At 38.3% G+C, this 72,089-nt stretch overlaps 1 long non-coding RNA gene across 1 annotated transcript; it reads left to right on the top strand.

Annotated features, from left to right (window-relative positions):
* The first annotated feature begins 44,571 nt into the window (after positions 1-44,571).
* LOC125919398 (uncharacterized) lies at positions 44,572-65,888 on the top strand. Its single transcript, XR_007456760.1, has 3 exons — positions 44,572-44,737; positions 44,934-45,077; positions 65,635-65,888. It is a non-coding gene; the product is annotated as an uncharacterized LOC125919398 (long non-coding RNA).
* The last annotated feature ends 6,201 nt before the right edge of the window (positions 65,889-72,089 follow it).

The following is a 72,089-nucleotide window of genomic DNA, read 5'->3' as shown; positions in this document are numbered from 1 at the left end:
GTATTAGTTAATAAAAATAATGTATGGACAAGAGCAACCTAAATTTCTGTCCAAACACAAATGCCCTGTTGCCCTAATGACATTTCAAAAGTATTTCCTGGTATTTGAACCATTTTATATTAGTTGCTTCTCTACCTAACACTTAACATTTGTAGTAATTGTACCTCTGGCAACATTTATTATTAAACATCTACCATGCACAGAACAATTTATATACATTGTATAAATTATTTCTAATCCTTGTATTAAACATGTAAGGTGGGTATTATTATCTCAGTCTTAAGGATGAGGAAACTGAGGCTTAACCTATTTCCCCCAAGGCCACAGATTCAAGTGTCAGAAATGGGATTTCAAACTAGTCCTCTTCATCTACAAAGCCTTCTCTACTCCTGCACAGTCTTGCAGCTCAGTAAAAACCCGTCGTAGTATTAGGCAAGGCTGAAGTGATGAATCATGGGTGACAGGGAAGGGAAACTAGTGAGAGGCACCCAGGGGAGTGACAAAGTAAACAGGAAGGCAGGAAGAAAAAGCATAGAACTTATAAACTCCTTAGTTATAAAGATATCTGGCTAGACTGTAAATCCTATCAAGGAAGGGTCTAATTCTTTTACTTCTTTATCTTTTGCCCTGCCTAGGACAGGGCTGGGAAAAGAATGGACACTTAATGAGGACTTGTGAACTGACCATTTGTTAATAAGTTGTTGACTAAGTATCACCATTAATCACTGCCTACAATTCCCCCACCCTTAAGATAGTGTGTAGCAGAGATCAGGGCAAGGTGTGGTAGGTTCAGGGAGGCTTATCAATAGAAGGCATTTTAATACCTATAATGATCTCCTCATTAAACTCTCTGACCTAAGATAATATTTGGAAAAGCTCTGATTGCCAATAAGCCAAAGTCCTGTGTTTGACTGTCAGTGAAATGAGCTGATGAGAAAGAAGTTGGATTTCTATCAATGAACTGGATAGGTACTGGTTTCTATATTCATAAATATTTACTAAGTACCTCCTGTAAGGAAGGCAATGAATGGGTAGGTACTATGCATGGAAACATCCAAATACCCGGATGTATCCAACTGGAATAAATATGCCTTAAAATGCCATTGTTTGTCTAAAATGTACAAACAGAGACCTACCATGAAGAGAAAAAAAAAGCCACCTTGATTAAACACTTCCAAAAAAGCACTGTAAAACACTGCCTTCCCTGCACTGATGATAGTGTGTCTGAAATCTGGTTCTTGATGAGAAAGCTATTATAGTCCCTCTCTTCCCTTTTCTGGGAAGAAAAGCCTCCTGTCCTTCAGAAAATCTCAATGAGGGCAGAAGACCTGTGCCTTGAGTAGACATATGTGCACTTGTGTATGGTGATTTTTCAGGGGATATAGAACAACATGAGTCCCAGGAAAATTCAAAACTAAAGAAGTCATGGGGCGCCTGGGTGGCTCAGTCGGTTAAGTGGCTCAGGTCACGATCTCGCAGTTCATGAGTTTGAGCCCAGCATCAGGCTCTGTGCTGACAACTCAGAGCCTGGAGCCTGCTTCGAATGCTGTGTCTCCCTCTCTCTCTCTGCTCCTCCCTCACTCATGCTCTGTCTCTCTCTCTCAAAAATAAATCAACATTAAAAATTAAAAAAAAAAAAATAAGAAGTCATATAAAAAAGAAGGAAATTGTGAAATTTGGAGGAGTTAGAATGGAGTCAAGGCTCTATGTTAAGCTGGTGCCCGTGATGTGCTTAAACCAGAATTTTCACACAGTTGTGGAACCAGAAAGAACTCTTTGTATTCCCAGTCATCAGTGGGAATTTGAGTACTTTAGAAGGTATGTTATAGGCAACTGATCCAGGAGTTCCTGAGAACACCTGGGAAACTTTCTAAAAATTGGAGACCTAGGCCCCATACCACCACCTGGATTTCCCGGTGGGTAGGAACTGGGAATCTGCTCTATCAGGCCCCTAGGTGATTCTGAAGATAAAAGATGACAAACAATGACAAATTTCAAACAATGAGTATTTTCCCATAAAATAGGGCTTTTCAGAAAGAAGAATGCCCAGTATAGGTTGGAGAAGTAAACTCAGAGAAGAAGGGTATAACAGAATTTACAGCCTCAGAAACACGTTCCTGTGACACAGTCAGAAGTAACAACGTAGTGGCCCAGCTCATCAGAGGAGGAGACCAAAGATCTGCGTTCCCCTCTTTCCTGATCACAGGAAAGTCACATGACTACCAGCTGACTCCTTTACGTAAACCAAACAGAAGCACCTATGCCTGAAACATAGGTGTGATCAGCATGTTTAAAGTTGTCTGCACCTCAATTTCCTCATCTATAAAATGGGAATACTCGCGTGAATCCGCTGAAGAGTAATTTTCTCATTCCAAAAGTAGAATTGAAAGTTCTTTCTCCTGTAAATGAGCCTTTACCATAGAAACACTGGTTCATGGACAGCATAATAAAAACAAGCAAGTCTGTCCCGCTCCTCTGTTCCAGAGACCTTATGGGGAGGAAAGTGAAAGACCCCTATTCAGAGAGAGGGTTTGTTGTACACTTTCGTGCCATTCCTGGCTCACTTCGTGGTACACCAAAGTGAGGGGTGAGTGTTGTGGACTGAATTGGGTTGGATTGTGTCCCCCCAAAAGATATGTTGAAGTCCTACCTCCCGGTACCTGTGAAGGAGACCTCATTTGGAAATAGGGCCACCGATTTAGTCAAGTTAAGGTGAGGTCAGTAAAATGAGCCACGCCCGACATGACTGGTGTCACTACAAGAAGAGAGAAATTTGGACACAGGCACAGAGAGAATATCGCGTGATGACGCAGACACAGAAGAACGCCACGTGATGAGAGAGGCACAGAGTGGGATGCCGCAGCTCCAAATGCAGGAAGACCACGGATGGGCAGCCACCAGCTGGGCCACGTGTGGCAGCTGCACCACAAGGACCGGACTCTACCCAGACTCCCAGGAGAGCCTGGCCTCAGTGTCAGACTTCTGGCCTCCAGAACCGTGAGATGAGAAATTTCTGTTGCTCTGAGCCTCCCCATCTGTGGCACGTCATCAGGGCTACCCGAGGAAACTAAGACAGTCGGTGAAGACCTCTCGATCCTTAACAAAACCAAGTGTCTTCCTGTCCTATCGGAGGAGAGGGAGGACTTGCACCCATGAGTCCCGGCAGGCACGGCAGCAGTGGTACGGCTCAGGGGACACCCTTCTGATGGCCAGAGAAGCACCCATGGGCCCTTCCCTGAGCTTACTCCTAACACCTGGAGTGGCATCACAGTGAGGGTTGCCAGGAGTTCCGAAGAAGGGCTGGCACGGATACAGTAACTCCGCAGTCATTAAAAGCAGCACAAAACACAGTTAAAAGCTGTAACACCCATTCATTTTAAATTTGGTCTCAACACCTGCAAGCCAAAGGGCTGAATCCCACCCAAGCCTCCTCGGTTAACTTGCACGTAAGGCCCATAAGCTTCACATACTTCATGGGATAGTTCGGTGACTAGAAGTTTATTACAAAGTCACCTTTGCTTGGGGAACCAGGGGCTCCTAGAAGAACTTAGACCTGAACACCTTTCTGAGATATTGCCTTGCAGAGTTGTTTTGAAGGTGAGAGTATCAAAATAGCGTCCTTGTGAGCCAAAAGCATTGCGCCGACATAGGTGTGGTTGCTGGTTCTTAATCACCGTACTTTTGCAAAATAAAAAAGGTTTATTATTCCCATTAGTTCACTGGTGGAAATTAAATAATAAAGCCAAGAAAAAAGGAATGTATGTTCTTGCTGTCAGATATGCAAATGGAGTATGTGAAGAAATATCCCCATTAGCTTGCTGCCTGCCCAGAGAAGCAGGCCTTTCGTCTGACATCCCCTACAGGTTAATTGAGGATGGCTGCTTGTTTAAAGAGTCAAGCAATTATTCTGAGGAACCGACCAGCCAAATCTATTCCATTTGATTATGAGTGAAAATGCAGAGCTTAACTCTTCTCTAAAAACAACAACAAAAAAGCACAATTTGAAAGTGGGAAGAAGGAAATCTGAATTCTGCCCAACGGCGGATGCTGGCTTTTAATCCTGTCAAGAAATATTAAATTGTCTCATCCCAACTGCCTTTTAAGTCATATATTACAAATAGGTGAGCTAGGCACTCGATGCAATGTAGTTTCTGTAGTAGCTGGGGAATACAGTGACTCTAAAATATTCCAGGCTGGTGTCTATTTCACTGTCCCTGTAGAATCTTCTGATTAAGTGAGGAAGCCCAGGAATACAGTCATAAAAAGATTTTATTTTTGGTTGTTGCCTTTGGCAAAAGTTCTCTGCCTAAATGGAGAGAATTTATTCTTAAAAAAAAAAAAAAAAAAGGAGTTTTCTTTTCTGTCGCATAGAGAAATAAAAATAGCAAAGGCCTCGTAAATTATCATTCCTCAGTGTCAGAATGTCGCGTTGTGGAGCCCACTGTTAGGTGAGGCTGTTACAAAGTCACTGCAAGCAAGAGTCCCCTGCCTATTTCCTAACACCAAAATGACAACTGGGAACAGATGAACAGGCCTTTGGGCAAAAACATTTTTTTTTTTCCATGAACAGGCACAGGTTTCAGAGAAAACCAGAGGTGACACAGACTTCCTCATCACTATCACACACTTCCCTTCCACCAGCAAAATTCTCAACGTCAAAAAGTAGTCACTTTTTGTTCCATTCCTCGAAGATGTCAGAAATGAAGGAGCCCCACACGTGTATGCACTGGGGCCTTTCTCCTCACTCACCTGAGCCAACTTGACCCTGAGCCTGCCGAAAGAGGCTTTCGAATAGGTCATGGGTGGTGATTTGGCCACAGCCATCCTGTGTCCACAGGGCGATCTAACTGACCTGAAGCAGGAGAAATTTAAGAAGCTCCACACGCTGGATCTCAGTATACCCACTGTTACCTTCACTCTAATCCCACTGCGTGCGAGGGTGACGTCTACCATTTCCCTTTCTAATCCCCGGGGCTGTGGATAGGATGAGGTATCATGCCCATGATTGTGTTACTTTACATGAAAAGGCGACTTACCAATGCAATGAAGTCTACGAATCAGCTACCTTGAAATAGGGAGATGTTCGAATGGTTCTATTCTGATCACATGAGCCCTTGCAAAGCAGAGGGTTTCATCCAGCTGGTAGCAGCAGAAGAAGCCAGAGAGATCCAAGGAGTGAGAGGAATGTGATGCTAAGGGGAGGGGCCACAGGCCAAACCTGAGAGCAGCCCCTAAGAGCGGAAAGGGGTCCGCAGACAATAGCCAGCAAGGAAACCACCCTCAACCCTTACAACCACAAGGAACTGAAGCCTGCCAACAACCTCCGTGAAGCTGGAAGCAGATTCTCCCCCAAAGCTTCCAAATAAGAGCCCTGTCATCAATACCTTCATTTAGGTCTTGTGGGATCCTCAACAGAGATCTCTGTGAGCCCACCTGGACTTCTGACCAACAGAACTGTGAACTCATAAGTGGGTGTGGTTTCAAGCTGCTGAATTTGTGGTCATTTGTTACCACAAATTATACCATATACCAGTATACCCTGTGCTTGAGTCACTATCTTTGTGGCCTGTAGAGTAACCCAATTCCTCTGAGACTAGGATCCTACCTTCCTCTTACAAGATCTTCTCACCTCTTAACCAAAATTCCCAGCTACCAGGGTCCCTTCTACCTGCTTACAATATTCCCCTGGTTTTAAGGGATGAGGAGTCTGCCTGAAACCCCTGTCCTCTGACCTACATGTTCTGGGTGGGGGCTGCCTGATCATTGGGCTCTCTTGTCTCTTTGTATTAAATCCCTGCCCACATCGAATGCCTGCTATTCACATACCTTAAGAGTGTGGACTTTGAAAGCAGCCAGGATTTTGAATCTCGTCTCGGCCATTTACTAGTTATGTGATATTGGAAAAGTCATTAAACCTCCAGCACTTCATTTTTCACTTTGTAAAATAGAGATAATACCATTCACTATGTGAGATTTTGTAAGGATTCATCATAATATATGTAAAGTATATAGTATCTTATCATTATGACTCTGTGTGTATGTGTGTTTGTGTGTGTGTGTGTATATCAATCCACACAACTTAATAATGCAGTCATTCTGCTGAAGTGTAATTCCTCCCAGAGTGTTCACCTGGATTTCTCCCTCTAATTTCAGCTTTGGCGTGTGAATCTAGTTCCAATTCCCCACCACTCCCAACTGCTGTTAACCTCACTGTGACCTATTTCCCAATGCAATACACCTCTGTTCATGTACTCATTCATTCATTCATTCATTCATTCATCAGGAGCCTTCCATATATCAGGCATATGTAAGAGGTATATGTAAAAGGCACAGGGATATAATGGTGATCCAAGCAGGTTAGGATCTCAGAGTTTACATTCTAGGGTGATCCTTGCATGCTAGAATCATTCCATAAGATGCATGAATTTATTACAGTTGTGAAGTTATCCCAAGATCTAGGTCCATGTTAACAATACCCCAAAAAATGTGTGGAAATATGTATCAGCATTATTTTTGCATCAAAGAACAGTAAGCATTGCCTCTCACATTTGACAGCTAAGACTTAGTATTTCTTGTGCAAGAGAAAAGAACAAAGGTAGTAACTTTTACATGGTAATGAAAGTTCATCTTACACTTCAGTGACTTAATGAAAAGAATCACTTTGTTTCAGAGATTTGGGTAATTTAGTCCACCAAGAGAAAGCAGGCTGTGGCCAAGGCTGAGAGTAATGGAGAAGTATGTGAACAATTTACTGGTTGGATCTTAGGCTAAGCTGCTGCCTCCTGATTGAAAAGAAAAAAAAAAAAAAAAATCCTCTTAACTTCCCATTGGAAGCAAGCCCTGACTCTGCCTGGAGGCCATTCTGTAACCCAAAAGAGCTCATTCCAGAGAACCACTGAATTTATCTCAATGACAGTTTATCACAGTGAGTGTCAAGGCTGAACAGCTTAACTGCATGAAAAGCCTGTCTGTGTTGGACCCATCCAAAGCCATGGTTTTGTAAGTGAGAGTCCTTCACTGAGGTGTTGGCCCAACATCATCAATATCACCGTTTACAGTTTGTGCTCCAAAGAAGTATATAAAAAGCAAGGCTAAAAGGAAAACAGAGTCTTCATTGAGTTGCCTCCTATTTACCAGTAATCCCACCGAGTGTTTTTTTGGATTGGCGAAACTGAGCTCCACATGTTTATATTGGTAACATTTTCCAGTAGGTTCTACCAAAAGGTATCTGAGTACCTTGTGTTGTGACGTTCAGAGAAATGAAAAACATTAAAACAAATAAGCCTTGTCTCCCAGTACAGCCTCCTGGAAAAGAAATTCTACCTTTCTAAGGGCATCAGCCTAAATGAGGCCTCAGTTCTTAAATTCCTTAATCAGTTGCCTTAGAAACGGGGAGAATGTGGTGAGCACCTCCAGTCAGCAAAGTAATACCTTGATAGGCTTAATCACCTGTTCCTGGCCCAACACACACTTGAGTGAAGGTGAAATTGTTACTGTTCATTGTGACTGACATTCTGAATTTTCCAGGTCTTTTGGCACTTAAATAAAAAGTCTATCTCCTATATCAGGAAGAAGAAGGAGGGAATGTTAGGTGCACTGAGATTCAGAATTCTTGTTTATCACTCCTTGATGAGTTATTTTAGCTGCATAGTACTCAAAGTGGAATTCAATCCTGTTCAACAATTTATTGAAGTCCTACTATGTGCAACTCACCTAGTGAAAAACAGTTAACAAAAAATTGCATTCACCCTCATGCCAGGAGAGCACCATGAAATTTACAAACTAAAATATGATATGCCATAATCTAAATTTTAAAATGTCAAGAGGAAAAATGTTCTATCATTTATTTAATTTTACTAGAGGAAGGCAGACTTTGGGTTTATAGGTAAACAACAGAATCATCATATTTTAAACTTTTTTTTAATGTTTATCTATTTTGAGAGAGAGAGAGAGCACAGGCATGCAAGCTTCAGAAGGGCAGAGAGACAGAGAGAATCCCCAAGCGGGCTCAGGGCTGTCAACCCAGAACCCTACACCCGGCTTGATCTCATGAACCGTGAGATCATAACCTGAGCCAAAATCAAGAGTCGGATGCTTAACCAACTGAAGCACTCAGGTACCCCAGAATCATCACATTTTAAAATTAAATCTGAGACTTCCAAAACATTTATTCACACATATATCACTGTAAGTAAAGATCAGAGTTCTAGGTTCTGAAATCGGTCTCTAATTTCCTCTGCCAAGGAGATTAGATTTAACTTTTTTTTTTTAAGATTATTTACTTATTTTGAGACAAAGAGCATGAGTGGAGGAGGGACAGAGAGAGAGGGAAAGAGAGAATCCCAAATAGGCTCCGCACTGACAGTGCAGGGCCAGATACGGGTTCGAACCCACCAACTATGAGATCATGACCTGAGCCAAAGTCAGACACTTAACTGATGAAACCAGCCAAGTGCTCCTAGATTTAACTCGTAACTAAGCGTCAATAATTGAAGGTTTTGGTAGTTTTATAAATTCTGTGTGCTCTCTATTCTGGGTTTATTCCAGCCCTACTTGTGGGAAGATAATAATGCCTTCTTCTATCGGGACATTTCATTCTGAACTCTTAGAGTTATTTGTTATATGGGGGTTTGTTTTTCTTTTTTTTTTTTTTCTAGTGTTCTTGCTCAAAATTTGATTCTTTGTATCTTGTATCTTTTTTTTTTTCTTATCCTGCTTTCTACCCCTCTTCTCCCTTTACCTCCCATCTAGATAACAAATGTCAAGCATCTAGTTTCATATTTCTCCATAGTCATACCTTACACAAGTATGGGGGGGGGGAGGGGAAATCATTGTTTCACCAAAATGGTATCATATTACCTGCAAGAATACATCTTACTTTGCTCGAATAACTGTGCAAAATAGCCTTTGGGGTTGAGTTGCTCAGGTCTAGCTTACTCTTTTAGCTGATTTGTAATATGCCATGTTTTTACCATACCACAACTTATTCACTCATTCTTCGACTAATGGTTACCCCTTTGTTTTTCAGCATCGTGCCTCTACAAACAGCTGCAATAAACACTCCTGTGGACCAACACTTCTGTTTCTTGGCACAGAACCACAGGAATGGAGCTGCTGAGTCAAACAGTATGTACATTTTTTATTTTAAAAAATACTGCCAGCTTACCAAAAAGTATTCTGCCAGCCATGCATGGGAATATCCTTTTCCCCAATTTCCAACTTATTGTAGGTACAACCTTTATTTCATTTTTATTATAACTTGTGTTTCTCTGACTTGCACAAAAATTGAATATCAGTTTGTTTACTATCCATTTGGACTTGCTTCTCTATGAATTGTGAATCCTTTGTCCATTTTCCTTTGGTGTGTTTATCTTATGGTTATCAGTATGCAAGCCCTCCTTTAATATCACAGGTAATGGCACTTTAACTGTCATTCATGTTGTCTATATTTTTTTCCGCTATTGATGTTTACATATTACTGCCTACATTTTCCTGTTATGTGATTTACATGTTGTGATTTAATCTAGCAGGAATTGACGTAAGTGAAAGATGAGGGCTTAATTTTATTTTCTTCTGGCAGGGAGAGACAGTTTTATCAGAACGATTTATATATTTTTTTAATGTTTATTTATTTTGAAAGAGAAAGAGAGAGCATGAGCAGGGGAGGCACAGAGGGAGACAGAGAATCTCAAACAGGCTCTGAGCTGTCAATGCAGAGCCCAATGCAGAGCTCAGTCCCACCAACCGTGAGATCGTGACCTGAGCCAAAATCAAGAGTCTGATGCTTAACCGACTGAGCCACCCAGATGCCCCTACCAGAACCATTTATGAATTAAATTATCCTTTTCCCATTCAATTAAAATATAATGTCCCTTTTTCCTGCCCCTGATCAGTTTGTCAATTTCCGTGCTAGTATCTCCCTATTTAGGATTGTGGTAGATTTATAGAAATGTTTTATTATCTATTATACTTAATCCTTCCTCACTATTCTTGTTTTCTTAATTTTTTGACTATTCTAAACATTCTTCAATATGAATTTTTAAATCATCTTGTCAAATCCTCCCCTTAAAGTACTGTCTGGTTTTTAGTTGTGTTGTACTGAATTTTATATTAATTCTGAGAGAATGGATGCTTTTACCATTTTAACTCCTCTCATCTAAAAATATAGCGTATCGATTGTTTGTTCAGAGCGTTTATGTCTTCACATAAGAATTATGAGTTTTGCTTTTGTTTTTTTTTTTACCATAAATGTCCTTATCTTTCTTGATGAATCTTTTCTTAAGCATTACATAGTTCTTGTCACTATAGTGAGGGTTTTCTAATTTTCATTTCTAGATGATTATAATTGATACATAGAAAAACTGTTGCTTTTTTCATACCTATCTTATTTCATCAATTCTGAAATACACATTTTTATATCTTTGAAAGTGGGACTTATCCTATAATAATGACATCTTAATTACAATTTCAACATTTTTCCTTCTTGGGGGTACATAAAGTAATGGGATATCTTGATATCTATGGCATCTTAGACCCTTTTAAATATGATATACCAATCAACTTACCTCATTTTCTTCTTCTGTTTAATATTACTGGATTTTTTAAGGTTTTCTAATAATATAATCGTATCTCTCAGAAGACATAATTTTATCTCTTTGTTTCTCAATGTATACCAATTATTTCATTTGCTTATTTTGGGGTAAATACTGTGTTTTTATGTTATGGAATGGTTAGCATAAACAATTTTAATTTCTTGCTATTGGTTTTTTATAGGTTTCAATCATACATAATTTCTTTTCCTATTTCACATAGACTTGTTATTGGAATGTCGGGCAAATATTAACAAATGCCTTCTAAGCATTGTATCTTTATTGGTAAATGTTGCAAGCACAGGAAAAAGGTGCAAACACGAATTGTGTCTTTCCACAATGTCAGCTTTATTCAATCATAAAGCAAGGTTAAACTGATTGTAAAGCGGTGTCAAGATTCCAGACTCGATGACATTTCATTATACATTTAACATAGCTTCATATGTGTCACACAACACAAAGTACAATACTAAGGCACACAACAAACAAGATAAAGTGAGAGGTAACCAAATGCAAACTCAGTCCCTGAGTGAGTGGTTTAGATAAGAATCCATCTGGTCCAAGTCAGCTCTCAGGGCTCACTGCTTATTCAAGCAGTGGAGGGGTCTCAGTTATGTTCAAAGATTGGTCGGTCAGGCAGACCTTTCAGTGGCCATTGCCTTTCTAATACAGAAGACATGGAAGAGTCTTGGAAAGAGTGATGGAAAATCTGATAGTTTGCTGCAGAGGATCCTCCCTTTCTAAAGGAGTTTACTCAGGGTTGGGCCTTTGCAAGCCTCTTCTGGTTCTAGTGATTGTTAGCTCCTGGCTCTTCCAGGTTCGCATGGCCTTACCAATTATCAGTCTGTAGCACTGCCACTCTGTGCTGGTTTGGGTGATATCTGGTCTTAGCTGCAGTGCCCATGGCTGCTTTCCTGATTATGTCACTCCTTGACATGAGTGACTCTCTCTTGCTGTCTGTAGTAAAAGCACGTGATCTTTCTCCTTCAACATATAAAATCACCCTAACAGTTCTCTGGATTTTGAACCATTCTTGCATTCCTGGAATTTATCCTACTTAGTAATAGTGCATTATGGTTTGTGTATTTTGATACAATGCTGGGCTCAGTTTGATTATATTTTAATTTGGGTTTTTTGCTGCTCTATTTATAAGAGTTGGCACAGTTGTGTTTTATCAGCACTGTGTTTAGTAAGTTTTATCAGCATGCTGGTTTTATGAAATGTGGGGGGAGATCTACACCTTTTCCTGTGATTTGGAATAGTTTAAATACTTAGATAGATGATTTCTAAGGATTTGATTAAACTCAGCCACAAAGATACCTGGTCTTATTAACTTCTTTAATGGCTTATTTGTATTCACCTTTCCAGTATTTTCTATAACATTTAGCAAGTAGTTCTCCTTTTTGATCAATTGCAGTGATTTACATTTGTTTTAACATCAGTTTCCCCTAAGTTATGAAATGTGTTGCCGAAAAGTTTCATGAAGCTTTTTCTTAGATTTTTTTCATCTTTTCCATATCTACATTATGACTCATTTCTCCTTTCTAATCATTTACATTTTTCTCCTTCTTTCTTTCTTTTCGTAAGAATTCTGACAAACTTATTAATTGTTTCAAATAATCAGGTTCCAGGTTTATTTAACCTTTCTAACTTTTTTGGTTTATTTTCTATTTCATAAATTTTAGATTTTATATTTATTCATCTATTCTGGTTGATTTTTTTGATATTTTAATTTCTTAAGATAAGTACAAGGTACTTTCATTTTTAGCCATCCTCTAATAAAGGTGCCATGTATAGCTATGAATTTCATCTGAATATAGCTTCTGCCATGTTCCATAAGTTTTTAGTTAAAGCATTCTCATTTTTGCTGCCTTGGAGATAGTTTGCAATTTCTGCTTTTATTTTTTTTTCTTTGATCCAAGAGTTTGTGAGGAATGTTTTAATGTCCAAATTTATTATATAGCTATAAGAGAACATGGATTGTAAAATCTCCTCTTTTGTTTTTAAAGTTTCTTTTTGGCCAGACACATGATCAATTTTTGTGAATATTCCAGGGAAAAAAAATACCTGAAGGATGTAAAATTCCATATTGGGCTACTAACTGATTTTGTCGATTACATTATTCATTTCTTCTGTCATTACTTTTGTTTTCCTTACTTAATCTAATTTTAAATATGCATATTGAAATCTCCTACATTTATAGTTTTCGCTTTATATACAATGCTATGCTATTGGTAGCTATGCTATTTGGTACCTTCAGGTAAAAAAAGAAAGATAACTGAATAAAAATATATTTCCTGGTTTTGGAGATTTCAAAAGAGGTCCTGGTCACTGTTTGACCACCATCCAGGTCTTAAATTCTCTCACAGAAAATACCTAATTGAGCACTGTGAGCAAGTTCCACAATATGCCCTGTTCTATTTGCACAATGTAATTTGTTTAACAAGAATTTCCTTACCCATCCAATTATTTTATGATTATCTATGCACTGGGGAAGCAATGAGTTTAATGCTTAAGGCTGTGGGCTCTTGAGTCAGACTGACTTCTAAAATTTGGTGTAACTTTGTTCAGCTCTGTTTTTATGCCTGATAAATGGGACATAGTGCAGTGTACCTCAAAGTATTGTTGTGACAATCCAATGATGGAATCCATGGGAAGTTTGGAGTCAGACATGTAGCATACCTTCAATAAAAATTACCTGTTGATGTTATACTAAGTTTTTAAAGCTCCCCATAGACCGTGTGTGTAAATATGCTTTGAAAAGAACATAAAATTATATACAAATACAAATCAGCATGGTATTTTTTTAATGTTTATTTATGTATTTTTGAGAGACAGAGCACACAAGTGGAGGAGGGGCACAGAGAGAAAGGGAGGCACAGAATCTGAAGCAGGCTCCAGGCTATGAACTGTCAACACAGAGCCCAATGTGGCATTCAAACCCATGAACCGTGAGATCATAACCTGAGCCAAAGTCAGACACTCAACCGACTGAGCCACCCAGGTGCCCCAGCAATAGTATTATTAAAGCAGACCAGAGAAATGCAAATACTTCAGAGATATAATTATGTTACATATGATTAAAGAAGATAAAATTACGTGAAATAATATAAAAACAATGCCAAAAATTAAGTGCAAGTCCTTCAAGGACAAGGGCTGCACTCCATCCCATAGCAATAGATCCATGGTTCCAAGAACAGAGCTGGTCACAATGTAGACAAAAGCTGTTGCAGACTATTACTCTGGAGTTCTCTCTTGTCCAGCAAGAGAGTGGACACAGAATTGAGTACAAGAGAGGCTAATGTTCAGAAGGAGACAAGAGCCCCAAACAGGGGTTTTGTCTCCATATTTATTGAGCTCCCAAGATATTACCCATGTGGTGAGTGTGAAGAAAACACAAGATATTACCCACCTGGTGAATGTGAAGAAAACAAGATCTTACACATGTGAATGTGGAGAAAACAATCAGAAAGTAATCATTAAATTGTGTGTGTAAGAAGCAAAGGGTCTGGGAGGCAAGTGGAGTTTATGATCAAAGTACAATAGTGTATTGGCATAAGATGGAAAGTACTCATGATCCCCTTATAATATCTTGCTAGCTAACCTCAGGCGTTTTTCACCCCGTGATGGCGGTTTTCAGCCCTAAGCTTTTTTCTAACCTGTTTATGTAAGCAGAACCTATTTCCCCACAAAAACCAAAATATTTTTTAAATTTTTTTTTTATTTTCTATGATTAGGTACTGTTTTCAATAAATTCTTCTTAGTTAAATATAATAAAAATTTTAATTTCTTATCTTGTATCTTTGTTACAAAATGGATGCTTCTAAAAAGTCTTATGAAAATACTTTTTAAAATATAACTGGACTGGTATCAGAAAGATTAATCATTCAGAAGATCAAAAAAAAAAACAAAACAGTAAATTAAAAACCATGACACCTGACAAACTTTGAAAGACATTTAAAACTCTCTGCTTCCATTTCCTCATATAAAGAATAGGCTTATGTTTTTAAAATATTAGGATGTCTCAATTTCCTTGGCACTTTGAAATCCCTATGAGTCAGTAATTTTTGTAGCATTATGCAAAGTGGTCTAAGGAGATTTAAAAAAAAAAGTGTTACATCTTCTGCCTTGAATGAGTTTAACTTTAGCTTCAGAGTCCTGGCACACCCTTAAAAACTTTTATAAACCAACATATAAAGAGTACAATCTAATATAATGCAAATTGAGTACCTGAAGACTGAGGGGAACAAAATTGAAGAAGCTCTTAGTGTGAGATAAAATTCACTAAACCCCCCAACATCAGCAGTTCTAAATCTTGAGAATGCTTAACAATCACCAGTGGAACTTGATAAAATGCAGATTTCAAGTTCTAGCTCCAGAGATTCTGATTTGATAGACCTATGATGGGCCCCAAGATTCACGATTTTTCTAAAATTCATAATCAGAGGGGCACCTGGGTGACTCAGTCGGTTGAGCATCCAATTCTTGATTTCGGCTCAGGTCATGATCTCTCATTTTGTGGGACTCAGCCCCACATCGGGCTCTGGGCTGACATCATGGAGCCTGCTTGGGATTCTCTCTTTTTTCTCCCTCTCTCTCTGCCCCTCTCTCATTCCTATGCATGCACGCACACATTCTTTGTCTCAAAATAAATTTTAAAACTTAAAAAAAAAGATTCATATTCAGAGGAAGGATGTAATGTCTCTTTTTCTTTCTCTGGAAAGTGAAACACAAAATGATGCTTGGTATGCAAAGATATGCCCGCATTTCACTTGAATCTCCTCACCAGACAAATGGGAAGGGAGGAAGTAAAACAATCCATGAAGACTCTAGTAGCTTTAGGCATATATTTGTACAAAACCAGACCTTGTGAATCACACAAATATATTTAAATTGTGTCAAATATCTGTACCATCTGGATTTTCTACCTCTTTTTACCACGGATAAGTCTCCATTTATTCAATGGAAACATAACTAACACCATTGAAAATTGTGTCATCTTCACAAATAGTTAAAAAATCTACCAAATCAGAAAATATTTGCAAACAAGATGACCTTAAAAGCCAGTGCAATTAACACAGAGAAAACACTTATAAATCAGTAAGGAGAAGCACTGATACTCTCATTAAGAAATATAGGAAAATAATATGAGTGTTTCCACAGTCCAAGAAATATCCTTGGCTCAAAGAAACCTGTGCAAAGCATTCAACTTCACAAATATTTAAAGAGCAAGTTAAAACGACAAGGATTTCAATTAGTGAAGAATTTTTTAATGGTAACTATATTAAAGTGTACTATTATGAAAAATGGACACTCATACAGTCCTGGTGTTGATTTTTAAAATTTTCTGAAAAATAGTTTGTAATAGATATTAAAAACCTTCAAAAATTCAGACCATTTTAGTAATTCTACCTAGGATAAAATGCTAAGAAGAAATGCTAAGATATTCAAATAATTTATTTCTAAAAATGATTATTATAGAATGATTATAAGGGCAATAAGTTACAAACAATCTACACATAAAAATAAGATAATTGCACAAATTATGGTCTATTCATACTGTGGAAAAATAGCCAGTGGAATGGTTTGTTTTTTCAAGAACATTAAATAAGATGAGAAAATGTTCAATGTGAAATATTAAACAGGGGAAGAAGGGTTAAAATTACATATTTGGCAAATATCCCAAATGTTTATTTTGGCATATGTCTGTGTATGCGTGCAACTGGAAAAAAATCACATCAAACTCTTGAGTGTTGTTTCTGAATAGTGGAATTCTGGGTCATTTCAATTTATCTTTTTGTAAGTTTCTATCATTTCTAAATATTCTACAATGTGTGTGTGTTTCTTTCATACTGAGAGCTTAAAAAATTAATACCATAGCATATAAAAGGTTAATAGGATATAAAATGGTTCCTCAAATAAATTAAACACTTTTATGTCCAACCAAAAGCAGTTGAAAAGCAGTTGTTCACATATATGTGTAATTGAAACAAGGACTAAATCAAGTAAAGTTCCTATGCCATTAAGAGTGATGCAGTCAGTGTGAAGAGTTCTATGCACTGTCAATATTTACGCATTCAGGGAAACCTCAAGTCAAAATTCTCTAAAGCTAATTTGTCTCTCTTAAGTACTGTGGAAAATTCGACATGTAAAAAATTTGGAAGCCATCCAAAGAGAGATTTCAATTCCAGCCTGATTCACAAAATTGTCTTCTGTGGCTCAGATTGTCCTGAACAACTACTAAAAGAAGTATACCAGAATTTTCATCCTCCCTCAGAGGCTGGGAAAACAAACATGACCATAATATTTTAAAACCCCATTGGAAAAATCAAGAATTTGATGGAGACTTCGAATCTAGAGTCAGGAAAGACAGGTGAAGACTCCACAGGCTTCTAAACCCAGCCATACATCAGAATCACCCATGGAGTTTGTTAACTGTGATTCCCAACGCCACCCCCAGAGATTCAGAAGACTGAGGTAAACTTCAGGAATATGTATTTTAAACACATATCCCAGGTGATTCTGATGAAGTCCAAATACAGATATTACCATATGAGAGCCACTGATCTAACACTGACAAGGCAATTTAGCCCAAAGAAGGAAAGATCAATTACTTAATTAGTAACAAAGCAACTGGACCTCTTGCTATATATGACCTAAGTAATAACAGAAAGGAAGGATTACAAAGAGAAATGGTCTTTCCTGAACATAGTCATTAGTTTGATAGGATGATGGGGAAGGGCAACAGGAGGAAAACTTTTGTTGAGCAAAATACTGTGCTAACTGCTTTATGAAGGTAGGTATATACCTATAAATTGGTCAGGGGTTTGTGTGGCTCTTAGAAAAATCCTGAATGTCAGAACATTTCCTATGATAACAGATAACTCAGAACCCAGCTTGAGAACTAAATAGCCACATGTGGTGCGATTTTTTGATCAGTTCATACTTTCCATTTTCTTTTTTGAAGATCAACTCACCAAAAACCAACAAAAAATGTATTTGCTGTGTGATGTTACAACTATTCAAATGAAACAAATATTGACATTTTAGCTCTTCTATCCTTAGGTCATTTCAGTAGCTGAAGTTCTAGAATGGGGAGTCATTAAGAAAAGAAATCACAGAGCAATGTTATATGAACTTTAAATCTCTAGGCAAAGGGTTCTCCCTTTTTACTAGGCATCTCCTCTGTGCTAAGCACATTTAGTCTGCACAAACCTTGTTTAGTAGTCATTGTCATTCCTCATTTTATAGATCAAGAAATAAAAAGAATGAAAATCATATTAAATATTTTACTCAAGGCCAAGTGAGAGAACTTGAATCCAGGACCAACTTGTAAGCTCAAGTTGTTTCTACTTCCCTCTAGAGCCTCCTTCATAACTAAAAAAGTCTTTGTCAGTAGACATATTTGAATGAAAGGGCCAAAACATAGATGTTACCCTAAATGCTAAGTGAATTCTTGATTCACTATGTTCTTGCCCCCAAGTAAAATATATATATATATACACATATATGTATATATATGTGTATATATATATATGTGTGTGTATATATATATGTAAAAATCTGATGCAGAATACATATGTATATATACATATATATGCATATACATATGAATATATATGTATATATACATATGAATATATGTATATGCATATACATGTGAATATATATGTATATGTACATATATATTCTGCATCAGATTTTTAAAAGTTATTATTATATAATTTATGGGGAGACACTACAAATCTAAAATACCTCCTTGGTATTTTAGTCCTTGAGTGACAATCCAAATTGTGCACTTGTTCTTTTTAAATGGCCACTGATTACAGGATTGAAAAGGCTTTGTTATATCAGAATGGTGTAATTTTTTAAAATTTTCCTGGGGGTCACTGTATTCTCACATATGGTAAAACCTTTCTCGGAGGGTTCTGCTGAAATCACAATGGAAGTTACAACAGGAGTCTTATCACTTGCCAGTTTTTCTTTGGGTCCAAGAGCTCCCTGAGAAATTTTCCTCTTGAAAAATCAATCTGGTTTGGAAGAAGAATGCCAATGACACAGCAATGGTAACTAACAGTGTATGAAATGGAGACAGTTTGGATATGTTTTGTCTTATCAGACTGTTGCCTCTATGCCATTTAAAGAAGTATCATGTTCTAATTAAAACTTAGGAGAATAGCATAGCAACAATTGTATCATCAAGGAGACAAATTTCTAACACGTAGAGTTATGATTTATAATTTTTGGCTTTATTATTATCATTACTATAGTCATAAGATATCTGAGTTCTAGAGCTTTCAAAAACATATTCCTTTGCAAAATCCAGTCACACTATATTAACACCAGATTCCATAGACTTTGAACTTATCCCCAATAGACTATTTTTACTGGAACTAAAGACAATAAGCCTCTTGTGCATATTGTGAAATATCCATAGATATTCATCCCTTGGGCCCTCCTGAGTTTTTCTCATTAGTCCTCAGTAGGTCCCTGTGAAGCAGAAGAAGGGGTGCTATCTTAAGTCATCAAATTAAAAAAATTAAAAGCAAAAAACAAAAGGTGGTGAGTTTGTCCAACTGAAGTCATATACTACCCCAATACAGAGGAACCTGAGGTCTTGACATGTGATTAGAATGAGAATTCATTCTAGATCTAAATGTGGAGAAAACAAGAGTATGAGGATGAGGTGGGGGAGAAGGAGGAAATACAGATGCCCCCACTCTTCTCTCTGCCTTTCCTATTCCGCATTCCCTGGAGGAGGAATGAGGAATTCTAAAAGCCAAAGCAGAAGGAGAAAACTGTGGATAAGGAGGTTACATTTCCTGGTTTAGTGTCCTGTTAAGTTAACAAAAGAGGCTCTGTCTTTTGGGAAATTAGCATATAACCTCCAATTACCATTCAGATGTAATGAAATTTCTAAGCATAACTCAAGTGGGCTGTTAATAGGGCTCAGTTTTCCATCTTCAGCTATTTTCTCTCTAGAGTTCCATTCTTAGGAGTGTATCCACTTGCATCCAATGCTACAAATTCTCATACCTACCTTAATCAGCACAAATTTGGTGTCTCCAACACTAATTTTGTAGTCAAGATTTAGTTCCATATTTATTTTCACGAAAGAAGATGCCAGCAGGACATTTCCACCAGAACATCCTGCTTTAATTCCAAGTAAAATCAAACAAAGGCACAATTCCCACCTGAATAAGCTTTCTTTATATGCAGCTTCAAATTCTCTCCCACCACATTTTCCAAATTACTCAGTAGCTAAACCTTAGACTTTTCTAGTCTCTCTTCCACCCAGCCCTAGTAATCAGCTACCAAGTACTGGCATTTTTTTTGTTTTATGGTCTCTAGTGTTTATCTCTACAATGTCATTCCTTCAAATCTAGGCCTTTATCTTCATAAAGATTTGCAATTTCCATCAAATTTTCAGCAATAAACTCTAATACACTAACTCTACAATAATCTCTCTGATACAACAAAGCTACATTAGTCTTTATAAAACCTCTAATAACATATCATTTACTTGCTTAAAAATCTATACTCTTTCATCATGGCCCTTCTCATCAAGGCCAAACTCTTCAGCCTAGCATTCAAGATTTTCCATTATCTGACATCACCTTGCCACTCCAACCATATAAAAAACCCCATTAGAATGTGATTCCTGAATCCATGTCTCTTGCTTTGGTCAAGGTGTTCTTAATGCTTCCTTCTCTCCCTAAAGCACACCAAGTATCCTAATTCTAGGCATAGAACTTATTCATGAACTTCTACTTGGAATGCTTGACCTTCCATTATCTAGGTGCTACAACTCTCTAGACTCAATTCCAATGTCAACATTCAGTGAAACTTTTCCTGATAACATATGCACAGAATAGTTACATGCTTCTCTAAATGTCTACAATATGGACCATGTGAATTTGATTATAGAATATCCTGTGTTATTTTTTAGCTTATTTTATAAGCTTGCCTCCCCCTGGATTACAAGCAGTTGAAGAACCTTAATGACAAGAAGTGGTTTTGTTTGTTTGCTTGTTTCTTAAAAGAGAACAAAACAGTTGCAAGCCGATACGTTATGTTTGATGTTGTCTTAATCATAAGAATTTAAAATCTCTTTTTCAAATGTTAAGGGTCTTGAGAAATTCTTTAACATTATTCATGATCATGAAATTTCATTGACTCTACATAAAGCCTGAGGTCATTTCGTTAGAAAATCACATTGAGACAGTCACAGATTCTCCCCCAATATGTCAGTCTTGTTCAGTTCTTTGTTTCCTTTTTACCTATTCCTAGATGTTTAGTTCAGGTGAGGGAGAGAATGCTAATGGGCATTGCAATTTTATCACTGCCCTTTCAAAAACAAAAGAAAGTGGTGTTAAATCACTAGCATTTTTTCACATTTGGAAGTGACTATATAAAAATGTATGAAGATATTTAGGAGAGTGCCAGAGAGAGTACTGCAAGAATAAGTGCTTCACACTCCTGACTGACCAGAGAGAAAGGTTGGCTTAACTTATATGATTGTCCTAGGCTAGTTCTTAGCAGCCATCCCTGAGTCATTGACTTACATGCATGTGACATATTAAGGAAGTGGTCCAGCAGAAACTGATAGAAAGTAGGGTAAGCAGGACCTGGAAGGCTCAGTCAAATAGGGTATGATTTTAGGCAAAGTCTCAGACTCAGCCTCAGTCTGATCCCAAAAAGAGTCTGGAGGTGACTTTCTCGTCTACCACTCTGTCATTGGCTACAGCCTGATCTAGTGGGTCATCAGCTCCCAAGCCCTTCCAGCCCTTTGTGTGAAACAAAGCTGCTCTGGTAGCCCAGAGGCAGCCTTCAGCAAGCACAGAGACTAGCCATGGGGCCAGAACTGGTAAGCAAGCTCCAGAGGATGTGGGTGGATCACAGACAACATGTTTACCAGGATGCTTTCCTTAGTTCTGTAAAGGAAATAATATAAGTGCACATTTATTTCAAATGCTTGTGTGTGCATAGAAAAATAATGCTAAAGGGTATAAATCCAGTTATTAAGTGTGGGCTCTGAGATTGGAGAAAGGAAACTAACACTTTACTTTTCACACTTCTGTATTAGATTTTTACAATAAGCGTTATTTCTATAAGGAAAACAAAAACTGTTAGCAAAACAGATTTTTCTACCAAAAACTCAATGATGTACTTTGTTTGATTTAATCACATAGTGCTTTTGTTGCAAGTACAAGTAATCTAGGAAAGTAACTCCATCTGAATAAAAATAGATTGCTTAGACTGTTAAAATGCTTGAGTCCGTTCATTAATTAACAAATTGTAGTGTCAACTATACTCAAATAAAAAATTTTAATAAATAAATAATAACCATCAGAATTAAGGCTCATAAAAACATTATTTGTTATAAAATATTTAGACATAAATTATAAAAATAATAACACACTTCTATATGTTCACATTAAATAATAAAATACTACATATACAGTTGTTTAAAAAAATGCTTTCTTTGGGGCGCCTGGGTGGCTCAGTCGGTTAAGTGTCCGACTTCAGCTCAGGTCACGATCTCATGCTCCGTGAGTTCAAGCCCCGCGTCAGGCTCTGGGCTGATGGCTCGGAGCCTGGAGCCTGCTTCCGATTCTGTGTCTCCCTCTCTCTCTCTGCCCCTTCCCCGTTCATGCTCTGTCTCTGTCTCAAAAATAAATAAACGTTAAAAAAAAAAATTTTTTTTTTTAAAATGCTTTCTTACCAAGTATAAATGATATCCATGGTATGCCCAGAAAGAAATAAGCTTTAAGATTTAAGCCCAGAAGAGGAATTAACTGGTTTTGTAATCTGCAGGCACTAGAAGTATGGCTCCAATCATAAGATATGGTCCATCCATCCCATTTATCATCATCTATATCAAAAAACATCGCAACAAAAAAATTAAATTGCCTTTAGAAATGTAAAAGTACTTTAGAAATTCAGATGAAGAGTAGGATCTCATTTAGTTATAAGGAATGCCTTGACTGCTTTGGACATCACTGGGTACAAGCGATTGGTCAGACCTGTGCCTTAAGGGTAATCTGGTAGCGGGGCACCCAGCTGACCCCGTCAGTGAAGCATGCAGCTCTTCACTTTCAGGTTGAGTTCAAGCCCCACGTTGGGTGTAGAGATTACTTAATAATAAAATCTTTAAAAAAAAAAAAAGTAATCTGGCAGCTATATATAGTTTAAGTGGGCAAAAGAGTGGTAGCAGGAAGGTCAGTTAGAATTCAACTAGAATAATCCAGGTAAAGGCAATAAAGGTAATAAATAAAAGTAAAGCAAAAAGCACATGTCCTGTATTTCCTATATGAACTGTACTACTGGTAACCAAACAATAAGTGAGGACAGTGGTGATTTTAAAAATTAGATGTACAAGAATGACTATGGAGGTTAAAATTAGCAGCAACCACTTAGATTGAAGGGCTGAAAGAGAGACCATGGTCAAAGATGACTGGGAAAGATAGGGACTGTTATAGCATGACAATGTTGAATTTGTAAGGAAATAATGAATTTTAAATATAGGTGGATATAAACATAAGGATATGTTCCAGCAGGCAGTGGAAATATGTGCCTGGAAATTTTAAAAGGGTTAGATATATAAACTTGAGCCATTACCAGTGGGTGATAGTGGAAGCTACAGCAGTAGAGACAGAAAGAACAGGGAATAGAGAGCTGCCTGGGTGGCTCAGTTGGTTAAGCATTCGATGCTTGATTTCAGCTCAGGTCGTGATCTCATGGTTTGTGAGTTCAAGTCCCACATCAGGCTCCTCACTGACAGTACAGAGCCTGCTTGGGACTCTCTCTCTCACTCTCTCTGCCCTTCACCTGCCCATGCTCTCTCTTTCTCAAAATAAATAAACCTAAAAAACAAACAAACAAGGAATGGAATGAAGGGTAATGACCATATCTGGAGAGGAGTAGGATCCCGAAAGAGAGTGGGAGAAGAGAAAGTGGGGGATTAAGAAAGAAGTATCACAAAAAAAAAGAAAGGAGACCAACCCTGGGAAATGTCAGGGAAGATGAAGGCAGAATATATTTGTTGATTTTCACTGTTAGAAAACTGAAAATTATAAAATAACCTGTTTTCCATCATTTTTCACAGCTGAGGAATCAGAGTCCTAGATGAAATCAAAAGCATTGTTCATTCTATATAATCAAGAACTAAAATAACTCAAAAAAATATTGTGTTTTATCTGGCTAAATTTTCCATGGAGAATATAACTCTGTTCTTATTCCATAATACTCATTCAAATCACCCCTTTACCCTTAATGGCAAAATAAAATATTCTTAAGTCTTTGAACCACCCAGGGAAGGAATTAGACCTGTCCTCTTGAGTCGCTAAAGATTTCATGGGCTTAAAGTATAAATCAGAATAAGCCCACCATATAAAGTAAGCAATCGCGATTTGGGTCAGGCAACCAGACTGGAATTGAACACACAACTGGGGTAAGCAAATACAAGAAGCTAGGTGAGGATTCAGGAGGTGTGCACCAATTCACAAGCCATGGTTAGGTACAGGAGGCGATACAGGCTTGAGAAAGAAGGAACTATCGCAGATGGGAGCATACTAAGTCTAGCACCTGAATGACAGCCATGGCCTTGAGAATATGGCACCCCGGTGCTCTCACTTGATCTACTTCTAGCTGAAAGGCTTATTTACTTCCCTGCAGACTCTTGACCTGAATTGTCCTACATCTCCAGCCACTACAGCTTCCAGGAGCCTTTAAATTTAAGTGCTCAATTTATGAATCATCTTCAAATTACTAATTTTTGTTCCTATTTCATGCTTTTTCAGAGCATCTCATACTGTCATCCAAAACTCATATTATATATACAGTAAAACCTTGGTTTGCGAGCATAATTCATTCCAGAAACATGCTTGTCATCCAAAGCACTTGTATATCAAAAGTGAGTTTCAGGAACCATTGGCTCAGTTGTGATCATGTGCCAGTCAGCAACAGGTACTAGTCGTATTGCAAGACATTACTCATTTATCAAGTTAAAATTTATTAGACATGTTTGCCCATCTCGCAGAACATTCATGGAACAAGTTACTCGCAATCCAAAGTTTTACTGTATATATATATATTTTTTTTCTTTTCGCACTTTAAAGATTGTGCTATTAACTATTTTCAGAACTCCGATTAAACCTTAAACCCCATATTTGAAGTTTAATTTTTTTTACTGTCACCATTAAATGGTTTCTTGATATTAAAGTGACCCATATTTTGAACATAAAATATATTTGTTATCCTGGCTATTTGCAGTTTAGGAAACCATTTTCACTGCTCAGCGACTTATATCATACGGGTGACATTTGTGTTATTTTAAGCACCTACACACATGCCTGTTATGATTACAGTGATTAGAATAAATACACTTTCTAAATGTCTTAAGTAACTTAATAACATTTTTTTTCAGAAAGAACGGTCCAAGCTGCTAGGCCCTGTGTTTACACTTCGTGGAGTGAGCCACACTATACTTAAGAGTTGAGTCATGCCATCCATTTAGCTGCATTTTGTACTTGTGGAGTTATCATTGCAGATGATCAGTTACTTCATTCTAGCCTCTTCATGCTGAGGTCACTACATTCTCCTTGTCACTCAACATCTTCAAGGAATCAGCACCAGTCGCTTTACACAATTTGTTCCCTCCTTTTAAGGAGGAGTAGGAGGAAAAATTAGATTTTTCCCATGGTATTGTTCTAAAATGAATAGAAAAGTAATTCTGTGTAGATCTGAGAATATGTATCAGAATACTAATCATAAGATTATTCAAATTATTAGGGTGCCTGGGTGACTCAGTCAGTTAAGCAACTAACTTCAGCTCAGGTCATGATCTCACAGTTCTTAGGTTCAAGCCCCACGTCGGGCTCTGTACTGACAGCTCAGAGCCTGGAGCCTGTCTCAGATTCTGTGTCTCCCTCTCTCTCTGTTCCTCCCCTGCTCGTTCTCTGTCTCTCTCTGTCTGTCAAAAATAAATAAACATTAAAAAAATTTTTAAAAACATTATTCACATTATTGACTGCTTTGGGGATGACCATTTATTGTTTCGCTGAACATACTGCTCTATTACTGACTTATGTGCCAAACCTTTGTAATTTGAGGCCATCAAGAAAGTTCTTTGGAAAGTTCTTTGGAAAGTTCAAGGAAAGGAATGGAGGAGAGTATGGTATCAGAGTCTGCTCAATGAGTTAAAACTTTAGTTGATCAATTTCCAGCAGTAAAGTCATTCAGAGCAAACAGCAAATCTCTGCTAATTTTCTTCCCTTGCTCACAGATACCTTACACTCTCATCAACACATATTCTACCTCTGAATTTGTGGCAAATTCAAGATAGTTCAACTTAATTTTGCAAACATGTATTGAGCTCTTTTTTTTATGTTTATTTATTTGGAGAGACAGCATGAATGAGGGGAGAGGCAGAGATAGAGGGAGATAGAGAGAGAGAGAGAGAGAGAGAGAGAGAGAGAGAGAGAATCCAAAGCAGGCTCCACACTGTCAGCGCAGAAACCAAAAAGGGGCTTGACTCCAGGAACTGTGAGATCATGACCTTAGCCTAAACCAATAATTGTACACTTAACTGACTGAGCCATCCAGGCGTCCCTGGATTGAATTCTTTGTATCTATTAATTATGCTTTGCACCATGGAAAGGCAGAGACAATTGGTATAACCTCTGCCTTTAAGAAACTTATAATATTACAAAAGCAGGTGGATAGCCAACTGTAAAACCAACTAGAATAAGATAAATTTTAACACAGATCTAGAAATAATTGAGGGAAAAGTGGGTGATGGGCATTGAGGAGGGCACCTGTTGGGATGAGCACTGGGTGTTGTATGGAATCCAATTTGACAATAAATTTCATATGAAAAAAAAAGAAACAATATGCTGCCATGAAAGAAAGAAAGAAAGAAAGAGAAAAAGAAAGAAAGAAATGGAGACTTTAATTCTTAATGAGAGAAGGAATCAAAGGAAGGCTGTTTAATCTTTGAGGATTACTTACTTTCCTAGTAAGAATCAATAAGAACATTGATTTTTTTCTGTAAGTCACTGAAGATAATCAGAACAACTGAGATTTTACGTATTTCACCTAACATTTCACTGATCTCTGTATTCATTCATTCAGTGAATAAATATTGAGCATCTATTATGGGCCATGTCCCTTGGAAAGGACATGAAAATAAATATGATAAATATTAGAAGTTTTGGGACAGTACAAACCGAGGTAGAAAGGGAACAAAAGAATATAAGAGCCAATACGTTTTCCCAGAGATGCGTGGTTAGGTTAGGTCAGGGCCAATGAGCTGAAGGATATTGGAGACTCAGTTTAAGTCTGAGTTGGCTACCAACCTTCAAACTAGCAGGACCATGATATGCACAAAACCAAGGGTACAATGAGCAGCGGCTGCTTCTAGTGTATTGCTTGTTCCTTAAGAAGTCCCTAAAAGTCACTGTGTTTGGTAAGAAGAAACTGCAGGGTGAGAGGAGACAGAACCCTAGGTTCTCAAATGTTCAGACTTTTAGGCTGCAGAAGGGACTGTGTCATCACACATGAGTTCATCCATTTACCATCCAAGAAATGCTTTCTGGACCACAGCTACATACCTCCTAACTGTATCATCAAACCTACATCCGACTTGACTGTGACCTACAACAGAGGTCAAAAAGGGGCTGATGGAACATCATAAATTGAGTATATGTATTTATCACCATCCCCACCTAAACTCATCTACAATTACAGTAAAAAAATTGTTTTAAGTTTTTTTTTATTTTTGACAGAGAGAGATAGAGTGAGCAGGGTGGGGGTGGGCAGAGGGAGGTGGGAGAAAGAGAGAAGTGGGCTCTACGCTGACAGTAGAGAGCCCAATACGGGGCTCAAACCCAAGAACCATGAGATCATAACCTGAGCCAAAGTCAGATGCTGCATCAAGTGAGCCACCCAGGTGCCCCCATAGTAAGGAAATTTTTTAACTAAAAAACAAAAACCACACAGATAAAGAGAAAGGGAACAAAGGCTGTAGTTGATGAGGCTTATCAGCAAATTTTGGAAAATGGAAAGAGAATAGATAGGAGTTAGCTGACAATGCAGGTCAAAGAAAAGTGGAAATAGAAGCATATATGGAGGATAATAGCAATGAAGAGGCCAAACCCCAGAAAAGCACAGGAAAAGAAGTGTCAGTTACCGCTCAGGAATCAGTGAGCTGAGAGTGAAGATGAGACATTGTACTGAAAACAGGAGAATTCAGGGGATTTCCACATTGGGGGATGATATTCCCTAACCCCCTTCCCTTGATCACCTCTCACTTTGCTGGCAGCCAGAATTATACCACCAGAATATCTCCTTTTGTTTTCCTAATATAAAAATGGAGTATTCCTCTCTAGGAAAAATAACTAGACCAAGGGAAAAAAAAACATAAGGACACTGGTATTTGGCAGGTCCAATCACCCTACAGAGAAGCTCCTCATTCAACAGACCCAGTCCCCCAACATACACCCACAAACACACAATCACAGAATCTCGAATCAACTTTTTATAGTGTCTCATTCTAAGGAGTATACATTCAAGGCACAACAGATATTGGAAAAGCTCCAACATGGAACAGAAAAACCAAAATAGATAGAAAAAAAAAAGTATCTAAACGAAACACAGTTCATGTTGGAAACATGAGGTAAAACTAAAGTAAACAGAAATAAAACTGTCCTTAATGTTTCCAGTGATATTCCATACATAAATTACAAACAAATGGATTTTTTTAATGAAGCATTAAGAGAATTATATATAGCTCTTGGAAATTAAAAATACAATTTTTAAAATGTTTTATACTCAATAGATATTTAGAAGTTACATTGAAGAAATCTGGAAAATAAATAACAAAGAGCAGGGAAATGGAACAACCTAGAAAAATAAATAGTAAAGAATGGGGAAATGGGAAAATACTAACAAAGATTAGGGTAGCAATTCAGGAGGTCTGGCATCCAAACAGAAGGAGTTTAAGAAAATATGACTAGAGGGGACATCTGGATGGTGCAGTCAGTTAAGCCTCTGACTGGATCTCAGGTCATGATCTCGAGATTCGTGGGTTCAAGCCCCGCAACTGGCTCTGCACTGATGGTGTGGAGCCTGCGTGGGATTCAGTCTCTCCCTCTCTCTGTCCCTCCCCTGCTTGTGGCCTAAATAAATAAATAAATAAATAAAGTTAAAAATTAAAAAGAAAATTAAAAATTTTTAAAAAGAAAGCATAACTAGGGATAATGGAAGGGAAGGAATGATGAAAGAAATCATAAAAGAAAAGTCCTTACATCTAAAGGAAATGAGTTTCTTAACTGAAAGAACCCATCATATCTCCAGCAAAGTGAAGGAAAAAAGACCCACACCAGGATATATCACAATGATATTTTGGATCACCAGGGATCCAGGGATAAAGGCCTTAAAAGCTGAGAGAGGAGAGAGGGAGGGGGGGGGAGAGAGAGAGAGAGGGAGAGAGATAAAGCAACAGAGAGAGAGAATGGGAGGGAGAGAGGGTGGGAGAAGAAATCCATTTATATACAAAGAATCAGAAGTCAAAACATCATCAAGCTTCTCAACTGTGTCTCTAAAAGAGAGAAGACTTTAGAGCAATGACTTCAAAGTATTGAGGGGAAAAGATGTCCAACTTGGAATCCTATAGCCAGACAGATTATTAATGAAGTGTGATGGGGAATAAAGATATGTAAGAAGACAGGGACTATATTCTAGGCAGAAGAAGCAGTGAGAGCAAATCCCTGCAGCATGACTCATCATCATGGTTTGTTATAGATTTAATACCTGCAGAGGGAAGGCAAAGTCCTATCAGATGAGGCTTTGAGTCATGCCTAAGAGTTGTTCATCTTCCTGCCCAGCCCAGGGGTGTCGCTGAGGACTTCAAGAATAAAAGTGACATAATCTAATTTCTATTTGGAAAGCCTGGTCTTGGTACCATTGAGGAGACTGGATAAGATTTGGGAAGTGTAGGGAAAAAATATAACTAAATGAGAGTTGGTATGGACCTAACGTTAAGGCAATATCAGTGAGGAAGGAGACAAAAGGACTGACTTCCAGGCAGTTATGGAGTTAGAATCACCATGAGGTGTCTGATTGGATGTGGATGTTCCATGAAAATGTCTGGGATGATTCCCAGGTTTATACCTTAAGTATATGAATAATAGTGCCTTTCCCTGGAAAGAGGGAAGGATTTAGAGAAAATAAAAGCTCACTTTGGGACATGCTGAGTTTGTATTATCCTATATGCAACTTTCTCCTTCACCCTTCTGCTTCTACACTTGTTCTATATTCTACTTAGAATTCCACCTAACCCCTGCCTAAATTATAATAATAAGAAGGGAAAAATCATTCACAACCTCAGCCAAACTCACACTTTACATATTTTTGTGTTCTCTTCCAATTCCAGTCTACCTACATAATTTTGCATAGTTATCGCCATAATAGAGATGCAATTTTACACTCTGCTTCTTTCGCTTAAAATATTTTTAAGTATGCTTCTCTGTTATTCCACAGTCTTTATAATTATCAGTTTTATGGCTGCATCGTATTAAACCAGGTAGTACTTTCTTATTTTACTTTTCATTTCCACTGTTGTTGAACATTTAGGCAGTTTCCAATTCTCTCACTATTGTGCTGAATAATGCTACAATGATAATCCTTGTGCACACGTCCCTTATTCCCCTGCCATTTGTCCCTGTGGATATGAGGAAACAGTGATTTTTCATTCGCTCCGATGTAGTTCTACAACTCAAAAATAAAAGAAAGTTGTATGGTTGCATTTTGTTTTGCATAGACTTGGGAACAGTTTTTCATGCCAAATTTATGTTCCTCCTGAGTTTTTCTCTGCTCGCTGCTGGTACCTCCACATAATGAATGATAGCACTGCCTTCTACTGGCCCAGGGCCTTACTCCAGGCTCCTCTGCCCACCTCTGCCACTATGCCCTGGTATAGACCTGTATCCTTAGCCCCCTTAGCCCTTCAAACCAATGACACAGCTGAACTGCCTGGCTTTGGTTCTGGTGTTTACTGTTGGGGGAGGTGTGGGGGAGATGATCTACAGATTACCTGGACTGTCAGTTGCATGCAATTTGTCAGAAATCCTAATCTGTGCCCATGGCCAAGATATCCTACCCAACTCAAATCTAGCTACCTGGAACTGTGTTTAAAAGGAGGAAGCAGACATAATGAGTAGAGTAAGACTAAAATTTTAGCATAGTTGATCCTTGAACAACACGAGAGTTAGGGGTGCTGACCCTCCACGCAGCTAAAAATCCGCATATAACTTTTGACTCCCCCAAAACGTAACTATTAATAGCCTACTTTTGACCAGAAGCTCTTACCAATAATTATAAATAGTCGATTAACACACATTTTATATATATTAGGTATTATATACTGGATTCTTACAATAAAGCAAGCTAGAGAAAAAATATTATTCAGAAAATCATAAGGAAGGGAAAATACATGCATGGTACTACACTGTATTTGTTGAAAAAAAATCCATATATAAGTGGACCTGAGCAGTTCAAACCCATGTTGCTTGAGGGTCAACTATACTTCTTCTTTAAAACTGCCCTCCCTGCATTTCCCTCTCTGCAGTGCTTAGAAGCGGCCAAATTTGGGGTGCCTGAGTGGCTCAGTTGGTCTGACTTTGGCTTAGGTCATGATCTCATGGTTCATGGGTTCAAACCCCACGTCAGGCTCTGTGCTGACAGCACAGATTCTGTGTCTCCCTCTCTCTCTGCCCCTCCCCTGCTCATTCTGTCTCTCTCTCTCTCAAAAATAAATAAATGTTAAAAAAAAAAAAAAAAAGAGCAGCCAGTTTGAAGTTGTATCCCCTGGGATGCCTCAGCTTCCTCATCTCTAAGATAGGGGTAGATGTGTAAGTGCTCAGAATAGTGCCTGGCACATGGGAAGTCTTCATAAGGATCCACTATTATTAGTCCCCTCACAACCCTGGGGAAATTAATATAATTGACAAGGCCCTCTAAAAAGGCATGAATCTTATTAGAAAATAATGATAGCTAAATATGTAGAGCATTTGTATGACATTGTCCTAAGAATTCTGCATATATTGTTTATTAAAACTTCTCAACATTACCTAAGGCAGGTTTTATGAGCCCCATTTAAAGATGAGTACAGTGAGGTACAAATAGTATTAAGCACCTGCCTTTGATCACACAGCAAGGTCCAGATTCAGGGGTTCAAACCTGGAAATGTGGCTCCCAGGATGTACTCCTAGCCACTAGATATACAGGCTCTCTGAATAAAGCCGCAGAAATTTAGTGGTTCGTGAAGAAGGAGAGAGTGGCTAACAAATTACCTAATCTTTGGCAATGTGATTCCTCTGTTACCGCTCCAAAGGAAAAAGTTGAGTTCCAGGGCACTAAAAACTATTTACAGCCTCTACCTCTCATTTTACTTAGTGCTTTGAACCCGAATCCAAATTGAATTCAACCCTTATGGTTTTCTAATGCCATTCTGAGTTAATGGTTCTTTTAATCTACATCTTATCTCCCAGCTGTAGTCTCTGTGGCTGTTCCTAACTCTTAAGTGTCAGAGCAAGGAATGTGGGACTTCAGTAAATCCTTCAGAGGTTAAGATTAATGAAAAGAGAAAAAGTCTGATGTCAGTTAAATGATAATGTCCTGTAGTTCTGTTTTACATTTTAGGATGCAGAAATTTGTTTCTAAATAAAAAGAAAAAAAATATTTTGTCTTGTGCTCATTATGCAGATGAGAAACAGTAATGATGCATCTGTATAGTTAGAAGATGAGTGGCCAGGAAGGAGCTCTTTGAATAAAAGAATTGATAATAATATTCTCTATAGATATGAGTGTATTGCTGCTAGATCAGAACTGGCATGGGCTATGTTGTGAAGTGTTTAATTTCTCATTGTGATAATGTGAAAAAGTAGGAAATGGTATCCTGGATAGAGGACAAGATGTGTGAGATAAGTTTTGGAGGTCATGGCTCCTCCTGAAGAGAGCATCTCCGGAGTTCAGGAATATACATTAGAGGGGAAGGAAAGAGGAGAGAGCATGAAGCTGGAAGAAGAGTAAGGAGAGGCCAGATTATAAAAGGTTTGGAAAGCAATCCAAAAAGTTTGGAGAGCACTAAATGGTTTTATGCTGGAGTGACCAGCATTTAAAAAAAAATTTTTTTTCTGGTGAAAAATGATCTTTCTGGTTTTCTGTACAGGATGCAGAGAGAAGAAAGGAAGGAGTGAGACTGGATGGCAAAAGAGGGTATGGGGATATTTGCAAATAGTACAATAGACCAAGGAAGTGATGCTGCAGAGGGACCCAGTACTCAAGCAGCAGCAATGGAAATGGAAGGGAGAGTGATGAATATGAGAAAGATATGGAAGATAAGAAAGATGTGTTTTTGTGGCAGATTACATTTGTTTTTTAAGGGGTAGCAAAGTGTTTCTCCATTTTTAAGATTTATATATTTATTTTGAGAGAGGAAGAGAGAGAGAGACAGAGAATCCCAAGCAGGCTCCATGCTGTCTGCACAGGGCTCAATCTCATGAACCATAAGATCATGACTTGAGACAAAATCAAGAGTTGGACGCTTAACCAACTACGCCACCCAGGCGTACCATGTTTCTCCATTTTTCAATCCATGGTCTCTCTTGAATAAATGTAAAAACCTCACATTGCCCCTCCAATGAAATGTTTAGGTACCCTTGTAAGTGGAACATGTCCTACCACAGCACTCTTAGAATTCATTTCTCTTTAGTTTATCCCTAATGACAGGGAAATATTTTGTCAAACTTTATTTATATAGTTTGCATTACAAAAAAAAATAAGGGTTTTTAAACTATGAAATTGCATTTATTTTATTTCTTAATTATATTTTATTGTAAAATATAAATATTCAATCTACAGAAAAATTTAGAGAGACTGAACACCCACTACCTCCACTAGAATCCAGGTACTAGACTGGCTCCTGGGTTTCCACCTTGGGCAGAAAGGTCAATTATGGTCCTTAAATAAAATAGTGAACATGAGAAAAGAGGTTTAGAAAGCAAACATTGAATTTAAAGTGAATCAAATGATTCACTAAACCAAAGACCACTGGAAATCAGGGACCATTTCTTAGCCCTGAATGACCTAAACAGTGAAAAACAGTGAGTGACTGGCTCATACCTAAAAGAAATAAAACAAACAAACAAAAAAATCAAAATTAAAAATGCATACTGATCTGATCTGAACTAAAATGCCTGCGGGACATCAGAAAGGAGACAGCAGGAAAGGTGGAAAGTGGAGGTGAAGTTAGGGCTGTGGAAAGAGATCTGAAGGGAGATAGTACTTTGTGGCGATAATGGCAAAAGTAATGAAGGGTGTTGAAGGATTTTTAAGGTCATGAAGGATTATGAAAAACTAATGAAAGCTATCAAATTTTTCCTGCATACCTATATATATAATATGTGCATACAGTTTTGGGGAGGCTCATTAACTTCCTGAAGTCTTACTTGAATTGTTGAAGAGCTCGCTAGAACCCAGATCAGGAATCTCTGTACCAGTAATAGTTGAATCTGGGCTTGGGTCTACTGACTCAAGGACAGGGCAGGGCAGGACGAGAACAAGGCTAAGAACAGAGCCTGGGGGGATGCCAGCATTTAAGAGGCAGAGGGAAGGAGATGGTCTTCCAAAGAAGAATGAATACAGTAATCACAGAGGTAGCAAGGAATGGGCACGAGTGGTGTAATTAAATAAAGATTCTTCCAAAGAGAAGCTGAGGTCACACAAGGTTAGATGATGATTAAAAGACATTATTTGGATTAAGTGGATATTTGCTGTTTGTTTGTACAGTTTTTATTCTTCTGCTTTCTGGGGTGAGAATCCCAAATTTCCTCTGAGAAATCAATCCCCTGTTCAGCCATTCTCAGCCATACGAATTATGTGGGATCGACCCCAGCCCTTAGTTCCCAAGGACAGCACCTTGCTGCCACAGGGCTGGGCACATAGAGGTGGTCTAGGCAAACCATAGGATTTTATTGGAAATTCTGGGACATGGAGGCTCTGGATGTGAACAAGAAGGCAAATGGGCTCAGGAGCTACTGGTGGTCATCCGGAGACAGCCAAAAAGAAGCCAGGTCATTGGTCACCGTGATAGGCCACTCAGTCAAGCCTTTGCTAAAACTCATCTAGCTCTGAACGTTTTAATTTCATGTGCCCATGTAAATCACATCTGCTGATTTCAATATGAAGCATCCAAATTGATACAGCTCTGCAGAAACTGTTTCAGTGCAATGATGGTGACAGACATAAAACTGCTATGGGCTAATAAGTGGCTGGGAGGAGATGTAATGCTTCAGCAACCTGAACTACATGCTTTATTTAGTTCTGCAACAGATTTATTGTGGTCGTTTAAAATACAATATAAGTGTTTCTGGTTATGTTTTCTTTTAAATTCTTTTCCTTATACGGGCTTTAGGAAACATCAAAGAATAGTGTGACTCCTTTTTTAGGACATAGATGATAGCTACAAATCTTGGAAGAAGAGAGTTTAAGTGATGCTTCCCCTAATATATTAATATACCTCCGTCAGCCAACATTGCATTTTACCCACCGCTTTTCCTCCCCCTTAACGTTAAGCTATGCAGTATAACTGTTGCTGTCAGATGTCCTCCTCAAAAAAGCAAACCTAGACATTCTGCTGGAAGCTCCTATCCAAATCTCATCATCTGTTGCCTAGACCATTGAAACTGCTCACTAACATGCCTCTTTGTTTTCATTCTTTAGTACTTTCCATCTAGTCTCTACACAGCAACCAGGAGATCGGACGCACCTGGGTGACACAGTCAGTTGAGCATAGGACTCTTGATTTTGGCTCAGGTCATGATCTCAGGGTCGTGGGATCAAACCCTGAGTCAGACTCTGTGCTGAGTGTGGAACCTGCTTAAGATTCTCTCTGTCTCTCTGTCTCTGTCTCTGTCTCTGTCTCTCTCTCTCTCTCTCTCTCTGCCTCTCTCCCCTGCTCATCTCTCTCTCTTTCAAAAAGAAGAGAAAAGATGGGGCGCCTGGGTGACTCAGTCAGATGAGTGTCCAACTTTGGCTCTGGTCATGATCTTGCATGAGTTCAAGCCCTGCGTCAGGCTCTGTGCTGACAGCTCAGAGCCTGGAGCCTGCTGCAGATTCTGTTTCCCTCTCCCTCTGCCCCTCCCCCGCTCACATTCTGTCTCTCTCTCAAAAATAAACATTTTTTCAAAATTTTTTTAAAAAGATAAGAAAATTTTAAAGTACATATGTGGGTCACATTGTACCTCTATTTCTACTGATCTAGAAAAGGTTTCCCAACTTCTTATGCATCTAACAACATGTTGCCATGGGCCGTGGTGCCAAGAATACCTTAAAAAGAGCTCTTTAGATGGCTTTTCCAACTCTTGTAATAAAGTGGGTAGAGGATTTGTGCTATTACACACTTGTGGGTACCAAGGTTACATTTTCAAGAAGGCTTGTGAAAAATACAGGGGTGGCACTGTGACAGTCAGCTAAGCTTGTCAGCTCACCCCAGGACTATACCCTAACATTGAGTTCATTTGCTCATTAATCAAATGTCTTTATTCCCTTTATCACCCTCCAAAGAATTAACTAGTTTCTCAATTAACCCTGAAGTGGAAATCAAGTCGCTTCTCCATTTTTCTGTTGGACATAGAAGTGAAAATAAGCTTCCTATGAAAGCAATGGAACAATGAGCTACAAGGGAGAAAATCAGTGACTCAGTGGTTTGAGCAGTGGAGGGCAAAATATAAGAACATACTGATGAAAGGTAGGGCCTCATCAGCTGTCCCTGAAATTCCACTGTAGAGGAATTATAATTTTTAATTAAAATGTAAGCAGAGAAGCATGCCTGCAGAGAAACTAAAGGCATCTCAATGACCAAAGAATGCATGCTGTTAATCACCACTGTCATCTTATTATACCATCATCTGAGTAATCGAGGGAAAGAGAAAAATAAGTGTAGTGGAAGACGAAGGTATGTGTTGGGTGTGTTTTGTGTTCATTTAGGTATGTATGTATGAGTATCCTCATACCTGGGCCATTTCTTTCATTCACTCACTCAACAAATATTTATTAACATCCCCTACATGCCAAGGCAGTGTTCTGAGACCAGGGAAAATAGCAGAGAACAAAGTCGGTACTCCCAGAGACCTTACATTTTCTGGTAGAAATTCCCTGGAGACAGCTATGTAGCCCATGTGTGTGACCATTTCTCCTATATCATTGCTCCAGCAGCCTGCATTCCCCACCTTCCTATCAGCTCGATATCCACATGAGAGCCATATGAATTAACATATTATACACAGACAATCCATTTTTAGAATGTGGGGAGGGGGAAAGAGGATGAGGGAGACTCAATATTGGAATCCCCTTCAAACTGGCAAAGCCATAACTCCTCCTGAATGAAACCCTTGTTCTTTTTTTTTATGGCTGATAAGAAAAGGTAGCCCTTGTTACAGTTGGGTACACCGCAAGCCACCTTGTTCCTTATCTTGGTCCCTCCTCTCTGGTGTTGCCTCTCTGGCAGGGGGTGACAGGTGAACACAGTACTAAAAGATGCAGAATTGGGCTGCAGCAATGTTCAGGGTGGAGAGGGATTTTACATGTGACTCCATTTCAAGGAGTCAGGTTTTGACCCTTCCATGAAGTAACTGTGTGACGTTGGACAAGTCACTGAACATCCATGGACCTGGGCTAGTTTTCTCTTCTGTAACGTGCAGGTATTGGAGTAGAGGCTCTCTAAGACTCCTCTCAGTCTTGAGGTATTATGCCTTTAAATAATTTAGGTAGTACAAGAATAGGACCAAGAAATTAGAAATTAGAATAAAGGCTAGGAAGGAATTTATAAATATTTAATATTTACCAATATGGAAGATCAGTAACAAGAGAGAAAACTAGTGTGTCCTCTAAAAAGTGACTTGAATAAGGTCACTAGTGAACAGAGGGACAGAAAAATTTTTCCTACAGTGCCTTGTGACCTTATTTTTCAACAAGTTTCTACTTATTACACTTGGCAGTTTCTCAAATGGACTTGTCATATCTGTATAAATTAGTCTACAGCTGTAGCCAGCTGTTTTGTCAGAAGTAACAGAATGTCTAAACATATTTCCTATCAACAATAAAAGCTCAATCTGGTATTTTCTAAAAACAGCTTTTTGCCTTTAGACCACAGACCTAAGCTAACATTCCTGCCCTTAAACGTAAAATACACACACACTAAGGGCGTTTACCCTGGAAATTTTGGGGGGTGTTACTACTACATGATGTGCCTTGTGATTAGTGATCCAAAGAGTGGGTAAAAATATAGCAGGAAAAATTTTTTCTACATTTTTTCCTTTTCCTCCATCCCAAAGTTGGAAAATATTCACATGGGGAATCCTTAGAAACCAAAAAAAAAAAAAAAAAAAAAGTAAAAAAAAAAGCCTAATTTTTCCAGTCCTTTACACTTCTAATAATGGTGGGCCTGGCAGTTTCCACTAATGTTTTCCAAACACTACATTGACCACATACCTGATATAAATAGAATTAAGTCTAAACAACTTAGAAAAATAGCACTCCAGGCTCCTGCAGAGGCCATCTGGGAGATGGTCCCTTCCTAATGAGCCTGTGACTTCAGAACAGTCCCATATTTACCCATTTTGGTCCATACACTTTTGGAAGAGTTGAATAACACTTTTTTTTTTCTGGGGGAGAGGAGCTGAGGAGCTAGCAGAATTAGAAGCAGGGAAAGGGATGAGGACAAGAGAGCGGCCATGGCCAAGAGGAGGCATATGAAATTCCGAAGACTAAAGCATGGTCAGCAACAAAGACAGTTTTGTGGTTGAATCCCTCTACTGCTGAAAACATTCAATTCAGTGGTCCCTTCTCCCTGGATTCTCAGTAAATATTTGACATTAAACACGTAGCATTTATTAAAACGTCTCATATTTACTTAACCATCAACTCTGTTTATTAGGTGCATTCCTGACAGAATTTGAGTGGCATTTTCCTTGCCATCACTGTTTATCATATCCAGCCACTAGCTGATCAGAGAATAAATCTAGGAGCCACAGGAAGGTGAGGGAAAAGGGGGGGGGGGTGCAAGCCCAGGGGCGGTTAGGGTGGAAGAGAAGCCAGGCGAAAGCTGCTTAAATTGGAGGTGTTCTCTTACAGTAGATTTAAATGGCCAAATCAATGGAGTCATTCAAAACTAAAAAGGAAAGCTTGAAACATCTTCACAACGGGATCACTGATTTAACTATTTCATACTTTTTCACCCATTTTGTTACTTTGCAAACCCTGAGAATTTATCATGAACAATCCCATATCAGATTAAGTGTACCTATATTAATTCTCCTGAGAGTGCTTAGCACTTAAGGAATCCTTAAGCAAATGTGTTTAACATCATCTTGTTAAATGTTTATTAAAATTATGTATTTGACTTTAAATGTACTAAGATGGAGAATGCCCATGGACATTTTCATAGGATTTTGAAACTATACACACAGAGACCCATTTATGGTAATACACATTTAAAAAAATCTAAAAATTCTAAAACTCTACTAAAACATAGCAAATGGCTAAAGAATCAATGAGATGTACACAATAAATAAGTACTTTGTATTTCTCAATACCTTGAAAAATAGAAAAGAGAGCCACAGAGTTCCTCAGTAAAACCACATCCATAAATGTTAACCATTTAAAACCTGAAGAAAACTATGAATTCTCGGGGGGGGGGGGGGGGGGAACTACGAACAGCATTTCAATATTTTTAAATATTTCCATTTTAATATTTTTTTTAAATTATAATTATAGGAGCACCTGGGTGGCTCAGTCGATTAAACATCTGAGTCTTAATTTCAGCTCATGTCATGATCTCACAGTTGTGAGATCGAGCCCCAAATTGGGTGCCACGCTGAGGGGGGAGCCTGCTTAGGATTCTCTCTCTGTCTCCCCTCTGCCCCTGTCCCCCACTCACATGTTCTCTCTCTCTCTCTAAAATAAAATGTAAAAAATTTTTTTAAATTATAATTATAAAAGTATAATTATATACTTTTTAAAACTGATTATATGATAATCAGTGGATGTTTATAATTAGGGCACCTAGGAGAAACAAAGAGATGAGAATTGCCTGCCCTAACCTCTGCACTAGCAGAGATATGGAAGGGGCCAAGACGAGCCCTGCCATGCTTTCTCAAGGGGTTTTGATAATGTAGTCACAGTCGAGCATAATTATACTGACTTTTAATAGATGAAGAAGTTCTCAGGGCAAATAAGTTTGAGAAATGCTCAATCCAATGTTCTCTTTGATTCTCATCATACACATTACCAGCATGGGACGCATTCTAGGGAATCCTGCTTCGATAAAATTCTTTAATTTTGATAGATTTGTACATTGCTCTATAAAGTTCAAATATATTTGTCAGTGAACCCTCAAAGCACAGTGAAGAACACTGAGTTATAGAAAAATTAAGTGATTGCCTAAGATCTCTGGTAGTAAATGGCAGAATGATCTGGGACACGATTCTTTTTTTGTTTTTTTAACTGTTTATTTTTGAGAGAGAGAAAGAGACAGGGGGAGTGGGGGGAGAGGCAGTGAGAGAGGGAGACACAGAATCTGAAACAGGCTCCAGGATCCTAGCTGTCAGCACAAAGCTTGATGCGGGGCTCAAACTCAGACCATGAAATCATGACCTGAGCCAAAGTCAGGTTCCTAACCAACTGAGCCATCCAGGCGCCCCTGGAACACAATTCTTTTGACTCTCCCTTGTCTAGAAGAACCAATTGGTCTTACCACCCCACAGCTGTGACTTAGGATGTACCAAAAGAACGATATAAAAAGACAATTATGAATTCCATTGTTCCTGAATTTCTTTTGTAGTTGTTTTTTTTGTTACTTTTTTCTTTTGGAGTGTTTCCTTTGAACTGATTTATCTACCACTATGAAGAGAAGGGAAAAGGATAACCGTCTAGAAAAGGTGTTTGTTATAATGGCAGGCAGCCTCCTACCACCAGATGACCCATATTATCTCCCATCTGTCACAAACCTAAATCATAGAGATCAAGAAATAACATGTTTTAGAAGAAAATGATTCTTTATATATGACATTATGTTCTGTTGCATTATTTTATTGATACTGTAATCTATATTTTTCATATCTTAATAATCTAGATAATGTCATATAATAAATATTAATCTCAAAACAATTTTAATGGGTGCCAAATACACAAGTACACAACCCAACACATGCAATACTCCAACTAAATGATAAAGCCTAGTGAAATGAGTACCTTAACATATTTCCTCTTATAGCCAACACTGTGACGGTTATTCAGGCTGGGTGTAATTTATTAAATCCACTTGGAAGTGGTAGGAAAGTAACACAAATGGTTACTTTTAAAGGAACCAACTAGTAGCGGCTCTGGTTACCAGGTAGCTAATCAAGTGACTTCAACCAGTTGTTTCTAAACATGTATAATAAATATAGTCTTTTCCGGAGGGGGGGGGGGGAGGGCAAACAAAAAACGAAACAACAAAAAACAACTTTCCATCCACATGGATATAATCTCACAACAACTCTGAGGGAATTAAGTATGAGACTCAATGAAATTAAGTGCCTAGAAATAAGTGGCACACCAATATTTAATCCAAGTCCACTGACTTCTGTCTCTACACTCTTTTCTTTCTATAGAAACACAAGATACTGGATTATTTCAATGCAGATCACTTTAGCAAGTTAGTAGAGGAGAAAACATTTGTCCTTTGAAAAGATTTTTTATTACGTTTCTAACACTTTGCTTCCTGGTAAAATATTTTTGAGCTGTATCTCAATATTCATACATTTAAAAGACGTTAAGCGTGGGGCACATGGCTGGCTCAGTCAGAAGAACCTGGGACTCTTGTTATTGGGGTCGTGAGTTCAAGCCCCACGTTGGGCGTAGAGATTACTAAAAAAATAAATAAATAAACTTTAAAAAATAAAATAAAAGACATTAAGCTTATTTTGCTTTATCTATTACTTTGGAGTTTAAATGACCTGGTATTAAAGAAATCTCCTGTATTATTGCATTCTGTTTTCATCAGATATAATATTCTAAGTATGTTCATGAAAAGGTGTGGTCCTGAAAATTTTGGGAATTTTTGGAAAGTTGGAACATACTCCAAAGTGCTCGCAAGTTGTTTGGTGTGAAAAGGAGACTGGAAATGACTCATTTTATAAAGCAACATGTCATTGTTGTTGTTGTTGTTGTTGTTGTTGTTAGGAGTTCTGTAAGACTGGCCCAGAAAGACTGACAGCCATGTGGAGGTTATCAAGGGTACTACAGAAAGGGATGAAACACAGGGGATCGCATTAAGTTAGGAAGAGAAAAGAAGTCAGATAAGCCAATGCTCGCTCGTTCACTGTGAAACCTAGAGCATGGAACTCACAGAGGAGAAAGGAAAAGAAAGAGTCCATCAATAAGATGAAAGATTTAGCGTCTTGTGTTCACCAGGTAATTACTGAGAACATACTATGTGCTGGCCTATAGCTGTGGAACAAACTACCCCTTGTGGAGAAATTGCTGTGCACAAGAGAAACACAGTCCTGCCTTGATGGAAATTACTGACTTCTCCAGCGTTTCTCGTACTTGGGGAACATAAAGGCCTCCTTTTTATGGGCAAAAGCCAAATTCTCCCAGACCCCTAGCATTGACTTACATTAAATGTATTACAGTGTCTCATAAAAATACCTAAACATAAATCAGATATGAATACATTGTGTATCAGTTATAAAAGCATATCAAAATTATGAAATAAATGGAAGCAGACCTCCAACACCAGGGCAATTCAAATTAGCCTCATTAATTGAGTATCCCGAAAGATGTTTTGTTGAAACCAGCAGTGACTCACATGTGATCCAGTTCCATAACAGTGTGTGATTTCTTACATGTGTTCTCTATAGAAGTGCCTATAAACCTTTGTTTATGTGGCACACTGGGACACTATCTGATTTTCACTTAGCATGAATCTCGAATTTACATGTTGAATTCACCTCTAGTCTATTCCCATTTACCCAATTAAAACATTACTCAGCACTAACATAATTTAAAGCAAATAGGTATATTTCTTTAGATTATACTCATATTGAAAATACAAAATTTAATCTTGATTATAACCCGTAGACATCCCCCTCCCCCCCCCCCCCCCCCCCCCCCCACACACCCAGGGATACATCAGTTCGGTTCATCCCTCTTACAAGGAGAGGTGGATGAGGAACTTGGTTAGAACACTGGTCTGGTGAGGATGACAGATGGGAAGGGAGCTATTGTAGGTGTGAAAAGCTTTACTCAGAAGGACAGTATTATGAGGGCTTTGCAGAGGGAGCACTAGCCCCAGGCCCTTAGGGGTTAGACGCCTCTTGGGAAAAGTAATAGTTAAACTGAGACTTGAGGAAAGAATTGATCTTACCCAGGAAAAGAGTAAGGGGAAAGACAAGAGCTAATTTTCAACCTGTTAACTCTAGGATATCTGTGCGTGACTTCAGATCTATCACCTTATGGGACTGGTTGTTAAGTATTTTTACATTTACCTACTGGCCTAAAGAATCTTCAAATATGAGATGGGGCTGTAATAACAAGCTCACAGCATTCTTGGGAGGATTCAGTGAGTCGCAGTGATGTTGGCACTTGGCACAGTGCCTGGAATGAAGCAGGTACGTTTAACTGGAGTTGCAATAATGGTGGTGATGATTATGAGGATTCTTAGTAATTCAGTCAGAAGTAATGTTGATAAGAGTGATGATGTATTTGTTGACTATAAAAGCAAAGTTTAATCCGCGTCCAGGGCCTATTTTTCTTTCTTCTCCATGGATGAGAAGAGGAAAATGGGACTCTATTATTTCATTATAACATGCATCCCAGAACACTCCATGCAGCATTTGGGAGGGAAAAGCAAAATACTTCTGGGGTCTCAGAGGACAAGTAACTGTCAAGGTTTATGTGATGTCTTCTGCAGGACGGTATATTTCCTAGTCCTTGTAAAACAATTGCCCTCTGTGTTCCCTGTCTGTCGGGGGGCAACTGTTAACCAACTCTGACGCATCAGAGTCTCTGTTCTGCAGACATGTGTGCTGTGTAGCAAAAGGTGAACAGTTCTTCACCCTCAAACAAGTCCCTTAACCCTAAGGGCCAAGAGAAAGAGTTGAGGTCCACACACTCAGTCTGATCCCTCAGTCTTGGTAGACCCCTACCTGTGGCCCACACTCATAGTAGCCCTCCTTTTGGTTCCCCACACCTAATAATCCAGGTCCAGAGTGAAAACAGCAGTTGCTCCCACATTGTTAATGTCAATTACCACAGATAGCTGGTTTTCCAATAGTTTCTTATAGACTGAAGGTTGACAGGCAGCCCAACCATGAAAATAAACTCTGACTCATGAGTTCAAGACTGAAGTAAAAGAAGCACAGCGAGTCACAGCTAAATGTGATCTTAGATATAGGAAAATTCCAATGACAACAAAGGTGAGACTCGGTTTAAATTGTGAATACATAATCTAGAGTCTAGTCATCTCAGAAGCTCATCCATGTGGAACACAGCACATATTCTGGTAGTAAGTGGACAAAGTCAACTGTGGGCACCATACAGCCACTTGATTGTACCATCTGTCATTTTGTCATTTATTTCTTGGTATGAAATGACTTAGCTTCTAAACCAGGTCTGTGTTTCAGGCCTCTTGATTTTTAATGCAGGATCCTCCTGATGTTTATTATTGCTCTCTCCTTTCCCGCACATTTAACTGCAGACAACATTTTAAAATCTCCCACCATTTGTACCGGTTTGCATCCAGGAATCTTTCTAAGCTCTGCTTCCCAAACCTGAACTCTCTGTTGCCATCCCATTGTGATTGGTTGCATTCTTGCTCTCTGCCTGCTTCCATGGGCTTGCTGCTCCACACCTCCCTTTATTACCTGTCCTTCAGTCACCTAGTACTTTAGCGGCAGTACCTTTGGCTCAGTGCCCTCCACCAAAGACCAGCCCCCATGGCTGAGATCTGGCCTTTCACTCTTACTCCTAAGTGGGCACAGAAATAACCACTTTCTAGAAGAAAGCCAGTTCCTTCTCCAAGAATTTAGCTGCTCTGCCATGGGGTAAGTAGAGAACTGACAGCCCTAAAATTCAACACCAGCCTGAATGGTTCTGGTCAAATTCTTGGATTTGTCCCTAATTCCTGCATCCTACAGTGAACTCTGCTAATTTCCACAAGGGTTTATGCCATGGCTATTGTCTCCTGACCTTGACTCATTTCTGACTCCTGCTACTTCCTTGGCAACTTGTTCTCTCCAGAAGGGACATGGCAATCAAAGGAGCCCAAAAGCAGCTGGCACCTGACCCAGGCTATTGGCAAATGCATTTTCTACTGGCCCATCAAACTGGTGAGAAACAGAATCATCTCAGGAGGAGAGTGAGGTGGCAATCACAAATGTGAATGTGAGTAATGTGAGCTTGTCAGGCCTTATGTCTAAAAAGCAGATTTTTGTGACAGAATTAGATAAAGTTTTATTTCAAACTTGCATAACTCAGCAGTATGCCATGCAAGCCTTCATGCTTTTAATTTCCTCCTAAATTTCATGGTCCAAAAAAATCAACAGATGCTGGAAAATTATATTTATGTAAAAGAGCTTCTAATTCAATATGAAAATAATAAAAGAATGAAGATTTACTCATGCAGTTCAAAAAAATCTAGGCAGAACTTTGAAGTCCAAGAGCTTCCCCTGGGAGGCACTGGCATGTTACAGTGGCCACATGATACTAATGCAGCCTTCTCCCAACACAGATATCTCTTCCCCAGCACTAGCCATCGTCTTTACCTTTGGCTTCATGCCTTTTCCAGTGATTTAATGGTTTTGCCACCACAGCCCCAGTCTTGATTTTTTATCCACTCAAAACAGCTACCTTTGAGAAAAAATATTTCAAAAACATAGATATTCCTCCAGCTAGCTTAACTTTTTTTTTTTTTTGAGTATATTTGGCTCAATGTTGCATTAGTTTCAAGTATCCAACATAATGATTCAACTTCTCTATAAGTTGTACTATCCCCAGCTAGACATCTTACTACAAATATGTGTCATTAGGCTCAAAACAAACTTGGAGAAAGTATTAATGTCTGTACGGGTTTTGATAGATAACAAACCATCCTAAAACTTAGTGGTTTAGAACAACTACAATCAGGGGTGCCTGGGTGGCTCAGTCGATTAAGCATCTGACTTCAGCTCAGGTCACGATCTCTTGGTTTATGAGTTCGAACCCTGAGTCAGGCTCTGTGCTGACAGCTCAGGCAGAGCCTGGAGCCTGCTTTGGATTCTGTGTCTCCCTTTCTCTCTGCCCCTCCCCTGCTCATGCTCTGTCTCTCTCTATCTCAAAAATAAATAAAAAACATTTTTTAAAAATTAAAAAAAAAAAAAAAAAGAACAACTACAATCATTATTTTATCCCTGAAGATACTGTGAGTTAATAGGGCCCAGCTAGGCAGTTCTTCTGCTCCCTGTGCTGTCCGCTGGTGCTGCATCCCTCCAGAGGACAGAGTGGGCTAGAGCTCAAGATGTTCACTCATACAGTGTTGGACGCTCAGCCAGGGCTGTTGGCTGAAGCACATAGATTCTCCTCCACATCCTTTCTATGCCCCTTGGACTTGTCACAGCGTCCCAAGAGGTATCAATGCACAGCATCATTTGTACCATATTCTAACTGCCAAACACATCAAGATCAGCTCAGTTCAAGGGGAAAGGGGAAAGACTCATCCATTACACTCTCCAAATCCATCGTATCTATGGGGGAAAAAAAGGTTTTATTATTGGGCCACTAATCAATCCCATTGTTATTTATAAGGAAACTTCCCTTATTAGACTCAATCCCAACAGGGTCCAGAGCAACTGATTTACTGCCTTTAGATCTTCAGAACAGAGTGAGACTTTCTCAAATTACTTGGAGTCTGAGTTCACAGGGGCCTAGGACCCTTTGGGGCTATTGAAAAGATCAGGGGCTATGTAGGCTTGAAAATTTCCATGGTTTATAATACTGTTGGGATTTACCTTGAACTATATAAATGGAAAAACAACACAAATAACTTTCCAACAGATTCTGCCAGATGAAAGCATAGTAGGCTATTCAGGTATTATTGATAGGTGGGAGAGGACCACACTAATTTGTCCATCAAAGGATTAAATTTAAAGATGATTTCTAAAATCACCATTCATTTGCATTGTTCTTCATTTCTATTAGAATATAAGACTAGAAAGGATAGGATTGTGGATTCAGTTCCCATGAGAGAAGTCAAGTTTTGCTTTCTCCACACCAAATTGGCCATGTTGTAAATCTGCACCTTGACTCATCAATGGATCTGAAAGAGAAGGGACAGATCAGTGTTACCCCATCCTTGACACTGAGAACCACATAGCATTTTCTTGAATACCATTTAACTTTTTCCTATTCTCTTCATCTCAACCTCCCCCGACCCATTAAGAGTCAGGAAAGAAACTGTTATTGAACTCTTAGTAGGTATCACCCACCGTATTCAAATTTTTTTCCTGTTTTTGTTAAACTAATATTGTGTCATTTAATCATTACCATAAAGGGTTTTGTGTGCTGTGGGCACTTAATAGTGCTCATGTGACTTGCTGAGATAAACTTTGAGGCAGGTGATCAACCATGGCATTAGCAATGTTTTATTGGATGAAGAAACCTCACATATTTTTGAGGACAGCTTCCTTTGGTTCTGAAGTACAGAAGCTAGATATCCTTGCCAGACAGAGAAATGTATTGCTTTTTGGCTCATATCAGCTCAGTATATGATATTAAACTTGCAAAACATGGTAATAAAACCATGAAGAAATAGAAGATATTTTGATAGCTGTACTTTAGCCTATATAAGATATTTTGTCGTGGAATATCTGTAGAAAATGCCATTTGACCATGATTTGGAGATGTTGCTTATTGCAAGCATTTTACAAGCTAATTTTGGACAGATGTACCACTTTAGCAAATTTGCAGTTCTCAAAAATAGGAATTCCATCCAGAAGGGAATGGCAGTTTTCCCTCAGGGCATGAATGATCATTCTCATTTCATTGAAATATTTCAATAGGCTGAATTTAATCAGAGTGGTTTTAATTATCCCATTCCTCTGACCCCCGTGTCCACTTCTGCCTTTACCCCTAAATTCCAAATTATCTTTAGCAGAAGTTTAATATCTACACATTTTTCTTTCTACCACATTGTTAATGTAGTCAACACTTGAGCTCCCAAGAAGTTGAGAAAGATTTTCAAAATGAAATAATCATCTCTAGAAATCAAAAGGCATTTTAATGATAGGACAACTTAGCTGGCCTTTGGAAAATGAGATCACTCTAAAGAAATCTACTGATCAAGAAGACAGAATGAAAGTGTCCAGAGGGTCTTAATCACCAGTATCAGGGATATAAGTGAAGATAGAATGTGAAGAGAGGAAAGTAAAGGATGAAGCAAGTATCAGAGTATTTAAAGACTTATTAGAGGTTGCCACAAAAACAAGACATATGAATCTAATCTTATCTTGTATAAAATATCAACATTGTTTTCTTGTTTAAATCAAGAATTTCTTCCAAAAGGGTTCCATTGTCTCATTTACTTTTATGGGTAACAGTATCTAGTCGTCTGAATTAAAGCATATATTTCCAATTAATATAGATTTTATTTGATTGGTTTATTGTGTACTATTCCTAGACAATGCTATGCATATGGAGATATTTAATGTATTTCAAGTACACAGATATTTTCTAAACAAAAATGTTGTATATTATGTGTGTGTGTGTATGTGTGTGTGTGTGTGTGTGTGTGTGTGTGTGTATAAACAGATGTGTACATAGGTAGATAGATGGGTAGTTAGAGAGGAAGATAGATATATGATAGATGATAGATAGATTTATAGATAGATAGATAGAATCTCCTGTTAAAGAGTATGATTGAGTATTTTGTCTCCTTTAAGGAGTTGTAAGCTTTTGATTTGGTATTCTAACTATCCCAGAAAAAGTTATCCAAATACCTACTATTTCTATCCTGCGTCTACAGAAGGTACTAAATGTCATTGTCTGCAACAAGTTGGAGTCATCAAATATTGTGCTTGGATCTCTGTTCTAAGTTGTTTTGCCTCCCAGAATCTGACTTCTCCTGTCATATGCCGACACTGATGCATGACTGTCACCTGACTATTGGTGTTCAGAGTTGATTAAGTTTCCTAGTCCCTTTTAAGAATGGTGCACTTTGAACCCAGCCTATACAAACCATCTATGTAAGCATAGTAAATTCACAATAGTGTATTATGATTCAATACTCTGGAATGATGAAACAAGGTTTAAGGTAGTGCTTTCAGACAAAAATGTTTCCTTTAAGTTGAATCTTGTTTCTGAGAGTTTGCATTCATAATGGAAATCCATCATCTATGAATTACTTGGAGCCTCATAAATGTCTCCAAAATGACCACAGCTCACTCCTTCGGGTCTCCTAAAAATAGGCATTCAGGTGCCAGGAGTTGATTACGTAGGCAGTCTGTGATGACTCTAACCATGCCAAAGAATGCTTACATTTGTCCTAAATCTATTTTTAGAAACCAATTGTTAAAACAGCCCACAATGTGTGGACCTGCTGGTGAATTCCATAAACAGATGTCACTTTATTTTTCTATCTTGAAAAAATACATCAAGTACCGTTTGCTGGCTGCCAAAGAGAAGATTATAAAGGAGCAATAAGTGATAGGTTAACTCACCCTTGGCTTTCGTGTTTAAAATGAATCAGCTTTTCAGGGTGTCCCATTTCCATTCTTCATATCACAATGCCTGTACTTCTTTGTGGCACATTTCTTGTCAAGATTTCCAAGTGGCCCCTGAGATGGGATCTATCTGTGAAATATCCAACCTGTGAAAATGAGCCCATTACCATGTTTATGGACAAGTGTTCCCCAATAGCTATCTCTTTAATGTTCAATGGAACCCTGCAGACAGATTTTCTACCCTCTTCCCTCTTGCCTTTGTAAATATGCCATGTAAAAACAGTGTTTCATCTGTATAACAGGCTGCTTGGGAAAGGGTGTATGGTGTTATAAATGACTGCCATGGTTCATCTCTGCAGAGTTATATTCTATGTTAGCCAGCAGAGCAATCCTCTTTTACTGATGGAGTCAAAATAGGCACATCAAAGAGTCAAGACACCTGTGGTACATGGTATTAGGGTTAACTTCGTTTTCAGTCAGCTGCTATATTCCAAGGGGAAGATGGTCTCTGATATAAGCCCGTGGCTCCAGAAAGCTACCCACCTGCTCCATAAAAGGCTCCCCGATGAAGATTTGAAGAATCTTTACGAACAGATCCCCAGGTCCCTAGGAAAACAATGTGAGGTCATCTATACAAGGTACTGGGTTATAACAACAAAACAGAAGATAATTTTTTAAGTACATTTCTCCCAATGTTTTCTAGCATCCTTTTAGAAATTATAAATAGAGGAAGTATTTAAATGACCCCTATTTTGACTGTGAATAGACTTGAATTTCCATATCCTAGAAGAAATGAATCTCTTGGTTATGCTTGTGCGGTGGATGCTTGTGCGGTGGAAGAGTTAATCCAAAAGACAATGTTTTCCTGAAATCTTATATATCAGTACAGCTCGGATCAGTAGGGCTAAGATCAAATACCCTCTCAGTCCTTCTCTTCAATTGTATTCAGAATTGCAAAAAAGTTTCAGCTCCAGATGAAAAGGAATAGATAAGTATTTTGCAGCATAAAAATAAACTGCCTGTTAAGTATGATCTCTTAAGTAGTATAAAATTTCTATAAGCTGGGATATGTGTTACATGTGGCTAAAAGACTACCCTTCATTTTCCACCAATCTGGTTTTTAACCTGCTGTTCTGAGGCCATAAACTCTCAGAGGGAAGTCCTCTGTAATTTTATATGGAATTTGATGACTTAGAGGCCCATGGCAGGAATTACGGAGAGGGAGTTTTCTCAACTCCACAGCTCCTATAGAGAGACTAAAGCTCATTATCTGAATCTCAAACTAGTTCATCTTACAGAGCTATGAAATAGCATAAGCTTTGTTAACTCCTTTAATTTCATTCTTTGGGTGAAGTATTCTGTACACCTTCTAGAAATGTATATTCGATGTCACTTGGATAGAGAGAAAGGAAGGCTGAGTGCGCCCAGAATATTGGAGGACATAGAGTGGGAGATCAGAAGTTAGAAGATTAGCCTAGTTTTTCATGGAGACAGTCCTTCAAGCTTTCCCAGGAAATAAAAGGCTTCTAGCGGGGGGGAAACAATAGACCTGAACAGCAGGAGTGTTTGGGACGGGAGCCAGGGAGCAAGAGTCACTAACAGAGAGTGGTAATTTGGAATGAATTGCTGTTTGTGTTGTGAAGCACACAGGACACAGCTGGTGTACTGGCTAACCTGAGGATTTGTAGTGACTGCATTGAAATGGTAATGAAGTTTTTATTTTATGATTGCAGATGTTTGTGGATTATTGTTATTAAGCTTATTAGTGTACCACTACAAATATGAGATTTTTATTTACTTGGGCTCTTATTTATGGGAGCTTTGTTAAAGTCTTTTTAACTCAAGACAAGAAAACAAAAGCCGTGCAATAACCAAAATGTGCTGAGCCATCAGGCAATCCTTACGGAGTGGGCCTGTGCGTGCGTGCGTGCGTGCGTGTGTGTGTGCACATGTTCACCAGTGCCCTTAATGTAAGACTCTTATACATTTGAGATAAATCCAAATGTCCCCCTTGTTGTTGTGCCTTAAGTAACGTTTTCAAGTACTCTGCTCACAGGTGAAACAATCATTCTAGTAACAGTGGTCACTATCACTGGTTCTGGCGTTGGATTGCCTTGCCAATTCTGCCATTTATAAACTGTGTAGTATTAGGCACTTAACTTCCCTCTGCCTCAGCTTCCAACTCTGTAAAATTGAGGTTAAAGAAATGCTACCTTTTTTCTAAAGTCATTGTGAGGTTTAAATGTGATATCTGGGGATGCCTGGGTGGCTCAGTAGGTTAAGTGTCTGATTTCAGCTCAGGTCATGATCTTGCGGTCCATGAGTTCAAGCGCCACGTTGGGCCCTGTGCTGACAGCTCAGAGCCTGGAGCCTGCTTCAGATTCTGTGTCTCCCTCTCCCTCTGCCCTTCCCCCACTCACACTCTGTCTCTCTCTGCCTCTCAAAAATGAATAAATGTTTAAAAAAATTTTTTTATGTGATATCTGTATAGAGCACTTATCAATTAATGTTAGCTGTTACCTAAAAGGATCTTGATGTAGAAGGACACTTATGCATTTTATTCAAAAGGTTGGGACTAAGAATTCTGTTAGAACTTTATTATCTTGCAGAGTGATCTCATATCAAACAATTGAAAGAAGGTGCACATATGTCTGTGGACAACTAGTTTTCAAGCAATAAAATAAATAATAACCAGTTATTTTATTGTTAGGCATAGTATGATCTCTTTTAATGATTCAGAAACTGCTGAAGAATCTTGAAATCTTTCAAGATACTATCATTAGTGAGTATTAAGTAGCATCATAGAATGGATTGACAAAAGTGTTTAGGATATCAGTTATAAAAATTCCAAATGATTTTGCTTTCATTATAGTTCACTTCCTAGCTGGCCATAAGGACACAGTAAATATACAGGAAGTGAAATGAGCATCTCCAAGGAATTCAGTTTCTAACATGCTAAAATAATTTCCTTAGGTTAGAAAAATCAAAATCCCCAAAATATGCCATATGTAAAAATAAACTCATTACCATTAAGCATTTCAAAATGAAAATGATTACTAGTTGACCAATTAAAGAGAAGCCTCTTTCACATTGACTATACAGCAATTCCTGCCAGTATCATGATGTGATGTTGATGATTTAAAACCAATTGGGGACGCTAATGAAGAATCCCATGATTCACAGTCAAATGTATCTTGGAGTCTAGTCATAAATTTACAATAAAGTTGACATCTGGGGTGCCTGGGTGGCTCAGTTAGTTAAGTATCCAACTCTTGATTTCTGCTCATGTCGTGATCTCAGTCATAAGATAGAGCTGCACCTCGGGCTCCATGCTGAGTTTGGAGCCTGCTTAAGATTCTCTCCCTCCCTGTCCCTTTGCCCCTCCCCCGCTGGCACACTCATGCACTCTCTCAAAAAATAAAAAAAATTAAAAAGTTGACATCTAGTGAGAGTTTCTAAGTGAGTATATCTTCTGGAATTTTCTAACAGAGTTCATCTAAAATAGGTTCATGGTCAGAAATTAAATATGTTCACCTTAATTTGTTGATAGATAACGTATTTCCTTAACCAAAGGTGACCCCTCATGACTCTGAAAGCAATAAGAAAACACTGTGTAAATTATAAAGCATTAATTTGGGGTGGGAGAATGTCAGGAAATTGGGAAGCAAACCAAGTTCTCAAATACATTATTACATCTGAGGGATAGCTTTAATTAGGTAGTTTCATGATATCTTAAACCAGTATGCACCCATACCATGGGTTGTGATTAAAAAGACCTTTATATAAAAACAAGGTCTTCAGGAATTACATTTTATATCTCATTATTGTAACTTAATTGCTTATGATTTAAATACTTCTAAATTAAAAAAAAAACCAATTCACTTGTAATAAGTTCTATTCTGTAGTGGAGATTTTTCCAAAGTGAAATTTGTAACTATAAGTATAATGTAAGCCTGGAGATGCCAGAGACCACCACATAGAGAATGAGTTCATGAGAATGAAGCCAACCCAGAGGAAGGTTGAGCCAACAGATGGAGAAAGACAGACACTGGTGACATCATTTGAGGCCTCCAGATTCAGCCATGCCTGGGTTTCATAATTCTGTGAGCCAATAAATTCCTTTTATGGCTTATGCCTGTTGGAGCTCAGTTTCTGTCACTTAAAAACCAGGAGAATCCTTACTAATACAGCAACGAGGGTCACAAGTTTTGGGGAAATGCTTCAAATTATATTTGTCTCTTACAAATTCACAACGTGTACTAACTTGTTAAAAGATCTGAGAAAACCTGCTGTAAAGGAACTTTCTTTCTCTGTGTTAACCCGCTGTTTCCCCAAACTTGGTTGATAGTAGAGTCTCCTTCTATGCAACACCTACGAGCACCCGTTTCACTAAGAACGTTTTGGGATGTGATGCTCTTCTAAGGCATGGAGGGAAGAGAGTTGTCAAAAATGACCCCAGCAGGACTTCAAAGACTCACTGAAAAGAAATTCATAAAGTGAAGTAACCTCTACTAGATGAGTAAGTCTAAGTGGGGAGGGAGCCAAAAGCAGGGTCTTCTCTACACAGTCCCCTCATTTCTCTGTAGCACCATGATGGGAATAGTGGAGACCTCCATCATCTCTTTAAATGACAAATTACTAGGGGCTCACTATCACATGCTGTTCCTTCCTCTGCCATGATCCAATATATTGGTGGTTTTTCCTCCTAACTTTATCCCTCTCCATAGAATCTCTACCACCTATAAGATGAAGATATGCCAGGCTATTTGAAGCCTCTTCATTTAAGGTAGCAGGGAACCTCATCTTCTAGGCTCCCATCATATTTCCCAATCCTACACTTACAAGCTTCAGCTTCTGAGATGGGTCTCAGTTCTCTTAAATTCTACCAGCTAATGTCCATCTTTTCTACAACCATTCAAGCCCCAAGGCCTGAGACTCAGGAGAGCCACTGGTGTAAGTTCCAATCTGAGTGCAGACCAGTGTCTCAGTTGAAAACAGAGGAAGCAAATTTTCCCTAACCCTGCTTTTCAGGCCTCCATGGGATTGAATGATGCCCACCCACACTGGGGAGAACAAACCACTTTGCTCATCTATTGATTCAAATGTTAATCTCATCCAGAGACACCCTCACAGACATACCTAGAATAATGTTTAACCAAATATCTGGGCACATCTGTGTCCCAGCCAAGTTGACATATAAAATTAATTATCACAGTAACAAAAATCACATATGCTTCTGTTTCACTTATTCCTGAGGATTTGTTCCAGAAGCATGAGCTCTTTGGGAGTTGTGCAGTCCTTTCTTGTCAACATGGTCTTTGACATCACCTTAGTTCAGCAGTTACCAGCCTTGCTTGACATCAAAATGTAGAATATTATGAAAACATGGATTTCTAGGCTTCCATTAATTACAACCTTCTGAATGAGAATCCGAGTTTGAGGCCCATCTTAGATCAGAATATAAGATAGAGGCCCGGGCCCATTTCCAAAGGATTTTTTTGTTGTTGTAGTTTATTTATTTGAGAGAGAGAGAGAGAGAGAGAGAGAGAGAGAGAGAGAGGAAGAGAGAGAGAGAGTCGGGGAGGGGCAGAGAGCAAGAGGGAGAACACAAAATCTGAAACAGGCTCCAGGCTCTGAGCTGTCAGTACAGAGCCGACACGGGGCTCCAGCTCGCGAACTGTGAGATCATGACCTCAGCCGAAGTCGGACCCTTTACCAACTGAGCCACCCAGACACCCCTCCAAAGGATTTTAATAATCAACCTCACTAAGGAATAACTGCTTTTTTTTCATTTTATTATTTTTTTAATTTTAAAAATTTTAATTCCAGTATAGTTAACATACAGTGTTATATCAGTTTCAGGTGTACAATATAGTGATTCAACAATTCTATGCATTACTCAGTGCTCATCAAGATAAGTGTACTCTTAATCCCCTTCACCTATTTCACACACATCCCCCAGCCATCTCCCCTCTGGTAACCATCAGTTGGTTTTCTACAGTTAAGAGTCTGTTTTTTGGTTTGTCTCTTTTTTTTTCTTTGTTTCTTAAATTCCACATATGAGTGAAATCATATGGTATTTGTCTTTCTTTGACTCACTTATTTCAGGTAGCATTATACCCTCTAGATCCATCCATGTTGTTGCAAATGGCAAGATTTCATTCTCTCTTTATGGCTGAGTAACATTCCATTGAGTATATGTACCACATCTTCTTTATCCGTTCATCTATTGATGGACACTTGGGCTGCTTCCATAATTTGGCTCTTGTAAACAAAGATGCAGAGGGATAACTGCTCAAAGTGCAGAGTCACTGGAGACAGTGACTCCAAATCCACAGCAGGGATTTTAGTAGTGTCCCTCCTTCTCACTCCTGTGTTTTCCTCTCCTCCAGACCCCCTTGGCTCATTTAGGGAGGAGCCAGGAGGATAAAGCCATTTGCTAAGTTAGTAGTTTGTGGCAGGAATTGGACTATGTATTTTATATGCTTTATTTCATTGTAATCCTCTAGTCAAACTTGTGAGAGAAAAAAAGGAGAGGTTCTACTTTATAGATGAGAAAAACAAAGTTTAAAGGAGTTAAGTAATTTTACCAAGAGTTTAATTAGTGAAAGAGCTGGAATTTAAACTACAACCCATTTGTTTTTCTCTACACATCAAACTTTGTGGTTGGTTTAGGAATAATCAGATGACCCCAGACTGGAATGGATTAAAGATTCAGAAAAGAATGTTTAAAGCATCTTGTACTTGGTAAGCAATCAGTAACAGGCTCAAGTAGTTGGCTAGACATGGAAAGAAATAGGGGACTGATGGTCTTCCACTGTATTAGGAAAACCCATAGCACCCTTTGGACAGAAATGTTAAAAAACATGACCACACCTCAGAGAGGCATCAGACAGTTTTATGAAATCTTCAATGTCCCTGTCCTACATCTTCATTCAACATAATAGGTACTCAATAAATGACTCTTGAATAAACAAATGATGTAAAATTTACATAGTACTTGTATTTTTTTAAGGAGGGGATTCTTCAATAATTTCTTGCTTTGTTTGTTTTCACCCTGAGGCCAAGAATAAGAATACAATAAATTTGCATAATCTGCACTTGAGAAGAGCTCTTTAGTAGTTCCCCATTCAATTTATTTTATTTTTAGATAAAAGGTGAATAGGTGTTAAGTATTCTAATTAGCTGTTTGGAAAGGCATCATAAGCCTCTTTTTCTGAATGACATAAAAAATAAGTATTTGGCTGGAATACTATAGTTCTGAAGATTATTCTTATTTAAGAGCCTTATATAATTCATCCTTTGGGTGTTCAATAAATGCTTCCTGAGTGATTGACTTTGAGGAGTAGAAGGATTCTCTAACTAGTAGGCAATTTTAGAACTGGTTGTCATAGATCCTGTGTTCTGGTCTTATTCCATCTTCAAAACAAAACAAAAAAACTTTCTAGTTGCTAGTATCAGCATTATAAGAAACAGAGTTCAGGTTTGGAAAGCTATGACTACTTAACATGCACATGAACAAAGTATTACTAAATTGCATATAGTATGAGTATAATATGATAATGAGTCAAAACTAATGTAAATAGGACTGGTAAAAAAATTACTGTCCCCTAGAACCTGGAGAATCTGGAGGATATTGCTACTAATTAATAAATGTATTCTTGTGCTATCAGTCACCTGAATGATTTGGTTCATCCTGCAATTAATGGGTTGTAGTGAAATGTCAAACACTCCCTAGGCTCAAAAATCCTGTATGAAGTATCAGTAAGGATACAATTCTTAGTCAGAAGTAGCAATTATCAATGGGCTATCCATATACTCTGGAAAGTTATTTAACATGTAAACATCTTGGTAGATGTCGCAGTAGTTCTCTGTTTCTAAGCAAGGATTCAGCATTGTTGATCCTTGACTTTATTTCTCCTAATCCAAGAACTAATTTACTATTTTCTTTCTTTCTCTCTTCACTCTCTTTTTCTCTTTCTCTCCTTCCATCCTTCCCTCCCCCTTTTCCTCCACCTTCCCACTACATCTCTCATTCTTTTCTTCTCTTTCCACAGGAATTTCTTGAATCTGTATAATAGGCCCGATCCACACTAAACCCTAAAGATACAATGATGAACAGTATTCCTGAATTTAAGATGCTTACAGAAAAATGAAGGTGGCATAACATAAAAATAGATGGGATTCCAAGTAAACGTCAGTGATTACCTAGGAGATTAAAGGAGGTTATAAAATATTACCAGAGTAGAAAAATTCAGCAAGTTTCAATGTTAGCAAAGCATGAAGAAATTTATTCTGAATTTGAAGTTACATGTGTTCAATAAACTGAAACTGATGAAAACTTACTGAAATTGCTCAATTTATAAGGCTTAACTACTTTATAATAGGAGAAATCAATGAAGCAGGTATTTATGATATCTAGATTCTTGATGTATATTATATTTGATTATGAGAAATACTTTATTGCTTAGAGTATGGCAAACAATTTTACTAATACTTTGTGTAACCATATTTGAGTATTATTCATTGTATTAAAAACTTTCTCTTGAACCTAAAATGTACACTAAATTATTTTCTGGATTCTGAACTATGCTTTTATTAGATCTACAAGAAAAAAATTTTCCATAGTGAATTCATTTAACAAATAGTTATTGAATACCTCCTGTCTCCTAGATACTATGCATTAGAAAACAAAAACAAAACAAAACAAAACAAAAAAACACCAGACATGGTCCCAGCCCTCATAAAATTTATATACTGGTAAACAGTTTCAAATTGTGTAATATAAATCTTTGGCAAAGTAGAGTTTCCTTCAGAAAAAAATGCCCTTTATAACAAACTTGGCTAAAAAAACAATGTCCCAGTAAATAGGGCATGACCGTCTCTCCTATTTTCGAGGCACAGTTCTGAAACCACAAAGCATAGGCTTTAAGTGAAATGGAACTCGGTTCAAATTCAGCTCTGCTCCTTCTTGGATCTCTGACTCCATCCATTGAATGAGATTTATAATTCCAACTTCACAGGCATATTGTGAAAATCAGATGGCCTGTGTACAGAGAATAATTCTGGACCCTAAACTGAAAGGTGCCGGATTCGGAAATATTTGAGCCTTTGATTTTTAGGATGTGTGTATGTCGGTGTATGCATTTGTGTGTGTGTAAGTATATGAGTGAGAACATTTCAGTACCTCACTGCCAGGATTATTAACATGAATTAACGGATCAGTAACAAGATGTCGATATAGCAAGTCATAGTCAAGTTGAAAATGGACTGACTCCCAGGGACATATTCTGATATCCATAATTGCTTTTTGAATGCATAGGAAGTATTCCATGTGTCAACTGATGATGAAAAAAATCCCTAATTTGACTTTTTCACATTCATTAAAAAAAGTATACCCAATTACTAATTATGGATCACTGTATTCCAGTTGGGATTTCACACCACTTCTAAATGACACCTGTAACAAATTACTTCTCCCCAAATCATTTGACTTGCTTCACCAAATATTTTGATAGTGATAGAAGGATCACTTAAAATAAGTGTTGGAGAGTGAATCATTTACTTGCAAAGAATTATAGTCTTAGAGCATTTAGATTGTGAAATTTATTTGGTAAAATCTAGCAAAGACTAATATGTGGTGGTATTTTCACTATTTTTACGTTACAGAATTTACTGCTTTTTGTGTATATGCTCACACGTTCCTTTGTTTTTATTTAAATAGAATATCTGTTAACTGTAACAAATGTTAACAAATTATAAAATTGATCAAAATAAGATTTCTAAGATGAATCCAGCATTTTCTTCCTATGAACAAGTACTTATAAATCTTTAAAACCACATATAAGATCCTATTTCCAAACAATAGGATTTCTTTTTCCATTACACATGATGATAACTCCTAGCCAGAGCAGCCACAGTTCAGTGTTGATTCATTTACACAAGCTTCACATTTCATAGATGTTCATGGGCCCTTTTATTCTTAAATAAACAGCTTTCTTGAAAGGTGTTTTACTTGTAAATACGTATTATAAAAGATTTATTTTCCTCTTTTGACCTGACCTTCTCCTACCCTCACCTCATTAGACAAAAAAAGTAATTTTTGTCTAATAATTTTTTTCTTTTATTATTATTGTTACTTTATTTCAGCACTCGAATTTAGTGACTCATCACTTACATATAACACCCAGTGCTCATCCCAACGAGTGCCCTCCTTAATACCCATTTAGCCCATTCCCTGCCCACTTCCCCTTCAGCAACCCTCAGTTTGTTCTCTATATTAAGAGTCTCTTAAGGTTTGCCTCCCTATTTCTTTTTATCTGATTTTTCTTTCCCTTCCCCTATATTCATTTGTTTCTTAAATTCGACATGCAAGTGAAAAAATATATTTATCTTTCTCTGACTGACTTATTTCGCTTAGCATAACACACTCTAGTTCCTCCACATTGTTGCCAATGGCGAGATTTCATTCTTTTTGATCACCAAGTAATATTCCACTATATATACATATATGGACATATATATATACACAGATATGTATATATGTATATAGACATTTGGGCTTTTCCATAATTTGGCTATTGTCGATAGTGCTGTATTTTTTTTAATTTTTTTAATGTTTATTTATTTATTTTTAATATGAAATTTATTTTCAAATTGGTTTCCATACAACACCCAGTGCTCATCCCAACAGGTGCCCTCCTCAATGCCCATCACCCACTTTCCCCTCCCTCCCACCCCCCAATCAACCCTCAGTTTATTCTCAGTTTTTTAGAGTCTCTTATCGTTTGCCTCCCTCCCTCTCTAACTTTTTTTCCCCCTTCCCCTCCCCTGTGGTCTTCTGTTAAGTTTCTCAGGATCCACATAAGAGTGAAAACATATGGTATCTGTCTTTCTCTGTATGACTTATTTCACTTAGCATAACACTCTCCAGTTCCATCCACATTGCTACAAAAGGCCATATTTCATTCTTTCTCATTGCCAAGTAGTATTCCATTGTATATATAAACCACAACTTTTTTATCCATTCATCAGGTGATGGACATTTAGGCTCTTTCCATAATTTGGCTATTGTTGAGAGTGCTGCTATAAACATTGGGAACAAACATTGGGAGCAAGAATCACAGGAAATAGGAGAGGTGGGAGTGCTGGGGGGGGGGCGGGGGGTTGTAATCTTAAAAGAATAAAAGAGCAGTTCACCTGGCAGCTGCCAGCTACTAACCTGGCATATAAGTGACTGATATTCTCTCTTACTGCTATCTAAAATTTATAAAAATTATAAGTAAGCACTTTCTATGGGGAAGGTGGGTGATTACTATCTCTGAGGAGCTCATAGTGTTTGACAGCATCTTTATTTTTTACATAGATAATTTTCAAAATATTCCTGCAAAGAAACTACAAGTGAAATATCTCTTTTTTAAAGGCTGGATTAAAAAAGAACGTGAAGAGAGGCCATGTCAGTGAATATGTTCACAGATTAAGCCCTGGAACTAGAATGCTGGTGTGTGTGTGTGTGTGTGTGTGTGTGTGTGTGTGTGTGTGTATGCATGCTCGTGTGTGTGTGTGTGTGTGTGTGTGTGTGTGTTTGAATGTCTCTTGATTTCTGTCTTTACATCTCTCAATTTTAAGATTTTACTGTTTCTCTGCTTCTCTAACTGGTTTCTCACCTTCAATGACTTCATCAACCAACTGGTGATTGGCAAAGCTAATTTTCCCTTCTCTTGCTGTATACTTCTGAATCCTTCTTTACCCGTGTATCTTATATAAGCCATAGATTTCATTTCCTTCCCTGAATCTTAGGGTTGACTCCACTAAAATACGGCAGATTTGGGTGAATGCATTTGATCTGATTGTTCAGAATGCTCTGACAAGTATGGCAGCTTGACAGTGACTTCAAAGAGGGTAGTTGCAGGAGAGATGAAGAAGAAAAGTTTGTATATGGGGTAGTGGTTTTTATAAAGAGACTCTTATAAGAAATGTCTAACTTCTGCCATGTCCCAAGCAAAGGGCAAAGGGATGGTAGTGCCCCCTCAACACCTGCACAGTCGACAGACCCTTACTGAACATCATTAAAGCTCCAGATATTGTACTGAACCATACATGGGATGCAGACATAAAGGAAGGCATGTTCTGTCTTGAATTTTGAAATCTGGTCCAGTAGAAAAGATAGACAAGTATACATGCCTAACTATAAAGTGGAATGAGTTATAGTAAACTATAAGCTTTTTAAAAAAGCTATGGGGATATGCAGAATAGAATAATCCTATCCATTCATATATGTGATTTATGCCCCCCCATTTGAAAGGCACTTTGGCCCACTGTGTGATGGCTAGTGTTTCTCAAACCTGGAAACTCTCCCTAGTATTCGTTGCGGGTAGACTGGGCCAGCAGTGTTACAGGTACATTCTTCTCTACAAACACTATGATGAAGTTTTCTTGGCCTCTGAACAACAGTGACAGAGATGAAGCACTACCTCTGTGGGTAGCTCTACCTCATGGGCTGGTAGCTCCCATCATTGAGTAGTCATTTAATTGAAAAGATTTTTTTTTATTTATTAGAGGAAAAAGTGACAGGCAAATTTTATCAGAAACATATTAGCATAAAATGTCTATTTGCAAGTGATCACATGAAAAATGGCAGATGATTAATTTCTGACTTGGTCAGTAACACTAGAGTAATTGAGAGTTGGGAGACATTCTGAAATACCCACTGGTGGATGTTACACAATTTAAACATCTCCCAATGTTCCTGCAGTACTTTCACTGAGATTTGTGCATATGTCAAACCAGTTGGCAATATGCCAAAGTCAGAATGGATTTATACCAATAAAGTACAAAGAATGGAGATAGGGTTTCTTAGAGAGCAAAGATACTAATACTGTATTGTTCAACTAGTAAGAGATGAGTTTCAGCCAAAGGAAGGAGAATTTTATCAGCTCTTACAAATTATGGTACCAAGATGGATGCTAAATAACTTTGATTTCATTCTTTTTCCAAAGAAGCTACTTTTTCAGATGCAAGTTTCAAGCTTTTTGGATGAGTTTCTAATTCGGAATGTTCAAGGAGGATTAAAAATGTGAAGTATATACAGAAGGACAAAAAAAAAAAAACTTAAAAGAAGTTTTTCTAGTAAAAGTTTCATAAGTGGTCACTTTGATATCATAAGATGCAGTAAAATACCATGGCCTTAAGTTTTCAAACACTAGATAATTTTCCCCTAATCAATACAAAAATTATCATATTACCATATGATCCAGCAATTCCAAACACTACTGGGTGTTTACCCAAAGAAAATGAAAACACTAACCCAAAAGGATATATGCACCTCTATGTTGATTGCAACATTATTTACAATAGCCAAAATATGGATGCAACCCATGTGCCCATTTGATAGATGAGTGGATAAAGGAGATATATGTATTATGAAATATTATTCAGGCATAAAAAATAATGAAATATTGCCATTTGCAACAGCATGGATGGACCTCAAGAGTATAATGCTAAGTAAAATAAGTCAACCAGAGAAAGACAAATACCATATGATTTCATTCACATGTGGAATTTAAGAAACAAAACAAATGAACAAGTGAAGAATAAAAAGAGACAAACAAAAAAACAGGGGTACCTTGCTGGCTTAGTTAGTAGAGCATGAGACCCTTGATCTAGGAACCGTGAGTTCAAACCCCACATTGAGGGTAGAGTCTACTTAAAAAAAATAAAAAACAAACCAGACTCTTAAACACAGAGAACAAATTGGTGGATGCCAGAGGGGAGGTGGGTGAAAGGGATAGGGAAAATAGATAAAGGGGATTAAAGGTATACTTATCTTGATGAGCACTGAGAAATGTATAGAATTGTTGAATCATTACATTGTACATCTGAAACTATTATAACACTGTGTGTTAATTATGCTTGAATTTTTAAAATCTAATGAATAATTATTCTATAAATTCCTCCTGAATTCCAGCAGTGTTCATTATGGCAATAGTGAGAAGGCACTCCTTATTTTGACATTAAAATCATCCTAAGAACTATAATCATGTGACACCCTTACCCTATTCCACACGTGGCTGAGAATCACACACTTACATGAAGCTTGTCTCTTCTTTAAGTCATTAGTCCAAATCAGCTGCAAGAAAAAAATTCACAGTATGAATAAAGCAAAACACACACACACACACACACACACACACACACACACACACACACCTGGTTTGTTGAATTGAAGTTGGTCCTAACAAAAGAAATAACTTTCATACCTTTGAGTCTTTCACTAAAAATTACTTTGAACACCAATCAAAGCCTTGCTAAAATCCATTTGCTGCATTATAAATGCATGTATGAAGGGCATTATATACTCATTTGATGTAGTTGGATTTTTTTCTTTTTAAAGTTTATCTAATGATCAAAATTCCTAATTCTAATAATTAGATAGCCTGTGCTGTCTTGGTGGTTAGCAATCTATATAAGAGGGTGAAAATTCAGCATAGTGGTGGTTCATTAGGATTCTCCAGAGAAATAGAACCAATAGGATATATATATATATATATATATATATATATATATTCATATATGTAGCTGAAAATGGATATGGATAGATATAGATACAGATATAGATATCTTGGGACTTCTCAGCCTCCAAAATTCATATATATTGGCTCACATGATTTTTGAGGCTGAGAAGTCCTACAATCTGCCATCTGTAAGCTAGAGAACCAAGAAAGCCTGTGGTGTAATTTGGTCCGAATCCACAGGCCCGAGAACCAGAAGCACAGATGTCTGAGGAGAGGAGAAGATGGATGTCCCAGCTCAAGCAGAGAGCAAATTCTTGCTTCCTTTACCTTTGTGTTCTGTTCAGGCCCTCAACACATGGGAAGACGCCCACTCACATTGGTAAAGGCAACCTTCTTTACCCAGTCCACTGATTCAAATGCTACTCTCTTCTGGAAACATCCTCACAGACACGCCCAGAAATGTTTTGCCAGCTATCCTGGTATTCTTTGGACCAGTCAAGTTGACACAAATCAAAATGACACTCATCACAGCTGGTGTTGTGAGCTTCATTAACAACATCACCTCTGACATTCACTTACAGCCTTTTATGTGCCTGACACTGGGCCAAGCATTTTATTTACATGATCTCAGTTAGTCCTCTCAACATAATGTGACAGGTGATGTATAATAATGATCTCCATTCTCCAGATTAGGAAACTGAAGCTTAGAGAAATTCGGTAACTTGCCCAGGATCATAGAGCAGGAGGTAGAGCAGGCATGAAACACACAGTTCTGTTTGATACCAAAAGACCAGGCCCAAAGCCCTAATCCTCTAATTACCCATTTCCAACTTGAAAACGGATCCTTGGGTATTTCAAAGCATTCTATGTAAAACAAATATGAAAGTCAAATGATATTAATGTAATTGGCTAAGTAAACAATGTGATTTGTAGACTTTCTTGAACTGAGAGTTTCCATTTATTTACTTTTTATGCATATCCTATTTTGTTTCAACTGGGATTTAATATGAAAAATGGCTTCATAAAAAGCAGTTGGTCAGAAAAGCAATCTGTCGAAAATAGAAAACGTTTGAACCAGAGTTATACTGGCTGCCGTGAAGGCATGTCACTTTACACCTTCTTTCTTCCTAGGGCCTAATGGGAAAGCATGAAATTGACCTAAACTCCAAGTTTCCCAGGGTTTGGCAGGCCGTCACTTACCGAGGTGTGGTATGACCACACAAGCCGTCCAAACAGCTGCTCTGGGACCAGGCCACTCAGGGTGTGGCCATGTGGACTGGTGTGGATGGTAGCAGTGAGCAGACCAGAAGGCTACGTTCCTACAGTAGCCTTCTCGGCATCCAGGCCTCGGTACTCCCTTTCACCCCTCTCATCCACCCCACTTTCTCCAGAAAGGTTGGCTGGATAAAGGGAGGCTTCCACTCCAACTAGGAGAACGGTTGAGAAGGCAGAATCCCACCCAGCGTGGGGGACTGCCCGGCTTCCAAGCAGCCATGTGCTGATTTGCAGGGGCACTTGAGTATGAAACAGGCTTGTCAATACACGTGTCAGCGTTCGTCCCACTGATGTGACTCAGCTGGGAGCTCACTCTGCTGTGGGGGTGGGCCTGTCCTTTTTATTCCTCTAAGGATTTCCTGCGAGTTGAAGGATCACGAGGAGCTGCCAGAGTGAGCATGTGCAGATGGCAGGTGAAGTTGTGCGTCAGCAAAGAACGATCCCTTTTGTTTTTTTCAGGAGTGGCAAGTCAAAATCCAGCTATTAACACAGGAGGTTCACTGGGGAAGTCGGAAAGAAAAGCACATTGGCATTCACATTAGGCAGAAAAGGACCCACGGAGCTGTTAGAAAACCCAGAGGGAAATAGAAGCTAAAGAACTTTTCCTACTAACACACTAATGATGTTTATCTGCACACAGCCTGCTTTTGTGCTAGTACTTTATATACAATTTAGGGGCCATTAAACTTTAATTTAAGATAATTCATTAGAAACGTGTTTTGTATTGGAAGTTTCAGAATAGCAACTCAAACATTTCAGAAACCTCTGTTTTTACTTACACTGTGTTTTGCCTCCACCACGGAGCAAACAGCTCAGATATATAACCCGCCCAAAATAATTGACTCCTGCCTCCAACCTTGCTTCTGAATATTCAAACACACAGCTGTGGGAGTGAAGTGAGAGGCAGGGAACCTGACAGCGAAGAATATCTCTCTGTTTTACATAAACTCAGGCACTTTGGAGGTTGGGAGATGTGTTTTCCAGAGTGTTAGACACACTTCTTTGGTCCTAATTGAGAACGTTGTTATCAGCATCCTGTAACTGCAAATGCCAAATTGAAATATCAATTTAAATCAAATAGGGATGAACAAAGAAAAAAATTCAAAACACTCTCATAGAAAAAAATCTTCAATTTCCTAGATTATCAATATCAATTTATATGGATAGCTATCGAGGTCCCTACCTAGATATTGCATTTTCAATGTGAAATAAAGGAATCAATAGGTACATTAAAGTCATAAAGATTACAGTAAAATCTAGACTGTATCCATTCATATGACATTGGACAAATCACGTATGCACCCTAAGCCTTGAGTCTTCATCTGAAAACAGGATAAATAATCCCTACGTAATATATGTGATAGAGAACGTAAATCTCCACCAGTTTATAAACTTCATGAGAGTAAAGAATCTGAGATTTTGGTGTTTTCCCCTCAATTACATTGTATCTTCAGTACCTAAGACTTTGGCACTCCAATACTTGCTGAATGAATGAACATTATACACATTAAAAAAAGATGCCATATGTGAAATGTCTATCACACAGTTAATTAATAAAAGTTTGTTCCTTTAATAACCTCTACCTTACTCCATCTTCATTCCTACCATATTAGCTCAAATGTTTAAGGCTGAATTCTTTCAACTCAATTCATACAACAGGTTCATTTTCAGATACCCTTATGTCTATACTAAGAATTATCTTTGAGCCCTTTATTTCTCTTTCCTTATCAAGACTGTTAGCCAGTACCATTAATTCAGCCTCCACAGTATCTTTCAGATCCATTTCTGGCCATTTCAGACATTTCTGTCCGCCTCTACTGTCATCATCTACTCTAAGCCACAGTCCCCTAAATGGACCCTAGCAATAACCTCTTAACTGGTATCTCCATCTCGCTGTGGTTTCACAATCCATAGGTGGATCTCCTGTCTCATCTGGTACCATTTTTCACTCTTGCCCATGTCCCACCCATCCAGACTTCCTTTCTGTTCCTCACATATCGATCTTTTTCTGTTCTTAAATCTTCATGCTTGTTATTCACTCTGCCTAGTAATGTTTTTGCCCTGGCTCTTCTATAGATGGTTCCTGTATGTCTACTAGGTCTCTGCTCAACTACCCTTCTTCAGAGAGGCTTTCCCTCTTTATCATATTTTCTCTACAAATAATTGCCTGTAACACTTGGATAAAGTCCAAACACCTTGCCAATAGCCCAAGGCATGATCTGACGACTGCCTGGCTGATGCTTTAAACTCATCTTCTACCGTTCTGTCGCCTGGTGCCGCTACATGCCCAACCCCCTCCGCACCCACCTCACTCCTGCTGTTCCAGTTAGGAGAGAAGAGTTTAGAAATCAATATAAAATTGGAATGATCAAGGGAAACAGACACAGCAAAAATACAGCAAAAGGCATAGAGGTAAGAAAGCAAACAAGATGAAGGAAAATAAAGGATAAAAAAATAGGAGAGAGAAAACAGGAGAAATGGAAGACTGTCAGAGAAAACACGATATTTGCATAGAAGGAGTGTCCAAAAAGAAAAATTAAAAAAATTAACAAAACAAATATTTAAAGTTATAATTTAGGGAAATTTTATTTATTTTTTTTTTATTTTTTTAACGTTTATTTATTTTTCAGAGACAGAGACAGAGCATGACTGGGGGAAGGGCAGAGAGAGTGGGAGACACGGAATCTGAAGCAGGCTCCAGGCTCTGAGCTGTCAGTACAGAGCCCCACATAGGGCTCGAACTCACAAACCACGAGATCGTGACCTGAGCCGAAGTCGGACGCTTAACTGATTGAGGCGCCCCCCAAATCTTCTTTAAATATAGATTAGAATCTCTATGTTGCAAGGGCACAGTGTGCTATCACAGAAGAAAATTGATCCACCATAGTTAATGCTCAGTCTTATGTTAGCAAAATTATTAAATACTTCAAATATAGAAAGAATTGGACAGCCAGACAGAAATATATCAAGTTACTTGCAAAGGAAGGAAATTATGTTGGCTTCAGAAATCTTCACAGCAATTATAAATTCCAGAAACAGTGGAGCAATGCCTGCAAAACACTCCACCAAGAAAGGGTACATCAAGAATTCTATATTCAGCCAGGCTGTCCCTAGAGAATAAAAGTTTCAGACATTTTACATATACAAGACTTCATGGAATAGTGTTCTTATGGACATTTCTCAGGGACGCTCCTAAAGGAAAAACTTCAGTCAACCAAGATATAATGAGGGAAGCTACCAAAAAAAAAGGCTGGTAGTGACCCCTGAATATATTTAACTGTACAATTGAAACGATTACACAAATTGCAGTTTATGATGAAGGAACATAATGTAAGTTGTATATGCTTCACAATAAAAACTCAACATTTTTTTAAAAAATGGGAGGTCAAAGGGAAAATATGAGTGGAATAGTAAGCTTGTCCATCTACAACAGCCAAGAGGCAAACACTATAATTTAAAATGGACTTACAAACATATATAACTCACAAAAGAGAACACTAGGAAAGATATCTCAATAAAGTTGGGGAGTAAAAGAGAAAATAATGAAGATAGAAGAGTAGACAAACCTACCTTTATCATTGTTTGTAAAGGAAAACTAATAAATTCTATATAATATTTCTAATAAATAAAGAAGATTAGGACTGATGGCATTATATAAATATATAATTATGAAAATAAAGATGTAAACCTCCCTAAATCCCAGCCAAATTTCACAGAGAAAAAAAATAAGTCTTGTGGTAACAGATTTTTTTTAAAAAGTTATAAAAGAGAAACATGATAGGGGGCTCCTGAGTGGCTCAGTCAGTTAAGGCTCTGAGTCTAGATTTTGGCTCAGGTCATGATTTCCTGGTTAGTGACTTAGAGCCCCACATTAGGCTCCGCGCTGACTGTGGAGCCTGCTTGGAATTTTCTCCCTCTCTCTCGCTCTCTCTTTCTGTCTCCCTCTCTGTACCCCTCCTTCTCATTTTCTCTCTCTCTTCTGTCTCTCAAATAACTAAACTTTTAAAAAGAGGGACAGAGAGGGGCGCCTGGGTGGCGCAGTCGGTTAAGCGTCCGACTTCAGCCAGGTCACGATCTCGCGGTCCGTGAGTTCGAGCCCCGCGTCAGGCTCTGGGCTGATGGCTCGGAGCCTGGAGCCTGTTTCCGATTCTGTGTCTCCCTCTCTCTCTGACCCTCCCCCGTTCATGCTATGTCTCTCTCTGTCCCAAAAATAAATAAAAAACGTTGAAAAAAAAAATTTAAAAAGAGGGACAGAGAAAAACATGATATAAGAGAATAACAAAATTAAGACCAAACATTTTTGCCTTTCAATAAATGTAACTTGTCTTGATTCATCTATTGAAAGGCAAAGTTTTACAGATTGAATCACCAAATATAACCTACTTCATGCCAAATACAAGAAAAAAAAAAGATAAAGTCTTACAAAAAAAGAGTGGTCAAAGATCTACCAAACAAAAACAAATAATATAAAGCAGAAGTCATCTTTATATCAAACAAGGTGGAAGTCAGAACAAATGGCTAAACCTAATAATGCCAAAGTGTGCAGTTCCCTATGAAGGTATAACAATTATGTATATACCTGTGCACCAAAATATATCAACATGTGAAGAACAGAAATTACAGGAGTTATAAAAAGGAACAAGAACAAACGCTAATATTGGGGGACTTCAGTTTGTCTCTCCTTTATGTGACCAATCCGAAGGACAAACCACCTGCAAAACCTAGCCTTGGGAATGGCATCCAGGGACTAAGTAATCCGCGGCCATGTTGAGCACCGTTTGCAAAGGGAGTGGTAACATATACAGTCACTTTTGGTCCAGTTGAAATTCAATCTGAACTTGAGCAGCATCATGCTGACACAACACATTCATAGCAAGAGGGGAGTTTCCTGTTCTTTTTATGAAGCTTTGTAACCTTGGTTTCTGGGACTCCTTGTTTTGGAAAAAAAAAAACAAAAACCCACTTCCTGATGATTTCTCTGCTAAAGAAAAATCTGATGAAAAACATAATTAGGAAATGAACATGCTTTAAATAAAGTTAAGCAAGTGATCATTTTTTTTTGTTTTTAATTCAACTTAAAATTCAAACACACATTATCTTTCTCTACGAGTATGCATAAGAGAAAAAGTAAAGTCTTACTGCTTGCTGGGTGCTTCTGATAGGTGTTCAATACCACAAAGACCACACAAACCACATGATTGTGACAATTACTATGGCAACTAACAAAATTTTCAAATTGAAGTACCCACTGTCAGCTGCCCACACAGAGCTCTTAGATCTGGCATCCACTTCCACTTTGATGTACAGTGTGCAAATCTGGAAGCCCCCGCCATCTTGTAACCACAGTGAAGAAAACTGCCTACATTAACTCCGCTCCTTTATTTTCAGTTGACTGCTTCATATGTCAGTATTCCATTCAAAACTGGAGACCAAAGACTTGGATGCCCAGTCTAGAAAACTGCATATAGAGCCTGAAGCAAACATGGTATTAAATTAGCAATCCCATCCATATGTTTTCTCCTCTGTGCACTCAGAGCCATGAAAATAAGTTCATTAAAAATAACTCTTCTATCGCATAGTGGATTTTTTTTTTCTTCTCCTGAATCAGATCGTCATTTCAATCTGTGTGATTTAATTTTCTAAAATCAAGTCCCTCATATCCAGAGGGCCTTTCCTCAAACAAATGCCACACAGGAAAGCTGATACATAATAAAATTGTAAATGGTTCTGCTTAAATCTGGTCGGAATGTCCTGTTTTGTTTTCAGAGACAACAGAACTTCAAGAATCTTTCAGCTCATCATTATTCGCTGAGAAGCAAAGGCTCAGTGTCGGGATTTGGCCATTTGGGAAAAGCTGAAAAGATGCGGAAAGTGAAAAAGAACAATCCTCGCCCTAGCAGCACACCCTTCTAACTGGGGGAAAAAGAAGTCACTGGCCAGAATCCTGATGTGTTCAGCAAACGTTCCTCTGTGATTTTTCTCTTCCTGCTTCTGCCTCAGAAGAAACAGGAACTTAGGGGGCAAGAAAACCAGAGGAAGTGACCTGCATCTTCTTAGCAGGACAGGCACATGAAAAAGGGAGACTGAGGTCCCTTCTGCTAGGACATATGAAGTTAGGACATACAGATTCACTACTGAGATACAAATTTTCCTATCTGGCAGCAAAGATACCATCATAACAGTACCAATTAACAACCCAACACTCACTAAATGGTTAGTTAGATGCACCAGGCATTGTTTTTCATAGATAGACTCATTTAATCCTTACTTTCAGTGTACCCCTAATGTCCCCATTTTATAGATGAAAAATCTAAAGAAGAAACAAGAAGTCTGTTTTCAGTTTTAGATCCTGAAGAGATAATAGGTATCTGGGAAAGTATACAATATTTCCCCTTAGAGTCAGTTGACTTTCCAAGTCTGTACAAAAGGGAAAAAACAAAACATGATTTATCATAGTGATGTTTGATGGGACTAGCATTTAATGAAGGGCTAACTCTATAGTTGGTGGAAAATGTCACCTGTGTATGGTCAGACTAGGGGATCAGCAGAGTTGGGCTCCCGCACCCAGCCTGAGGCAGCACACCTGAATGCACAGAGCTGCATTTTGAAAGGTGAGTAAGCCTAAAGTTGGTAACACGGAAGCACCTGGCAAATGGAGGCAAAACGCAATCAGCTCATGACTATTTGTGATTTATGACTGTGAAACACAGGCCCTTCAAACAGCTACTTTAGCCAGGAAGTTCAGTTTTCTGTCCATGAAAACCTTATGTATTAATTTTCTATTACTGCTGTAACAAATTACCACAAACTTAGTAGCATAAAACAACACAAATGAAGTATGTTTTGGTTCAGTAGGTCGGCAGTCTCGTATAGGTCTCACCAGACAAAAGAAAGCAAGTTGTCTACAGGCTGCA

This window comes from Panthera uncia, chromosome B4, assembly GCF_023721935.1.
Source record: "Panthera uncia isolate 11264 chromosome B4, Puncia_PCG_1.0, whole genome shotgun sequence".
In the NCBI taxonomy this organism is placed as follows: domain Eukaryota; kingdom Metazoa; phylum Chordata; class Mammalia; order Carnivora; family Felidae; genus Panthera; species Panthera uncia.
This window is presented reverse-complemented; position numbering and strand designations above follow the sequence as displayed.